The 72089-nt window shown below is 36.7% G+C and overlaps 6 protein-coding genes across 6 annotated transcripts; 2 read left to right on the top strand and 4 right to left on the bottom strand.

The window, feature by feature from the left end:
• Positions 1-22724: 22724 nt before the first annotated feature.
• LOC145035693 (heat shock cognate 70 kDa protein-like) lies at positions 22725-24450 on the top strand. The gene is made up of 4 exons (XM_078984202.1): positions 22725-22959; positions 23062-23363; positions 23907-24327; positions 24446-24450. Exons 1-4 carry the CDS (start codon positions 22725-22727, stop codon positions 24448-24450), a joined length of 963 nt encoding a protein of 320 aa, XP_078840328.1.
• Positions 24451-26272: 1822 nt separating this feature from the next.
• On the bottom strand, positions 26273-28361 carry LOC145035692 (uncharacterized). Its single transcript, XM_078984201.1, has 5 exons — positions 27723-28361; positions 27089-27650; positions 26787-27043; positions 26391-26601; positions 26273-26286 (listed from the first exon to the last, which is right to left on the bottom strand). The coding sequence occupies exons 1-5, from the start codon at positions 28359-28361 to the stop codon at positions 26273-26275; spliced, it is 1683 nt and encodes a 560-aa protein (XP_078840327.1).
• A 13267-nt stretch (positions 28362-41628) lies between these two features.
• FOLT1 (folate transporter 1) lies at positions 41629-43887 on the top strand. The gene is made up of 11 exons (XM_078985398.1): positions 41629-41838; positions 41910-41986; positions 42204-42280; positions 42379-42469; positions 42571-42664; positions 42746-42819; positions 42931-43041; positions 43154-43225; positions 43329-43349; positions 43433-43500; positions 43607-43887. Exons 1-11 carry the CDS (start codon positions 41721-41723, stop codon positions 43734-43736), a joined length of 933 nt encoding a protein of 310 aa, XP_078841524.1. The 5' UTR covers positions 41629-41720; the 3' UTR covers positions 43737-43887.
• A 4300-nt stretch (positions 43888-48187) lies between these two features.
• LOC145036873 (epoxide hydrolase 3-like) lies at positions 48188-49563 on the bottom strand. The gene is made up of 4 exons (XM_078985397.1): positions 49149-49563; positions 48891-49070; positions 48570-48808; positions 48188-48499 (listed from the first exon to the last, which is right to left on the bottom strand). The coding sequence occupies exons 1-4, from the start codon at positions 49455-49457 to the stop codon at positions 48259-48261; spliced, it is 969 nt and encodes a 322-aa protein (XP_078841523.1). The 5' UTR covers positions 49458-49563; the 3' UTR covers positions 48188-48258.
• Positions 49564-59324: 9761 nt separating this feature from the next.
• On the bottom strand, positions 59325-60764 carry LOC145036872 (epoxide hydrolase 1-like). The gene is made up of 4 exons (XM_078985396.1): positions 60368-60764; positions 60110-60289; positions 59786-60027; positions 59325-59710 (listed from the first exon to the last, which is right to left on the bottom strand). The coding sequence occupies exons 1-4, from the start codon at positions 60671-60673 to the stop codon at positions 59470-59472; spliced, it is 969 nt and encodes a 322-aa protein (XP_078841522.1). The 5' UTR covers positions 60674-60764; the 3' UTR covers positions 59325-59469.
• A 5512-nt stretch (positions 60765-66276) lies between these two features.
• On the bottom strand, positions 66277-67702 carry LOC145036871 (epoxide hydrolase 1-like). The gene is made up of 4 exons (XM_078985395.1): positions 67323-67702; positions 67067-67249; positions 66756-66994; positions 66277-66671 (listed from the first exon to the last, which is right to left on the bottom strand). Exons 1-4 carry the CDS (start codon positions 67620-67622, stop codon positions 66431-66433), a joined length of 963 nt encoding a protein of 320 aa, XP_078841521.1. The 5' UTR covers positions 67623-67702; the 3' UTR covers positions 66277-66430.
• Positions 67703-72089: the final 4387 nt, after the last annotated feature.

The following is a 72089-nucleotide window of genomic DNA, read 5'->3' as shown; positions in this document are numbered from 1 at the left end:
AGGAACCAAATCCCTCTGGAGTGAGCAACCTCCACAGGTCACTCTCCTGGCACTGTACATCCTGAACTCCAAGGAAATTTGAATCTCAACTGAACACTTCTCGCAATGTTGTTGCTATTCCAAGCAACGAGATCATATACCTTACCTTTCGACCAAGAATCCTTCTGAACATTAACCAACTACAATTCCTAACTACTAAGATCCCCAAACATACTATGAATCATGCGCAAAAGGAAAACATATTTACAATACCACATAGACAACAAGATAACAAGATATCAAAGTGGAAACATACCCGTAGCTGCATCCGGCTCTACCCTGACCTCCTATGATGTAAGCTGGAAAGCACGCCCATCAGCCCTCGGAGGTTGCGCTCCACCCAGACCTCCACCCATAATCCTCAAAGTGGCCGATGCTAGAGCCTGCACCGGTCTTGCAACAAGCTGTGGACAGTTGGTCGTCAAGTGTCCAACCTGATGACAGTGATACCAGATCCTCCTATCCTAAGTCGGGATCGACTGACGGCAATCCCTCACATAATGCCCCTCTTTCCTACACTTGCGACACGCACCGTCGGACCTACAAACCCCGGCATGACCCTTCCCACACTTCTCATAAGTGCGGTTGCTCTGACCTCCAGCCCTAGAGTCAACAGTCTTGGACCGTTTCGGCGCTGGCTGCGACTACTCCGGGGCCTGCCTCTGCTCTTGCAGCTGCAACTCCATCTCTAACTCTTGCCGCCTGGCGGCCTCCTGCAGCTCTAACAAAGTACCACACCTCTACGTGGACACAAACTGTCTGATGTCCCTGTTGACCATACTCAGATATCAGGACATCTAAGCCTGCTCCAAAGCAAACTCTGGGCAAAACATCACCCTCTCATTGAACATCCTGGTGATCTCCGTCACCAACTCCGAATCCTGCTTCAGCTCCAGGAACTCCTGAGCCAACCTCTCTCTCTCAACTCGTGGAACATAACGAGTCTTGAACATCTCTCAAAACTGATCCCAAGTAACCGCAGCCCACTGCACATCTGAATAAGATCCCCTAGTCAACCTCAACCAATCCTTCGATCCGAGCCTCAAAAGTTTCAGAGCACATCTCACCCTCTGATCCGCAGGGCATGAACACGTGAAGAAATAACCCTCCACATCTGACAACCACCTCATAGCAATGATCGGATCCTAAACTCCATCGAAAGTAGAGGCTTCATATTATCGAATTCCCGATACTGAAAACCTCAACCGGCTCCTCCTCCTGCCGCTGTTACAGCCATTGTAGCTGCCGCGGAAGCTGCCTCTGTAAGAGCTGCATAGCGCTCATCAAGGTACTCAACCATGGCAGTCTTGATTGACCCAAACATCTCCGGTAACTCGGCCCGGAACATAGCAGCAACCTCATCATGCAGGATCTCACGAATCCTGGCATCCAACTCGTCCGTACTCACCTGACCAATGACCCCAAGTTGAACCGATTCACCTTGATCACCCTCTCCTGATCCCGATACCGAACCAGATCCTGCCCCAAAATGTCTCGTAATCTCCATACTGCAAATGCACCACAAGATATTAGGCATTCCTTATAATAACCCCGAGATCCAGCTCCCAAAAATACCCTAGGTGTTGTGACTTCCTTCATACGCGTATGGTTCCTGTGCTTTCAGTAGTACGGGCCAATACTACCTTCCACACCTACCCATATTTGTATCAAATATCACCACAACACCCTTACAATAGCATATATATAATGAACACTCGATCCCCATTCCTAGAGGAGCACCACTATCCCATAAACGACCTACCGGTCTCACGCAACCCTCCCATCCATGAAGCTTCCACCAACCCTGCAGCACTAGTGTATGGTAGTCATACATAAAGCTGGACCCCATAGACTTTCGAATATCCAATTCTACCCTAAGCTCCCAATCAAACATGAACAGAACATAAGGCCAAATCAAACATTCTCAGGCTATAAGATCTTAGTTATGTATAACCATGATTCATACACTAAATAACTACAGTAATGATGTCAATTTCATACGAAGAAAACCCTAGGCTAGCAGGCATTATATAATCAAGCAATTCTATCATGCAATTCCTGAAGATCCCTAGCCTAGTACTAGCATGTTGTTCTAACATATCACATAATCAAACAACTTGTATGGTATTTTGGGGTCTACTTACTTGCTCCGGCTGATCGTACCCTCTGCGTCCTCCTTTACTTATTTTAAAAAAACTTTTTGAAAACCATTTTGAAAATCCCTCCTTGATTTGAGACTGGATTCACACGAATGTTCCTCCAATTCACTCAAACCAAGGCTCTTATACCAACTTGTAACGACCGTAAAATTTAAGCCAAATTAAAACATTTTAATTCATTCAAAAACCATTAAGTTCATACATCTTGCTTTCAAAATAGTTTAAACATCAGAGTATCCCCCAGAACCGTATCACATAAATCATAAAACATGAGGAGCGGTACGATCACACCTTCGCCTTGCCACGATCTGCTGAAGTACCTGAAACAAAACACTGAACTTTAAGCCCAAAATCTTAGTGAGTTACCCCCAAAATACCAACCACACATAAACATACTCATAACATGGCACAAATAGAATAGCCATGCACATCGGGTCTACTGTGGGACTGGTCCGCCGCACTGGGCCTTTAGTCCACCTGGTCCACCCTCCGAGTCTAGCCATGTATATCGAGTCTACAGTGTGATTGGTCTACCCGCACTGTGCCTTCAATCCACCTGGTCTTCTCTCTTAGTCTACAGTATGCCTGGTCCGCCAGCACCAGGCCTTCAGTCGGAATGGTGCACTCTCCGAGCCTCGGCACGTCTGGTCCGCCCTTTTGGGGCCTTCATCCTATTCGGACTGCTCATTCGGCCTTCAGAATATCTGGTCCGCCCTGGGTATGTTGGCCTACAACACAAAGCAGGACCCGCCTCAACCCACACCCCGTTTAAACAACCATGAGCACATAAAACAATTAATCGCATATCAAATCCTTAACCAGACAACAACCTATCATATCTCATAGCATATCAACATCCTAACCAGGATTCCGACCTAACCGGTCACTAGCATAACATTACCCTATATACCGGGTACCGACCTTAACCAAGTCACTAACATAACACCATCCTAAATACCAGGACACAGATCTAACAAAGCAATAACATAACAAACAATACCCGGATTTCCATCTGTTAAAGGGCTGGCCTTGGTGCCATAGACTCTGTCAATATAGTGAGTATAACTCACATGCAATTGTTGACTGAAGAGTTAAGGCCAGCTGCTCCGACCACCAACACGAACTTCACCTCAGAACACTACCAAAAAACCAATTCCATAAATACTAGAATTACCACAATACCCGTAGGAGTCAAACTGGTCAAATCTTGGTTAAAGTCAAAGTCCTCAGTCAAAGTCAACCTTCCTGGTTGACTCTACTCGCCGAGTTACCCCCATCGACTCATCGAGTTCCCATACCCAGAAAACTCTCAATACTCAACTTAACTCGCCGAGCCTCCCCAAGACTCGCCGAGTCCAACGATCTCTGTGTCCCATCTTGTCCGACTCATTGAGTCGCCAACCGACTCGCTTAATCCAAGGCTTTAACCAAAAGAGGTTGGGTTCTGCAACCAGACTCGCCGAGTCCAAGGCAATCTTCAACAGACTCACCGAGTTGTTCTTCCACTCGCCAAGTCCATGCTTATGTTCATACAACTCGTCGAGTACACCCATGTGACTCGTCGAGTCTCTCCAGTTCTCAACCCATTCAGAAGCTATTCGATCCTTGCAGAGGCTCAAATCCATAGATCCAACCTTCTAAAATCTAACCCTCATGTAAAGTTGCAAACTTTACGTGAAACCATGGGGATTTAGGCCCAAAACACACTAGGGATTGGGTTTTGGACAAAGGGGCTTCACCAACGACTCAAAGACTGAAACTTTATGATATTATGGACCATCACATGCCTAGATCTGAAGTGGCAACCTCAGATCTAAGCCTCTAACTTGAAGTAGCTCTTAACCATACCAAAAATGCCCCAAAACTTCAAATGATAATAGATCTTGATGCAAAAGAACCCAAGCAACAAATTAGTACCTCCAATATAAGCTCCAACTGAAGTAGATCCCGGATCTACACCACTCCTTTGTAGCAAGCCTTTAATTCCTTAATCTCTTTCCCACCAATTTCCTTTTCCAAGCTCCAATCTCCTCAATCATGAAGCCTCACATGAATTTAGGGTTTTCTGGAACTCTTTGGAGGAATAAGAGGCTGGGAGGAGGATATAAAGTCCTTTAAATAGGGTGCAAACCCTAAGATTGGGGTTTTTCTCATTCCAGCACCAACTCGTTGAGTCCAACTTCCAACTCGGCGAGTTGGTCACTTAATTCGTGACCCAAACCCCCTCCGACTCGGCGAATAAGCGTACCTACTCATCGAGTCCCTTCCATTATTTACACTTAGCACCCTTCACTTCTTGTTCCGAACTTGGGATGTTACACAACATGTGGTTGTTGATGCATTGAGCCACAAGTCGGTTAGTTCCTTGATTGGGAGCTTATGTATAAGGATTCTGATTAATTTTCCGTTGTTGGAATTGATTGGAGAGGATTGCATTGACGGAGTCAAGAAGGAGAATAGGAAGCAGGAGCGAATCAAGGGCGAGATTGACAAGTTTTCCACCGATAGTCGTGGACTGTTAACCCGGTGTGGTCAGGTTTGGGTACCAGATTTTGGTGGGATTAGGCAGACTATGCTAGAGGAGGCACATAAGTCCAGGTTTTTAATACACCCTAGAGCTACCAAGATGTATTGGCATTTGAGACTTAGTTATTGGTGGCCATGTATGAAGAGAGAGAGATAGAGAGAGAGAGAGAGAGAGAGAGAGAGAGAGAGAGAGATGGTTTAGTATATCAAGAGGTGCACGACATGTCGGATGGTCAAGGACGAGCACCAGAGACCGCATGGTAAATTTTGGCCATTAGAGGTTCCCATGTGGAAATGGGAACATATTACTACGGATTTCATCACAAAGTTACCTCGGACAGCTAAGAGGTTTGATGCGATTTGGGTAATAGTAGACCGTCTGACCAAGAGTGCCCACTTTTTAGCTATTGGAGAGAGTTCCTTGCCTGAGAAATTGGTCGATGTGTATGTGTGCGAGATTGTTGCTCGGTATGGTATTCTAGTCTCCATTGTATCCGATCGATATGTTCAGTTCACATTTCATTTTTTGTAGAAGTTCCACGAGGAACTGAGTATGATGTTGCATCTTAGCATTCTTACCATCTATAGAATGATGGCTAGCACAAGAGGACCATTCAGACACTCGAGGATATGTTGAGAGCTTGTGTCATAGATTTCGGTGGGAGATGGAACTTCTACCTTCCTGTGGCTAAGTTTTCTTATACTAATAGCTATCAGTCTAGTATTGGTGCATTATGGGAGGAAGTGTTGTACCCCAGTTTGTTAAGGAGAGGTTAGTCATAGATTCATAGGAAGGACTGAAGTAGTTCTTCAAATAATGTAGCTTATTCAGCAGATTAGACAGAGACTGCAAACAACTCAGAGTCAGCAGAAAGGTTATGCCGACAAGTGTCGATCTAAGTTGGAGTTCCAGGTCGAGGACATGGTTTTGCTGAAGGTATCACCCTGGAAGGGTGTAATACACTTCAGGAAGAGGGGTAAGTTAGGGTGCCGATACATTGGGCCATTTTGTTTGATTTCTAGGGTTGGCAAGGTAGCTTACAGACTAGATTTGCCTAAGGATCTTGATCAGATTCACAACACCTTCAATGTTTCTCAACTTCGGAATTGTGTGTCTGATGAATCAACGGTTCTTCCTCTGGATGATATTCAGTTTGATTGCCGCCTGAACTATATTGAGAGGCCAATAACGGTTTTTGATAGGAAGATGAAGACCTTGTGAAACAAGGTGGTTCCATTGGTCAAGATTCAGTGGAAGCATCAGAAGGGTTCTGAATGGACTTGGGAAACTAAGGTAGAGATGCGGGAGCACTACCCTGAATTGTTCGAAACAGCGGACTTCAAGGATGAAGTTTGATTCAAGTGGGGTAGAATTGTAACATTCGGCTCAGGTGAACATTTTATCAGGTTTAAAATTTATGAAATTTAACCCAGCTCACGGCGTAAAGGGTTTTTATCACATCGTGAGAAGAATAATGGAAACGCGTATCAGCTCTGGGCTCACGACGTGAGGCCGGTCTAAGAGGAAACCTTAATTTTTGGGGGTTTATTCTATATTTAAAAGAAATAAGAGCTAGGATTAGCCTACCCTTAGCCCCCATCACATACTTTCACTCCCCTTTGAAACCATAACATCCATATTTGATCTTGAGCTTATTTTGTGGTGATTCTAGCCAATAATAAGAATAAGAATGGCATCTAGCTCATCATTTATGCATTCATGCCTCACTAGCAATCATTTTCCCACCTTCTGGACCTTTTATGAGTTTCAAGTTCATTGCTTTATGAGTCATTAAGCTTAGATCAAGATTTTTATGCTTTATCCTTCATATACAAGATAATGTATTGGTTGGAATCCATAAAGTTGCCAACTTTATGGATCTCCAGTGTGCCTTGAGTGGTATAGATGCTAGATCTGGGATATGGTTGGGTTTTATGACTCTTGCATGATATTTTGTATTATTTCCTCCTTTTGTGCCCTAGTTAGTGTTTGGGACATGCATGGCCAAAAAGCCATAATTTTTTTGATGTTCTAGAGTAAATAAGACACTATGGGGGATTCAGTTGCTTGTCCAAAAAGGGATTATGAGTTTTATTAAACACTTCTATCTAAAGTGTCCTCACGAAGTGATAACTTGGGTGTCACAATGTGAGGGTGGTGTTTCTCATCCATTTTAGCTTATAAGGTCACGACCTGACCGCTATAGGGTCACGACGTGACGAGTGGCTGTGGGACTTTCGAGTGTGGATTCAATTTTGACTTTAATAAGATTTTTACCAAGTTTGACTCATGGGGTATTTTGGGTAATTTAAGTATTAAGTTGCAATGAGTCACCGTTTTCGTATAGGTGATCAATAGAGTCAGTATCTAGAGCAGTGATTTGTTCAGCTATCATTTCAGACTGTGACGTGATTTTTTTCCTCACTGTACTTATGGTTCGAAGGCACCAATGCTAGCCCACTAGATTATATGTTCTGGTATATAAGGTGTTGCTATCTTGTAATGATTTGTACATCTGCATGTTTGTCTAATGATTGGTTAAATGATTATATGTTTAATGAGTATCTGTTATTTGTTGTATCTATGTCGATATGGTATGGTGGGGTTGAGACTGTTGCTATACAAGATGTTGCTATCTTCTAATGATATTTATTGTTTTGTGATATCCATCAATAGACTGGGGCATCTCAACCAAAAGGTTGTGGGCCGGGGCATTCCAACCAGAAGGTTGTGGGCCATTGGTAATCCAACCAGGAGGTTGTGGACACAATATGTATTAGGCAATCCAACCGAAAGGTTGTGACCCTAGGCATTCCAAACGGATGGTTGTGGGCTAGGGATAATTCAACCAGTTAGGGATGAGCATTTGGACCTGGGAACCGGTCGGAATCAGTATCGAAATCGGAACCCAATAGAACAGATCGGTATGGAACCGGGATGGTATTCTTGTGGATTTTTGGAACCAAGAACCGGAAAAAACCAGAATTGTATGTTGCTAATTCTCGAGGACCAGTTCCAATATTGAAGACACAGCAAGAACCGACAGTCCGGTTCGGTTCCTATTGTCCACCAAGTTCGGTTCCCGGGCCGGTTCCAGTTCGAGCTGGTTTCGATGCTCATCCCTACAACCAGGAGGTTATAGACCCAATATCTGTTTAGTTATATCTTTTGTGGTGGTACCTTGGGGTAACTTACTAAGCTTTGGCTTATAATTTTTTTTTTATTGTTTCAGGTGCATCTGATGATCGTGGCAAGTGAAGGTGTGCTCATCCACATCCTTCGAATTTTATGTTATTCGATCTTGGGATTTTTCTGATTTATGAATTATACTTTTGAAACAATGTTTTTGTAAATAGTTATTATCTTTGGGTTGTTTTGGGAAAACAAAAAAATTTACTCTCATTTTTGGATGTTACATATCGTTCACAAGTGCACTCAAGAACATTTTATATGTAACAGTATGACAAGAACTTTAGCATAAGTGGTTTTGACATTGATACAATTTAATTTCATACATTTACAATAATTTAAAGGTATTTTTGAGGTACTTAGTTGAGTTTGAAAGTACGTATCCAATGGTGTTTAAGTGATTTGATATATCCCCACTTTTCCCATTTATTCCAATTGAGAGAGTTTAGTCCTTAGAGACATTTTTGGCACTAATTATTTTCCACTTATCTCTTCTTAAGCTTGAAAGTTCTTTTGTTGAAGATCGGTTTCATCTTAGGGGAGTTACTTTAAAGATGTTATGAAACACTTTTCTTTGCATAAGTAATGTGCTCTTGTTAGTGCAACCTTTTTTGGAAGTGTTGTTTTTTACTGTATTAAATTAAGGCAGTACATTCCTTTTATGCACACTTTTTCCCATTGTTGCTTCATATTTATCATATTATGTCGAATCTGAAAATTCCATTATTTTTATGGTTATTAGACAGTTACTCTCTTTGTAATATATCACACCACTAGTACATATAATTCATTCTAATGACCATTCATTACAAGATTTTTTGGTGTTTACCCACACATGTTATGTGTGGGTGTAAAAGCATTATATGTGTTGGTACTCATTGTTAGCTACACATAAATTAAGTGTCATTATGTGTTGGCTCATGCATGTTGAAATACATCATTACCGTTACATAGTTTATGTGTAGTTCAGGATACATCTATACCTACATATAGATGTGTGGCTAAATATAGTAAATACATGTGGGTATAGGCATTGTAATTTGTTTAGGATGTTGATGATGTGGCCTCTTATGTGACCGCTTACATGACTGTTGTTGTGGACACTGACTTGGTTGTTTACATGAATGTTGATGTGGTCATTAACGTGTACTACACGTGTCATAAAAATATATGTAAGTAATAGTGTTTTTATTTGGAGGTAGTATTAGAATCTGTGAAGGTATTTATATGAATATATGTTGGTAAAAATATATTTATATGTGGGTATTAAAAAAGATATATGTAGAGAATAATCTTCAAATATACACAAAATAAATATAAGCATTTGTATAAATAAAAACATATGCCTCAATATATCATTATAAATTGAAAATTGTCTAACATAATAATTTAAACGACAAGAAATTGCAAGTCACAAAACTTCAAACACTTAAACTAAGAAAAGAAAGCTTGAAATATTTATATTGACCAATTAGTCATAAGTAGCTAATTGAAAATACTAGAAATTCTTGAATGTTCATTTGATATCATCAATGCTATCAACATTTTCATTATGAGACTATCCCGACTGAGTGTGGTTAGATGTATCACCATTAGATCGTCAAGGTGATGTGCTTAGAGGAAGAAGCATGATGTTTTTTCTCAATCGATATTTTCTTTATAGTTTCTTGTTATGCTTTCATTGCTTCCAATTGATCCACCAATTCATCATAACTAGGACACTTAGTGTTCCTAGAAGAACCTGTGGTGTTTCCAGCGACAATGAGATCACGTCCCCACAAAAACAAACGAACATACCTTTGTCCAAGTACCTTATCTAGAATCAACCTGTCACTCAATGATTCCGTAGAATGCTCATTTATTATCTTTTTCATTTCTTCCTACTAGCACAAAAAATATAACACAAGTACAATAAATAAATTATTTACCAAATAATGCATGCATGCTCTCTGACTTTTCAAGAGCTTTGTGCATGTGGGGCTCCTATGTTATTCGAGAAAAAGGACCCCATTGTTAGTAGGTGATGGTTAGCAGACATCACGAAGGCATTTAGGACTAGATTCTGCCCCAAGGGGTCGAAGGTCAGATTTTCATCCTATCTTATAAAGGATAGAGCTCGGGATTGGTGGGAGGAGGTAGACCATACCTTAGGAGGCGAGGCCATTAAGACGATGACATGGGAGGGTTTTTTTTGAAGAGGTTTATGGATGAGTTTGCACCGTTGATCAACGTTTAGCAACTGGCAAGGGAATTTCAGGACCTTTGTCAGAGTACTGAGATTATGCCAGAAATCACCGCCATGTTTCAGGAGAGGTATTTATTGGTTCCACATTATGTGGTGGACAAGGATATGAAGAAGGATAGATACCACAATATGTTGAGGGATGACATTTGGGGGTTTATCGGCATGTCCAGCTGCGGGACCTTGGATGACATGATCGCTCGAGCCCGGGAGTGGGAGCGGGAGATTGATTTGGAGCTTCTAAGGAAGTGGAAGTCGGTTCAAGCTCAGACATAGTAGGGGGAAACAAAGAATCCTAAGATGGTTGATTCATGTTCGAGAGGCCAGCAGCACCGAAGCCGATGTGGCATGTGCGGCAAGATGCACGAGGGGGTTTGCAGGGTTGGTTGTTTTCGCCACTTCAAGTGCGACAATATTGGTCATTACAACACGGATTGCACCGCCATCACCACCACCCAAGGATCTAGTATGATTTTCTTCCATTTTAATTAGAGGGGCCGCAAGAAGGCCAATTTTCTGAGTTTGAAAGTGGGAGCGATAGTAGCACCCGCTCCAACGACATTAAGGATCACTGACAGCCACTAGGGCAAGGAGAAGGCTTCACTTGTGAGGATTAGAGCTTTCCAATTGATATTCAATGAGGCTCGTGCAGCACATGATGTGGTTACTAGTATTTATATTCTCCATATCTTATTTATTGTTTTCTTTGTTATGCTTATTATGTGTGCTGCTACTTAGGGACGTTCCTAGTGAACGGTGTTACAACATTGGTTATTTATGATTTTTGGCGCCACCCGATCATTTGTATCTCTTGCTCTCAGTAAGAGATTTTGTGATGCTCCTAGGGAGCTTGGTTATCCACTAGAGGTGGAGATCACCGATGATTATCCAATACATGTATCGAGGGTTCATCGGGGTTGCGTGCTAGAGTTATTTCATGAGCGGTACCCGATTGTTTTAGTTCCTATACCTTTGCGTGAGAGCAAAGCTATTGTGGGTGTGGATTGGTTAATCCCCAATGGAGAGATGATTGAATGTGGGCCCCAGTTAGTTCAAGTTTAAACCCCAAGTGGGGAAGAACTAGTGATTCATGGTAAAGGTGCTTAGAATGGATCAGTTCTTTGTTCAACTGCAAGAGCTAGGAGGTATCTTCAGCAGGGTTGTTATAGTGTCTTGTCTTACATATTGGATACCCGTGAGGAACAATAGAAGACGTTTGATGAGGTGTCGGTCGTTCAGTATTATCCCGATGTGTTTCCATAGGATTTTCCTAGAGTACCTCCGGAGAGGAAGCTTGACTTCTATATAGAGTTGGTTCTAGGTGCAGCTTTCAGGTGCGTCTCTGATAGCCAAAGCATCATATCAGTTAGCGCCTCTAGATATGCAAGAGCTGTCTATATAGCTACAGGAGCTGTTATAGAAGGGATTCATCAGACCGAGTAGTTCACCCTTGGGAGCACCAATTATGTTCGTGAAGAAGAAGGATGGTTATTACAGGATGTGTATCGATTATCGGGAGTTGAACAGACTAACGGTGAAGAACCGTTACCCACTTCCGAAGATCGATAATTTGTTTGATCAGCTACGTGGCCCATCTTAGTTCTCCAAGATTGATTTGCGGCTGAGTTGTCACTAGATGAGATTCAGGGAGGAAGACATGCAGAAAAATGTTTCTAAGACTTGTTATGGTCATTACAAGTTCGTGGTGATGCCTTTTGGGCTCACCAATTCTCCAAAAGTGTACATGGATATCATGAATAAGGTTTGTAGACCGATGTTGGGTAGGATGTTGATAGTACTCAGTTAGGATATCTTGGTTTATTCTAACATAAAAGAGAAACATAAGGGATACTTGAGAGAGGTTTTGGAGACACGAAGTAGGGAGATGCTATATGCCAAGTTCTCCAAATGCGAGCTCTAGTTGCACGAGGTGAAATTTCTTGGGCACCTTGTCAACTAGAGAGGTATATTAGTCAATTCATCCAAGATCGAGGCAGTGGTGAGGTGGGAGATTATGAGGTATCCATCTAAGATTCAGTTTTTTTCTAGGGTTCGTTGGGCATCATCGGAGATTCATTCAGGACTACTCCAAGACTGCTATTCTGTTGACGAGACTAACGAAGAAGTCAGTTACTTTCCATTGGGGGCCTGAGCAGTAGGAAAATTTTGAGACTTTGAGATAGAAGTTATGTAAGGCTCCAATATTGACTTTACTAGAGTTTATGGACATCTTCATGGTCTATTGTGATGCTTCGATCATGGAATTGGGAGCGGTGCTTATGCAATGGGGTCATGTGATTACGTACGCTTTGAGGTAGTTGAAGCCTCATGAAGTGAACTAGTCTATGCACAATTTTGAATTGGAGGCTATGGTTTTCGCCCTTAGGATTTGGCGACATTACTTCTATGGGGTCCTTTGTACTATTTACATGAATCACAAGAGTAGGAGGTATTCAATGGATCAGCCAAACCTAGATATGAGACAACACAAATCCTCTATCACCTTAGGAAGGATAATACGATGGAAGACGCCTTAAGACAGAAGGAGAATTTTTCTCCTATTTGGAATTTGTGTTTGAGGATGACGGTGATTACTCCATTGTTGGAGAAAATTTGTGAAGCTCAGGTTGAGGCCTTGAAGGAGGAGCACCGAAATAGTGAGTGCATAGTAGGTTGGGTATCCTCTTTTGATTATGATAGTCAAGGATTGGTGACTTTGCATCAGAGGGTTTGGGTTCCATATTTGGGCGATACATGGCAGATTCTGATGGGGGAGGCATATAAGTCAAGGTTTTCTATTCATTCGGGAGCAACAAAGATGTTTAGAGACCTCCGGCTTGATTTTTGGTGTCACTGCATGAAGCGGGACAAGGCCTGGTATGTGGAGAAGTGCTTGAGGGGTGGATTCGATATGGGTGATTGTGGATTAGTTTAACAAGAGTGCACATTTTATCCCTATTCAGAAGCGTATCTCGGCAGAGAAGTTTGAAGACATTTATATCCTAGAGGTAGTCGCTTGTCTCGAGGTTCTGATATCAATGGTTTCAAATCGAGATGTATGGTTCATTTCCAGATTCTGGAAGAGGTTTCATGATGATTTGGGTACTCGAATGCACTTTAGCATGCCTTTCCACCCATAGATGGATGGTCAAAGTAAGCGAACTATTTAAACTATAGAGGATATGGTGTGGGCTTCTGTATTGGACTTTGGCGGTAGTTGGGATTCGTATCTTCCTCTAGCTGAATTCTCTTACACCAACATCTACCATACCAATATCGATCGACCTCCTTTCAATATGCTCTATGGGAGAAAGTGCCAGACCCCGATTTGTTGGGGCGAGGTGGGTCAGCGAGTCATAAGTAGCACGAAGGTGGTGCTCTGGACAACCGAGTTGATTCCCTATGCAGGGCATAAGTGTGTATTGTCTAACCCAAAATTTTAGGGTTTTGAACCTATTTAAAAGCCATAACTCCCTTAAGGCCTCTCCATATTCAACCTCCACTCTCTCCAAGCAAACAACTCGAAACCCTAATCCCTTGTGAGCTTGTTTGGGCCTTTTTTTTGTGTTTTGGTGCATTTTGAAGAAGACGAAGTCTATCATAGTGGTTTGGTGTGGCTCAAGCTTGAAGATCCAAAACATTCATCTCACTTGCCAACTTCAGGAGGTATAAAGTTCTCATCGTTATGGTTCTATAGTTTACTTCTAGGTTAGTTTCTTGGTTTTTATGATTATGGTCTCATGGTTTCAGCTCTTGTGAGTAAGACCTACTCCAGCGTTTAGGATTAGCATTTCCTGTTGTTTTTGAGGTTCTTATGTCATAAAAATGGGATCTTGATGGTTATATTTCACCCATGAATGAGTTGTTGGCCATTAAATGATGTTATGTAACTAGAATTTGGATTTGGGATCTTTTTAGCCATGCAAAGGCATAAAGTTAGAGACTTTATGATTTAGAATGCTCGCTAGGGTTAGATATGAGTATTGAGTGTAAAATCTTAATGAAATAAGTGCTTAATTTGAATTTTGGTACGTGAGGCAGTACGCAATGCGTAATCAAGGCTTCGCCTCACATAGCCTGTTGGAGTCTCGTTTTCTGGTTGAGGGCTCTATGCTTCGCATAGAGCCATGAGTACACCATACATTGGCCGATGAAAGGTTGAGTGTTGACTTTTTGACCAGTTTGACTTTTGGTCAATCGTAAGGGTTTTAGGATTTGGAAGGGCAAAATGGTATTTTTCCCAAATAAGGAATTGTCTTGGTGGTTGGACTTGTTGAGTTGGGTATTTACCTTAATTACTAATCAGGGTTTGGTTTGATATGTATATTATGAGGAGATTATCATACCAATAGCTCGGGTGTGAGATTTATATGTTATCGATTGAGGTGAGTCTTCTTACTGTGTTGTAGGACACTAGGTGTCGTTAGGTGCATGTTGTTGATGTGACTCTTGCTTGTATGCATGCATGTTATGTATGTTGGGCGGCGCCCATTATGTATTTCAGGCGGGGCTCGATGAATTTCGGGTGGGGCCCGATGAACACCGGTGGGGGCCGATTGTTGGATTAATGTCTAAGTCCATAACTATAATTGGTAAGACTTGATCCGACCCGACATGGTCCATTTGGGTTGCATGGCATCATGCACTTTGATAGACTATAATGAGAGAAATAAGACACTTACGGTTATTAATATATTATAAGTTCTAGTATATTAATAATAAGAATAATAAGATTATTTAATTAGTATTGATCAAGAATTAATCTACGATTAATTAAGTGATCAAAAGAAGAATAATTAAATATATGGGTTGATTGTGTAAATCATCCATACTTGTATAGTGGGCTAATGCTCCATGGATTATCTAGTTGGGCCAAAACCCAGATGATGCTCCATGGATGCTCCATGGTGTATTTGAACCCATGGATCCAAGGAAATGGAAAGTCATGACAATTAGGGTTTGCCCTAATTGTAACACTATATAAACATATTATTCTTGACAAAATCGGCCACTAGTATTATTCAAGAAAGGGCTAGCCGATTTTCATGAAGTGTAGATTTCTCTCAAGTTAATCCAAGTGTATTTGGTGTTGTGTGAACCATTTGAGGTGTCACACTTGGGGCACTAGGCACTCAAGCTTCATGAAGACATTCTACATCAAAGAGGTATGTATTCTATCTTGTTATATTGATAGTTTTGTATGCTAGATTAGGATAATACCTTGGATGTTCATATTTGCATGTATAATAGAGAAAACATAGATCCAAGGTATATAAGGTTGCATGTACACTTAGGAGTGTTAGAATGCTCATAACCCAACACCGATGTATGTATGATATGTGGTATTTTTAGGAACTCACTAAGCTTCGTGCTTACAGTTTATGTTTAAAATGTTTTTTAGGTACTTCTAGTTCTAAGGGGAAGAGATCGACGTGATTTTATCATATCCACAAGTATTCTGCATTTATGATATGGTTTGTACTCTAATAATTATTTTATACATTATTATACTTTGATGGGTTTTTTAATGAATGATTGGTGTTTTGATTGACTTTAAAACAAAAAAAATTACTTAGTATCTGTGGGACATTGCAAAATGAAAAACTAGATGATTAATTATATCAAAAATGTTGGAAGATATATCAACTCAGTATTACATAATATCTTCACCAATTCTGATTGGGCATTTCTTATGTCGCTTAAAATCTAATGTGCATACATAAAGTTTTTAAAAGAATGTACAGAAGTCAATGATTATTGTTGAAACATTTTGTTTGGATACCTGCTTGAAGCCCTATATGTAGCAATCATTACATGAGGATGTGATGATTGTGAGACTTTTGCCCACCCAAATTTGATTCGGTATCAGAAACCTTCTTCAAAAAGTTTGATGCAAAACCATCAGTTACTCTCTCTCTTTTAATGAATTAACATAAACATTGTCGATCAATTGGTTTGAAAGAGTAATAAACATGTGGTAGTATTACTTTCTTCATCTTATTGTGATCTTTATTTTTGTTGTCTTTATTATTCTTTTTTTACTGTATTAATTAGCTATTCATTTGGTCGAATACCCATTTTTTAAAGTCATTTCTTGCTCCTTTTGTGTTTTCATTCATCAGTCCATTATTCAACACACTCCCGTTCACATTTTTGTTAATGTGTATAACAACTATATTGTGTTTTATGTTGAAGGAAGAACAATACTCAAGCACAAATAATATATTTCATTTCATCCAATTCAACATTCTTTTTTTTGTTTGTTTCATCACCACACCTTTTTTTTGCACCCCCGTGCTCAGGATGTTTCCCCATAATACAATTAGGGAGATGAGTTAGGCGCTTTAATATAGTTGCATTACTTAATCGTATTAGATGCGATGTTCTCTCAGGTTGATCATTAACCAATAAACTCTGCCTCAAGTTATGAAGCATACACATGAATCATTTGTGACCAGCATAAGACATCTTGTTGGTAACTTGAATGGAAGACGTGTCTTTGTTACAAGTAGGGAATGATAAATAAGCTTGACCACTACATCCAAAAAAATTGTCATGTGCTAGGAAATCATTGATAATCCATAACAACATCGCACACATATTGAATACAATGTTGTTTGATGCATCTATCATTTAGACTCCTTCGACCCCCAACATTTTCAACTCATCCACCAAAGACCTCAAGAAAACATCAATGTCCTATGAGAGTGATCTAGGGTACGGAATCAAAAAAATTAGCATGAAAGAAGACTCTAAAACACATATTAATGGTGGCGTATTTTAGATAGTCAAAATAATTGGCCTAGTACTATAAGTACTATTAAAGTTTGTGAATAGAATAAAACCACCAGCAATGAAACCTAAACGAACACTTCTAGGTTCTTTGGCAAACTCTAGATATCTTTGATCAAAATCTTGCCATGACTTCCCATTAACCGGATGACACATAATACCATCCACTGAGCATCTAATAGTATGCCAACTCCTATCTTTAGCTATGAATCTGGAGCTATATAGTTATCGAAGCCTTGGAGTCAAATAAAAGTACCACAACACTTCTTGTGGTACTCTCTTCCCCTTTGTAGTTAGATCCACCCATCTACTCTCCTTACAAATTGGGCAATTATGCATAGAATCATTCTCTTTCCAAAAAAAGCACAGTGATTTTTGCAAACATGGATGGATTGAAATCCTCACCCTATCTTTCTCAACTTCTTCTTAGCTTTATAGTGTGAGGGTGGAATCTTGCTCTTTGGGAAAGAAACTCTTAGTAACTCTACAAGTTGGTCAAACAAACTATCAATCCATCTATTGATCACTTTAATATGCAACAAATTTTTCTAAAAAGTTTAAGGAAGACATCTCGCTACAATCAGGGTGTAACTCGGTATTGAGCTCCTCAAACAAAGCATCAAATTTTGGGTCTATATCTTGTCTATATTTTCTTCATTTGTATTTTGTTCAGCCAAGACATCATCAAATACATCAGACATCTCATTAGTTGATAGAGTGTTAACTAGAGGTTTTATTCTTGGAGTCGAGTTGTAGCCTAAATCCAAAGCTACATGTTTCTTATCATGATAAATCCACATAGTATACTATTACAGAAACCTATGTGGGCATACACTGTATGCAACAATCGTTGATACATATTTACACACCTTTTGCACGGGCAATAGACTTTGCCTTCAGAGTTGACATGTTTCTCATTAATCTTCTTAAAGTTATTAAGACCTTCCGAGAATTTTGAAAACATTTGGTTCTCTCTAATCCAACTCTTATCGACCGTCATTACTGTTTTATTATTAAAAATTACATTGCATACATAGTTATTGAAAGTGAGATTGTATTCGACTATATAAAGAAATATATACATGATAATGGATAGAGTATTCACAAGTATATAAGGAAATATATACCCAAGAAGTAAAAATTGGAAGGAATGGATACAGTATTTAAAAGGGTTAGGCTTTTAAACCCACTTTTTGAATACCTTATCTCATATAAGAATGTGTATTGCGTGATTGTTTGTTTAAGAAAATTTCGACAACATTTCCCCTTAGCTCCCAAGTATATAAAGAAATATGTACTCCAGGAGCAAAGAGAAAACGATAACCAAATTTTTATTAAGAAAACAATCTTGAAATACATATTCGAACCTTAAATGAGATGAAGTATTCAAAAAGAATCCCAAAATGGGGGCAAGCCGATATTAATTTCTAATTACAGACGGATATTTCTAGGCTCTTATTGATTATAAAGAAGAAACTTAAACTAAAAATGAATTATTCAACATTTGCTAATACTTTTGTTTGTTGTCTATTATAACATCGTACTTTTAATAGCAACATACTTTTGCTAGTTTGTAGTCTGTTATAAATATAAAAAATAATATAATATAAAATGTTTTAGTAAATAAAGTAATAAAAGTATGTTGCTATTAATAACCTTTACAGTTAGGTTATATTTAATATCAATGTAGTTTTATTAGTTTTATCATTAGATCATTTTATTTTCATTTTTTTTTGTTATTGGTTTTTTATAATAAAATTACTTTAAATAATTTAGTTATTAGATTATAGGGTAAATGGTACAAAAAACACTTTTTTACACAAAAATTAGATTTTGACACCGTGTTTTTTTTTTTTTTGTCAATTTTGACACTGTGTTTTCCAATTTGTTACAATTCTGACCACTTGACCGGTTAAGCAGGTTACATGCTGACGTGACATGATGACGTGTTAATTTTGATGACGTGACATGTTGACATGATAAGCTGACGTGTTAAAATTGATTTTATTTCCACAAAAAACACTAAGTTTTCACTTTTTTTCGATTTTGACACTAAGTTTAATTTTTTATTTCAATTTTGACACTATGTTTTTTTTTGTTCCAATCGAACATCATTTATCAAATTTTGTTCAATTTTGTCTATTTTCCCTTTAATCCGTATAGATATATTTTTTTCTATTACATTTTAAACCATATAAACATATTTTTTTCTTTTAAAAACCACATTTTTATTTAGATACAAGGTGTTTTTTTTCTTACATTCAAAGCATTAGTTATATCATGAGAATCAAACTAACCATAAACTTCTAATAAGATGTAAAAATTTGATGGGTTGCAAACTTGATATCCGAGTTTTGATCAACTACACGCCTCCAAACCTCCAAACACATTTTAAAGTTGCATATTTAATATAAAATACAATTTTTATATAACTAATACATATTTATACAAAAAAAATGGTTTGAGTGTAAAAAAAATGTGTTTATACAAAACTATGATTTTTAAATGAAAAAAAAAAAAAACATATTTATACGGTTTAAATATATTAAAAGAATATTTATACGGTTTCAAATAGAAAATTGTCAATATTGAACAAAATTGGAAAAAATGATTGATTTGGAACAAAAAAAAACATAGTGGCAAAGTTGAACGAAAAAAATTAAACTTAGTATCAAAATCGAAAAAAAAAATGAAAACTTAGTGTTTTTTGTGAGAAAAAAAATTTAATTTTGACACGTCGGCATATCATGTCAGCATGCCACATCATTAAAACTGACATGTCATCATGCCACATCAGTGCAACCTGGTTAACCGGTCAAATGGTCAGAATTGTAACAAATTGGAAAACACAGTATCAAAATTGACAAAAAAAAAAAAAACACGGTGTCAAAATCAAATTTCTGTGTAAAAAGAGTATTTTTTGTGCCATTTACCCTAGATTATACATAATAACATTAAACTTTAAATATTTTTTTGTTTTCTATTATAAATATAAAAGAGAAATAAAAATAAAATGCCTTAATAAACAAAATAATGAAAGTACGTTGCTATTAATAACCCTTCTAGTTAGGTTTTCTTTAATAGCAACATACTTTTATTATTTGTTTAATAAAACATTCTATTTGCACTTTTTTTTCATATTTATAGTATTTATAGCATCTTATATTTGTGTTTTAACTATAGCATTGTACTTTAAATATATTTTTTTTCTATTATAACAAATTACTTTTGTTGTTTTTCAACTATAACATTGTACTTTAAACAATCATATTACCTAATTAAGCTAAATTCATAATGATTACAATTAAGTCATTAACAATATTAAGCATATTAAGCAATTTACAATACAACCCATTAGCAACTATTCATTAAGCATTTACTTATAGAACAAATTAAGCACTTATCATGAAAATAGAAACATATTAATCACTTGTCAATTAATCACTAAGAACTTATTATGAAATTAAATACAAACCCTTTAAACACTTATCAATTAAGCAATTTATCACTTCATCTTATATGAACTCAAACTACTAAACCTAAAAAACTAACACAATCATATAACATATTATACATTTTATCACTGAAGTCATAATGATTATAATTAAGTCATTAACAATATTAAACAATTTACAATACAACTCATTAGCAACTATTTATTAAGAATCCACTTATAGAACAAATTAAGCACTTATAAAAATAGAAACACATTAATCACTTGTCAGTTAATCACTAAGAACTTATCATGGAATTAAATACAAAACCTTTAAACACATATCAATTAAGCAATTTATCACTTCATCTTATATGTACTTGAACTAGCAAACCTAAACAAATAACACAATCATATAACATATTATACATTTTATACATCCAAAATAACCACTCAACATCAATAATTACCTAATAAAATATTCTAAATACATACAAGCATCAATATCAACAATCACCTAGTCAAAGATTCTAAATAGATACCACAATAACCTAATCAAAGATAAAACTAAAGAAAAAACTAGAAACTTTATATGTTTTCCTACTGTGGTGGATGTAGATGGTGGTCCTGTGGTAGTGGCTGGTGGTCACCAAAAAACACCCTAAATCAGGAAAAAAAAAAAAAAAAAAAAACCGAGAAATCAAAAAACCTTACATGCAACTCCTATTGTGGTGGCTGGAAATAGGTGGTTGTTGGAACTCAGTGTCGTCGTCGGTGGTCCTCTGGCGACTACCTTAACGGGAAACCAAGCAAAACCAGAAAAAACCCAAACATCTCAAAATCCAACCAGAAAAAGAGGGAAGCCGGAGATGAAAGAGTGACCTAGAAGTTACATAAGGGTCGACGTTGCCACTGGAGAAGAACGAGAATCGTCGATGATCAAGAGAGATTTTTTTTTTGGTGCGACACTACAAATGAGGGTTGACTGACCCAATACCATACCATAAAACCCTATGTTGACGACAATTCGTCGATATAAGGTTAAGATATACGACATCATTTTGTTGTTTATGTAAATCGGAAAGAAAAAAAAAAGAACAAAAGGATAAAATTTTGTACCGACGACTTATCGTACGGATAGATTTCACACGGATTGTCAGCATGTTTTACTGACGATTTGTCGTCGACATAACAATTAAGATATACAACGTCGTTTTATTGTTTCTGTAAATTACTACATATATATATATATATATATATATATATATATATATATATATATATATATATATACACACACATACCAACAACCTTTCGTCGAGGTAGCTTTCACACGGATCGTCAGCATGGTTTACCGACGACTTGTCGTCGACATAACTTTCTAGAAACACCGTCACTTTTTATTGCAACATGAAATATAAATACATAGAAATTATATTTCTTGTAACCTATACCGACAGCATGTCATAAGAATATCGTAAGAATAGGTTTTAAGAAAACTGTGTAACTTATTTCATTTCCTGCCTAAGCTATTGCCACGACATGTCCTCGACATAGACGTCAAGGTCAAAGAAAATTAGTCAATGTCTGACAACTTGTCGTCAGGATAGGTTAAGTTGTTGAGACGACTTATAGAGGGTGCATTTCTTGTAGTAAAATGTCAACTAAACATGTAACTTATTAATCTACATGCTTATAGAAATAAGTCTAACCGTGTAATTTCAACTGCATGTCTTTTTTTTGTCAAAATTTATTATTTTTATTATTTTTTCAAAATTAAAATATAAGAATTTAAATAAAATTACCCGCTTACACTTATTTTTATTAACAATACGAGTCCGGGTGGATATGTTACAAAGCGGTAGATTGACTTTGTTAAATTTTTAGCTCTTAAATTTCTGGTTGTGTTAAATTTATGGTTCAAGAAAAGCTGGTTTTGGTCGTGGTCGTCTAAAATTTCATTAAGCTGGTTTTGCATCATAATATCATTAAATTTTGAAAGGTTAAAATAATGAAGAAGAAAAATATATATATACCATTATTGATTATTGATATACATGTATAAACCACCCAAAAGACACGACTCATGGAAAAAGCAACCGACTACACTTTATCCAGACGAACGTTAGTGAAGTTCTTGGGGAATGTACACGACTCTTGGAGATCATCCTATTATCTGGATATGACAGTTGGTCTGTTCGATACCTGTGTCATGAACTTCAATTGCAAATTAAGACTCGTTCGAATATAAATGCATGGTTTTTCAAACGTATTCAAGATTAAGATACCATCATCTTATTATCTGCTCTAGTGATTTATTTCGATTCCTACCCTTGTCTTTCCATGTCTGCTTCAAATATGCCTAAAAGAGTAAAAGGAGCAGCAATTGGCATTGATCTTGGAACGACGTATTCATGTGCTGGTGTCTGGCTTTCCAACAAAAATCGAGTGGAGATAACACCTAACGAACAAGGAAACAAGATCACTCCATCTGTCGTAGCATTCAACGACACAGAAGTCTTGGTAGGCGAGGGTGCAAAAAACCAAATCGCGAGGAACCCTACGAACACCGTATATGGCAAGTTTTATATTCAAAACAGCTTTGTTTCTTCCTCAATTTGAATTCACTTATAAATATAACTTCATTCATCACGCTAATTGGAATCCTCTAAATTTTCAGATGTTAAGCGTTTGATTGGGAGCAGGTTTAGTGACCCTCAAGTGCAGAAGGATATACAGTCGTGGCCTTTCAAGGTCATTGAAGGACCTTCGGAGAAGCCAGCTATTGTAGTCGAATTCAGGGGTGAAGAAAAGAAATATGCACCTGAAGAATTATCGGCCATGGTTCTCAAGAAGATGAAAGATGCTTGTGAAGAATTTCTTGGGACGAAAGTCACTGATGCTGTGATCACTGTTCCTGCTTATTTTAACAGCATGCAACGAGAGGCAACAAAGGAAGCAGCAGTTATAGCCGGACTAAATGTAATGCTTTTGATAAATGAGGTGTTGACAATTTGTTAAAAAACTACAAACACATTTTTCCCAACATCTTCATTTCTTATATCATTTGAGGACAAAGAAACAAAAGGTTTTCAAGAACATACATCAAAAACCTCACTACAAAAACCCTATTCTACTCTCATAACAAAACACTCAAGCCCTAATCTATAATGATTATCAGAGATAAATGAACAAGATGTAACACAACAGAATATAAAGAACGATCAGGAAAAATACAACAGATCTACTACTCAATCGTTTTGATCTTTAAGAAAACCCTAACTGAAAGAGCTTGTATCATAAGAGAGAAGAACGAGATGAAAAATATCTTGCTTATCTGATCTCTTCCCACTCTCTCTCTTCTTTTATACCTCCTATCATTGAAACGGATCTAACCCGACCCTATTTAGGTCCGCGCTTCACACCTGCATTTACTTATACATATACACTATATACATATACGTATAAAAATAAATATAAGATTGTATATTAATTCATAATATTTTCAACACAATTATATGACAGAAGGATAGGAACATACTGGTATTTGATTTGGGTGGTGGAACCTTTGATATATCTCTTTTGACAGTTGGTAACACAGGTGTTATTGATGTCAAAGCTGTTGGGGGCGACACTCATTTAGGTGGTGAGGATTTTGATATTATGCTTGTTAATCACTGCACTAAGGAATTCAAGAAAAAACACAACGAGGACATTAGCGGAAATCCTAGAGCATTAGCTAGGTTGAAAGTTGCTTGTGAGAAAGCAAAGAGAGACTTATCATCAACCACACTAAATTCAATCGAAATTGATTGCTTGTATAAGCGCATTGATTTTTCCACTAAAATCCTGACTTTAGGACCAGATGGGAGATCAGAATTAGAGGTTTGCTTTAGTATAGATGCCAATGGGATCCTTCAAGTCTCTGCAGAGGAAATATTTACAGGTAAGCGAGGAAACATTACAATCTCTAAGATCTGAAAGTCGTACAGCTCACTGCATACACCCATATAAGCTTTCTACAATATTTTACTTTTTAAGTAAAGCTACAATTTATGTCGCAGACTAACTATGAAGTTACTAAAAATTTGTCTTTCTAGAATTTCTTACGTCTCTTTGCTGAAAACTAACTTTTTATGTCGGGATAATGTCACTGTAGCATATGAAACTTTTTATATTTGGCTAATTTGGTCCTTAAAGTTTTTTTTGGTACATTAGACCAGTAAACTCGTAAATGACCTTTTAATTACACCATTTTAGAAGGTTTCTTGGTTACAATGCTTATGTGGCCGTTGATGTGTCCAATAAGCTTACGTGGGAAGCTTATGTGTCGAAGTAGTCCAGTTGTCGATATAGGCTTATTAATTCAAACCTTCATTCAGACCTCCTTTAAATCTTTACTTACCCTTCTCTGAAAAGTCAAAGACTTCTCCCTCCCCGACTATTTCCATCCTAAAGAAGAATGTCTTCGAGCTCTTCGACGTCAAGGAATCAGCTACATGTCACTCATGTTCAGTCGCAAGAAGGGGTAAAGGTTTGTGATTGTGGCGTTCCAGCTAAAGAACGAATCTGTTGGAAGATAACAAACCCTAGGAGGCGATTCTAGAATTGTCAAAACAGTATGGTAGGTCCCGATTCTCTTGATTTTGATAAGTTAGTAGTATTTTATGGTTTGATGTGTTGTTTCTTTCTGTAAAGACGATAATGGTGTATTTGTATTTTGTTTCATCTGTTAAAAACCTTAATTTTATTTGCTTCTTGACGATCACTGTGAATAAAACCCATTTCGCTGGTATATTAAAGGTAGTTGATTTGTGATTGTCAGTCAAACCCTAATTTTATTGGCTTTTTTCATACTAGGTTGAGGAAATGTAACTTCTTTGAATGGAAAGATGAAGAACAAGTAGACGGGTACTACAAAAACCTGTTATACTCTCTGAAGTAGAAACTGGATGCCAAAGATGAACTGTTTGAGATGAACAAATTGAGGAGAATGATTGCTGAAGTGGAGTTTCTGCTGTCACAGGAGTAGTATAAGGTGGCAAAGAGTGAAAAAGAAGTTCATGATGCAAGGAAGGCAATAGGCAGGTACAGGATGATAGTTGCCCTATTGTTTGCTTGCTTGGCCCTATGTGTTTTGAAGTGAGGGGGGGGGGGGGGGTCAATGTAGTTAGTTTGGTTAGTTAGTGTAAGCTTTTGTTTTTTGGGGATCCCTTGTATTTTTTGTAAAGGCAGACTAGAAAGTCAATAATTATGGGCATTTTGTATGTATTGAAGCTGGTTTTAGTTATAAGTTGGGGTTATCAACCTTAATGTGTTGATGTTGTAAGGTGGTAGGTCCATAATGAAAGAGCATATGATAAGTAATGTAAAAAAATATTCAAAGTCCCAATTGTAGGGCATTTTGTATAATCAGATGATGTTTATCAAACATATGCATGGTCTATATTCCCAACAAATATATTTAATTAGATTGGTTGTTGTGAATGTTTTAAATTTGGGAACAAATTAGGGAGTGGTCCATGTGGAAGTACACTATGTGTATGGGGACCATTTGAATTGTTCTAATAATGAAAAAATGGGACTTGTAAAGCCATTAAAAAACTATATCCGGGACCATATAAAAATCCCCATGCATGCACATTATTCCAATTTTTTCCATGCATAAATATTCAAAGCCAAATGTAATGATTTTACTTAAAATAGTAACATACTTTCATACTACATGTTATACATAAATAAATGACCAACATACCCTTTTCGGTCATACATAAATAAATGACCAGCATACCCTTTTCTGTCATACATACTTAAATGACCAAAATACCATTTTCTGTCATACATACTTAAATGACCAAATTACCCTTTTCTTGCATACATAAATGAATGACCTACATACCCTTATCTGTCATAAATAAATAAATGACCAACATAACCTTTTTCTTTCATAAATACTTAAATGACCAAAATGCCCTTTTTCTTTCATACGTTCTTAAATGACCAACATACCCTTTTCCTCAACCACATCAGCTTCCTCACACATAACACCCTCATCACCTTCATAACATCTAGGTGGAGTAAACTGCATATAATGACTAAAATCCCCTGCACTACTAGATTCAACATCAGTAGGAGCAACTTGCATATCATTTTGAGTAGTATCCATCTCAATTGGAGTCATTTCAACCTCTTCATGTTGTTGTGGTTCACTTGTACTACCCTACATGGCATGATATAATTATGTTAGTAACAAATTATATGTAATTAATCTTATATTTTAAATTGTTTTACCTGTCCTGCATTTTGCTTCACACATACTTTGTTTCTTCTGTTTCTTCACATTTAACTTTTGGGGCCTTTTATGTAGACAAGTGGCCTTGTTGTGACCTATCTCCTTGCAAATACTACATCTGATTTTCTTTCCAGCATTAGAAACCCTGTGTGTTCCTGTTTCTCTGTAGTGAATTTCTTCCTCTTAGTAGTTGGCCTACCAGGCATCCTTCTATTAATAGGAGGTAATGGTGGAGTATAGTTTGTCTCTGGCCACATGTCACTGCTATTCATGTGAGAAATTCTGTAATTGTATGCATTCCTAAATGTGGTTGTGCTAAATATGTTGTCTACATAGGCTTCTACATCCCTATTAAGAAAGGATATGCTAGCTACAAAATGAGCACATCCATATCCATTCAATTGTCACAACCTACATGAGCATGTTTTCCTTTCTAAGTCCACCTCATATGCATCTATTGCTCCCCTTACCTCAAACTGGTTTAATCCACTTGGTAGTACTTGATAATGCCTTTGAGCTTTTTTAAGCAAATTCACCTTATCCGTTATCTCTGGACAAATATGATTTCCCCATTGTTGTCCCTTTAATTTCATGTTGTAGATTCTATCCATCATGTATAATCTTATCTCCTCTAACATGGTTATTATGGGCTTCTTCCTGGCATCTACTATTATAGCATTAAAACTTTCTGAGAACCCATTTTCAACTGCATCACAACACCTTCCAGTTTGAAAGAAAGCTCTTGACCATGTTTTAGGATCCTTCTCCATGAGATATTGATGGGAATCTGAGTTCAATGTCTCAATTTCTTTCATCACAACTTTAAAAGCATGCTCAGTTGTGGCTTTAGATGCTCTCCAAAACAAGGTATGATATATGGCACCAGTAAATATCTTCGGCAAATTCTGGAAAATATGTCTAGCACACTGCCTGTGCTCTACATATGGCAACAACTCTTTAATAGCCTCTATCAAACCCTATAGTAGTAAAAAGGTTTAATTTAGATAGTGTAAAATTAACATAAATGCATTACTATGTAAAATACTAACCTTATGTTGGTATGACATTAAACTAAAACCATTTCCTAAATTCAAGTGTAGATCATCAATGAGAAGCTCTAGAAACCACTTCCAATTCTGCTTGTTCTCCACATTAACCACTACCCAAGCAATAGGGTATATCTTGTCATTTGCATCCCTCCCAATAGCACAAAGCAATTCTCCCTTAAAAAAACCTTTAAGAAAACATCCATCAAGACCAATTACCCTTCTACACCCTTCAATCCAACCTTGTTTAACTCCTTGAAAACAACAATAGAGCTTGCTAAAATATTTCTTTCCATATGGACCATCCTTCATATCTAGTTTCATAGTTGACCTAGGATTTGTCCTTAAAATCTCATGACCATATGGCCATAGCTTACCATAATGTTCAACAAGGTTACCTTCAACAAGTTTCAATGCATACTTCTTTGCTCTTCTACATTGCCCCATACTAACTTGGATACCAAACTTGTCCAGTGCCTTTAACCTAAGCTTCCTTCCACTTATTTTCTGACTTTCTACAATCTCTTTGGTATAGTGACTTCCAATCCATGCATATGTCACCAATGATCCAAACTTGAAGTTCCTAGCACAATTATGATCAGCTTTTAGTGACTTGATTTGGAAACTCTCTTCATCACTCATCCAGGAAGCCCATAATCTAAATGTTCAAGCACCCTTGCTACACCTCACCAAAAATCTTGTCCTATCATTTTTTCAAAACACAATTGATATCGATTAGCTATAGCATAGTTACACAACATTGATTTTACTTGCCCTGGACCCTTAAATCACATCCCTAGAATTGGTTTTTGTTTTTTCCAGTGTAATAGCTCATTAAATATGGAATGAGTTTGTATGTTAACTTCAACTTCTCTCCCATTGTCATCATCTACAATGTTGTTTGCATCCTCATCATCAACACATAACTTACTCAAGAAAGGATCATTTGATGTCCTATTCATATGCACTACATCCTCATTAAATTCAAAGGCAACATTTCTAAGTTCATCTATGTTGTCTTCATTTTCATCATCAATACAAGACTCATGTTCATCATCATCATTATCTTCATCATCATGCCACCCATCAACACCAACCCCAATATGATCCACATAAACCGAAATTACAGCATCTGTTCCATAAGAATCAAAAATAAAAGCAGAATATTCCACATCATCTGAAATGGGATTAAGCCCTTCCATCAGGGACATGTCTGGTTCACAGTAGTAAAACTTTTTACACTCTTCATGCATGAAACGTTCGCAGAAGGTCACAAACTCAGAATAAGTCATAAAAGAAAAGTCAACATCATTGAAGATGGTTTTAACACCACCAATGTAAGAGAAAGGATTTCAATTAAATACCCCTTGGTAGTTGAGTTCCACCATCGCAAACAGTCCATTAGGTACCGATTGTGCCATTGCTATGACTTCTTTGTTTCTTTCAGCTCGATCACAGGAATGCTTCACAAACCCTAAATCAGTTTCTTTTACAGCTGTATAATGAAGACGAAGACGAGTGAAGTTTGATAGCTGAAAATGAAAGGCTTTAAGCTTTGTATATCATTAATTTATGTGGCATATCTCACGTGGCATCGGATTAGACAAAAGATATATATTAATTGACAAAATGGCATCGTATAACCGGGAAACCTTCTAAAAGTTGATAAAATGGTGTAATTAAAAGGTCAATTACGATTTTACTGGTCTAATGTACCAAAAAAAAAACTTTAAGGACCAAATTAGCCAAATGTAAAAAGTTCCATGTGCTACAGTGACATTATCCCTTTTATGTCTCCATATGTAGTCTAATCTAATCACAGTATGACTGATTCTGGAAGTTTTATTTGCAAAAACTTATAGGAAATAGATTTTCTTAGTTGTTACCACTTACCAACTTAATCAATAGTTAATAAAATTGTTGGATGTCTAATTTTTTTTATTTAATGTTGCATTGAGATTGGAGCAGGCATAACTATCAATTTGCTTCCTCGGATGATATGTGTTGTGCCAACTAGAACTAGTAGACTTGAATCACAAAGTTAACCCTACAAACAAAATGACATTTAGTGAAATACATTTTTTTAATGGCATATGTTTTTGTGCCATTATATCATGCTTTTAGTGACATTTTATATGCCACTATAAAATTATTGTTTTTAATGGCACTTTAACATTTTATGCCACTAATATTTATTATTATTAGTGGTATATTGATATAAATGTCACTAAATATTATGTGTTGTATAAAGTATTGCTGATTTTTTTCAATTCCCTTATATGACACAGTATGGATTTTAACTCATTTTACTATAAAATTTCTATTTCACATCATATTCTATTGCTTTACGTCCAAAAATTCAAGGGGGGGGGGGGGGGGGTAAATACCCTAACTGATGAAATCGTTGATTCATTCAATCATTCTCTGACAAGAATCCTCTCTTTTTAAGTTCTAACGCCCAACAAATATAGGCATACCCCACTACTAGAAAAAAAGTTTTTCTTGACAGACGAATTACGAAATACAACACTTTTATGATAGACATAAAAGTCTATCATAAAATTTATGTAATATATCGTAAAATATCAATGATTTACGACAGACAAATGTATGTCGTATTTTAAAGAGTAAATTAAAATGATTTTTATGTGTTAATACTATCATGGATGTGCACTCCTCAGAAGAGGATACTTCCTTTTCATAGACCTGAGATCTTACTTACAGAGGTACCATTTCAGGGCCCGAAACCTCGATGGGTGGAGGACTTGCAGAGGAAGCAAAGGAGATGCGGGCATTCATGGCTACACTCCGGGGACCGCAGGATACCACTCGCCATGAGTAGTTCTTATGCTACTTGACCTTTGTTATAGACTAGGATTTATGAGTAAGCATTGGTGATTACACTATTCTAAGGGTTGTTATGCTGTCAAATTTTATTTTGAGTATCAGGTGTTGTAGAACTCTATGGAGGTCCAATTTTCCAAAACTATGTATTACTATAAATCATTATCAATGAAATGGTTTGCATCTTATTTCATTAGGTATCACTATTAAATTCATAAATTGTTATGCAATCGTTTACTTATTTTAGTAGTTGTATTTATTTTATTGTGATGTTTATAAGTTGCAATAAAGGTGAGACATAACTAAACATGTAGTTGAGACGTTCTATTTCGATAATACCCGATTCATAACGATTATCAAGGACTTACCATCATTCTATCTTTAATCTTTATGGCAAAAGAAGGCCACTATGCAGAACTAACAAACATGTCTACGAGACACCAGCAGCCACACCAACAGCAACTCCACCAATGGGCCTCACTATGTTCCAAGCCGTTGTGACAGTCGTAGTGGCAGCCGCCATGGCACAAACTAGCGGCAATGGCACAAATAGGAACGGGAATGGAAACGGAAATGGAAACGGAAATGGAAACAGGAGCGGGAATGGTGCCAACAACTCCAATCTTAGTGAAAGTCAAGGGCACCAACGAGTGTGCTCCTACAAAAAATTTATGAACTGCAAGCCCAGAACGTTTCATGGTGACGGGGTGTCATCACATTGACGTGATGATTTGAGAAAACCGAATCCATATTTGAAATTTGTTCATGCCCGAACGAATATAAATTCAAGCACACGACTTGTACCTTCTCTGACTCGGCCTTATCCTGGTGGAATAGCCATGTTAAGACTCTGACACTCGTTGTGGCCAACTCTATGAGTTTGGAGGACTTGAAAGTCATGATGCTGGGAGAGTACTGCCCAAGAAGCGAACTTCAAAAACCGGAGCAAGAGCTTTGGAACCATACCATGATGGGCTCTTATGTGACTACTTACACCGCCAGGTTAACGACTTGGCAGTTCTGTGCCCCAGGATGGTCACCCCAGAAGCCAGGAAAGTGGAACGATACATCTGGGGGCTATCCCCCCATATTCAAGGAATGGTCATATCTGCCAACCCAACCACCTACGACAGTACCAAACGTTTGGCACAAACTCTTGTCGACCAGGGAGTCCGAAAAGGAATTATGGCCCCCACACCCGAGCAACCAAAAAGGGGAGATAACAAGCAAAAGTTTGGGAATAAGAAGAAGGGACATCCAACTCAGGAGTCTATCAAAAGACAACAAAATGTGGCCGTCCATGCCATCACCGTCCCTGCTGCCCCAGCACCAGCCAAACAATATGTTGGGAATCTGCCAAAATGCAACAAGTGCAACTTCCATCACAATGGAGCTTTCCGGGAGATGCACTGCAACAATTGCAACCAGAAGGGTCATACCGCCCATTTCTGTAGGGCGCCAAGCACAACAGACCACCCAAGCCACTAATGCTAGGGTGATTCAGGCGTGTTACGGATGTGATGAGACAAAGCATTTCAAAAGGGAGTGCCCAAAGGCAAAGCACAAAAATGTCGGAGGCGTCGAAAGGGTTTTGGAAATAGTGCATGAGGAAGAAATAAAGGACCCCACTGTGGTTACCGATATGTTTCTCCTCAATAACTCATATTCATGCATACTTTTCGATAGTGGTGCGAAGAGGAGTTTTACGAGCCACAAGTTTAAACACATATTGAAACAAAAACCTCAATCACTCAACAAAATATCACAATAGAAATGGAAAATGGAAAAACTGAAAGCACTAAAGATATTTACATATGATGCACCCTAACCCTAAATAATCACTCCTTCCAAATCGACCTACTTTCTGTTACAATAAGAAGTTTTGATGTGATTGATGACATAGATTGGTTAAGCTCTCACCATGCCGATATCATGTGTTATGAAAAATCCATCTGACTTAACTTACCGAATAATGAAACCCTTGTCATCTATGGTGAAAAACCCGACATAAACCTCCGAATCATCTCTTGCATCAAGGCTCAAAAGTACCTACGCAAGAAGTACCATGTATTCCTAGATCACGTTCTTGATGAGAAGCAAGAGGCGAAGGACATCAAGGACATTCCGGAGGTCTATAATTTTCTTGATGTATTCCCACAAGACCTTTCGGGAGTACCACCCGTGCAATAAGTCGAGTTCAGAATCGCCTTGATTCCTAAAGACAACCCTATAGTCGAATCACCATATCGATTAGCCCCCGCATAGATGTGGGAATTGTCTAGTTAACTGAACAAACTGTTGGGCAAAGGGTTCATCAGACCAAGCTTCTTACCTTGGGGAGCACCAGTTTTGTTCATAAAGAAGAAAGACGGACCATTTCGTATGCGCATTGATTATTGGGATTTAAACAAACTCACTATCAAGAACCGGTATCCCCTACCCCGAATTGACAACCTGTTCGACCTACTTCAGGGATCGGGTTACTTCTCAAAAACCGATCTAAGGTAGGGGTACCATCAACTCAGAATCCAAGAGGAAGATATTCCTAAGACGACGTTTAGGACTCGTTATGGCCATTACGAATTCGTTGTGATGCCCTTCGTATTGGCTAATCCACCCATAGTATTCACGGATCTAATGAATCACATATGCCGACCTTACTTAGATAAATTCATGATATTGTTCATCCATGACATCTTAATCTATTCGCAAAGTAAGGAAGAGCATAGTCAACATCTGAGACAGGTCTTGGAGATGCTAAGGGAGGAGAAGCTATATGCAAAAGTTTCAAAGTATGAATTTTGGATTCGAAAGGTAGACTTCTTGGAACACGTGGTTAGCGAAGAAGGGATACATGTGGATCCCTCCAGAATCAAGGCAATTGAAAACTGGGAAGCGCCGAGGACACCGACAAAAATCTGCTAGTTTTTTAGGCCTTTTTGGCTACTACTGAAGGTTCATACAAAACTTTTCCAAAATAGCAAAGCGACTTACTACCCTAACCCAGAAGGGAGAGATCTACAACTGGGGGGATAAACAAGAAACTGCCTTCTAAACACTAAAACAAGATTTATGTAGTGCTCCAATCTTGTCACTTCCAGAAGGAACAGAAGACTTTGTAGTCTATTGCAACGCATCCAAAAAGGGTCTAGGTTGTGTACTCATGCAATGGGGAAAGGTCATTTCCTATGCCTCAAGACAACTCAAGACTCACAAGATCAACTACACCACACACGACCTAGAATTAGGAGCAGTAGTATTTGTCCTAAAGATTTATAGATACTACCTTTATGGTACAAAGTATACAATCTTCACTGACCATAAGAGTCTCCAACACATTCTCAATCAAAAAGAACTCAATATGAGACAACGACGATGGGTAGAACAACTAAATGATTACGAATGCAAAATTTGCTATCATCCGGGCATGGCCAACGTAGTAGCAGATGCTTTAAGTCGAAAGGAGTACTCGGGCCGCCGAATAAAATTGTTAACAATAACTATACATTCACATCTATCCACCCAGATCAAGGAGGTGCAACTTGAAGCCTTGAAACCTGATAACGTCACAAGTGAAGCCTTTCGGGGAATAGATAAAAACCTTGAGTACAAAGGTGACAAATCTTATTACCTCATGAACCGGATTTGGACATCGAGATTCGGCGGTTACAGAGACATTATCAAAGACAAGGTTCACGAGACCAAGTACTCCATTCATCCTGGGTCTAATAAGATGTATCTAGAACTCAAGAAACTCTATTGGTGGCCAAACATGAAGGCAAAAATCGCTACATATGTAGGTAAGTGCTTGACCTGCGCCAATATCAAAGTAGAATATCAAAAGCCCTCGGGTTTGCTACAAAAACCACATATACCTGAGTGGAAGTGGGAGCGGATAACCATAGACTTCATAACTAAACTCCCCAAGACAACTGGTGGGCATGACACCATATGGGTAGTCGTCGATAGGTTAACCAAATCCGTGCACTTCCTACCAATAAAAGAGATAGACAAAATGGAGAAACTAACAAGGACGTACATCAAGGATATTGTAGGATTACATGGGGTGCCAATTGTTGGATTAGGTATCTAAGCCCATAACTATAATTGGTATATACTTGACCCGATGGTAGCATGGTCCATTTTAGGTTGCATTCTCCAAAGTAATTTGATAGGAATGATATTTGAGAACGATGTTATTTGTGATTTATTAATATATTATAAGTATAATATATTAATTAAGAAATCATATTATTTAATTAGTATTGATCAAGAATTAATTTGGAATTAATTTAGTGATCAAAAGAGACTAATTAAATTAACAGGGTACTGATAAGTATGTCAGTGACACTTATAGTTTGGGCTAATGATCCATGTTGATTATGTGGACTAAATCTTTGTGGAGTCCATGAAGATTTAGTCCAAAGGGATTATCATATGGATTATTGGATTAAAGGCTCAAGGAAGTGGATTAGGGTTTACAAGTTGAAACTCAAGGATTTCAACACTATAAATGTAACCCTTAGCTCCAAAATTGGCACCCAAGAGTTCCACGTAGAACCCTAGCCAATTTTTTGTGCTCCTAGCCTCTCTCTATCATTATCCTCCATTTGCTTATGGTATTTTGTGAATCATTTGAGGCATCACACTTGAGGTGCTAAGCTCTTAAAAGGCCAAATTCTTCAAGCTACAATAAGAGGTAATTATCTAACTAGTTTTTATGTTTCATATATCTATGTTGTATGCTAGTTATAGGTTTCATGCTTTGGATAATTTTGTTGCATGTATAACTAGAGAAAACTTAGCTCCAAAGCATTAGGGTCACATGTGCACCATAGGGATGTTGTAGTACATAAAACCCAACAGTAGTATAAGATCCATGGGTGTTTTCTATTATATAGATGCATTGGTTGTTTGTTCAAAGCAAAAGAAAATCGTTTTTGGAATCTGGCAAATGACCACGACATAGTCAAAGTTACCACGATGTGGTGGATCATCTGTGTGCATATTTTCAAGTTTTTGGCTATTTTTGGATTAGGATCATTACCACAAACTGTTTTGGACTGTTAAAATTCATTTTTCTTATAAGGTAATGATTATCCTCATGCAATTAAAAGATAACTTGTCAAATTATAAAACAATTACTAGATTATATAATAAACTAATTATTTGTATTATTTGATTTATCTTGCTACATGAGTTGTAATTATGTCAAATTGGTAAAAGATAATATGATTAATTTATTGGTTAAAATTTTATCTAAATGGTTTTGAGAGGTTACAAAATCTGCCATCAAGTTTTGGAACTTAAAAGCTTTTTCTAAGGAGTTACACAACTTGTGATCAAGTTTGGAATCCAAACGTTTTTCAAGAGTTACAAAACATGCACTCAAGTTTTGGAACTTAAAATGTATGTTTTAAGAAACAGTAACTCTAATAATTGAAAGGTTTCAAAATGTGTAACTCTTAGGTTCATAACATAAAAATTAATTAAATAGTTTTTAGTTATGAGTTTTTATAACCTTGATGTTCTTTGAATAGTTCAATTAGATTTTATTAAGTTAATTAAATGTTTAATTAAGAGATTATGATTAAATCCATAATGATATGGTTTAATTTTAATTATATTAAGAGTATAATTTATTAATAGTTTAAACCATCAAATATTTTAAATGTGAATATACACCCTTATAATATATAAAATTAAAAAGTTTAATATATTATATATGTATAAATAAAAAGTCAATCTTACCGTTAGTAGACCTCATTCATGAAGTTGGTCTATAAGTGGTGTTTAAGGAAGCGGCCTGTACCGCCATTGGGTATTCATTCTTACCCACCGCACCCTTGACTAGTGGAGGGTCGTTATCCGAACGGGTAGGATAGGACACTAAACCGTCATTAAAAGTATAATGAATTATAAAATAACCAAACCCTTATAAATTCTCAATCTTAGTTACTTAGGAAAAATGTGAATTTGATACTAATCCATGAAATTGCACATTGCACCTTATTGGTCAGTTAGTGGAGCGTGGGTGGTTAATCGGCACACTAATGTGAACTAATAAAGGATGGCAATGGGTAGCTCATAGTTGGTCATAGATCAATGGAGCGTGTATGGTTAACCAGCACATTGATTAGGTGATAAATGACTTCGAGAGTACCAAGCTAATTTGTATGGTTATTCACACCTTGTTTGTGATCCTCGATATCCTAGTCACAAACTTGAAGGGCATAATCGAGATTAAACATGTCATTGAAAAGTTCAATTAATCTCAAAAGATCTAGGAGTTTCATTTAAAACTTAATTCGTTTAAAAATTTTCAAGGTGGGATTGATAAATCGTCATTTACCTATCAACAGATAGTTTACAATTGGATTACGACATCCCTCTTCTGATTTGTAAATTATTGTGTTGGGCCCTAGCCTTAATTTTTCATTTGGGTGTTATATTAAGGACTTAAATCAACTTAACTTGAATTTCTCTCTTGTAGATGTCTAGCTCTGAAAACTATGGTCTTCCCAAATCTTTTGGAAAAAGCTTTCCTCATGAAGATGATGTTCCCAGAAATCATACTTCACTTCCTCCACCTCCTCCAATAATTCTCCCCGACCCACATGTTCGTCGACTTGAAAAGTTCATGGCCACTCAAACCCTATTGACAAGCAAACACGGAGATGGAAAGTGTGTATGTGCTCACGTCTTGGAGATGAGGTTGCATATTGACAGCCTGGGAATGTTGGGTGTTGTTTTCCCGAGAAAGTTGGTTGTTGACTTGGTTTTTCAGTCACTTCCCAAGTCGTATGGTTAGTTTTATTAAAGACTAATATGTGACATATCACGATGTGACCCTTATTGATCTTACATATTTTCTAATTGTTGTTGAATCAGCAATGGTTTGGCGCACTGGTAAAGCAAATTTTATTAGAAGATCTGTTTCCCAAATTTCCATGGACATTGACAATGGAAACATTGGAAGTCCAGAAAAGTCTTCCTAATGGAAAGGGAAAGACTAAGTCTGAGATTGTCACGTGTGCTATTCCAAAAGAATCTGTTTGCTTCTATTGACAAGAGAAAGGGTATTGGATGCGAAGCTTCTGTATTTACCTGAAAGACCACAAGGATGGTAATGTCAAAGTGTTTGACTTTGCTTCATGTAGGTCCACTATCTAACTCTATTAAGTTCCTATTTCTAGATTCTTAATATATGATGTGATAAGATTACATTTTGATGTTTTGAAGGATCAAAGAAGAGAAAGGAAGTTTAAAGAAAGAGCAGGCTGAGTCTGATCTCGAAGAGATGGATTTCGATCGCATGATTCGATGATCATAACTGTGAGCTGCTACTTAAGAGTTATAATATATTGCTTAGAAATATGTAGCAACATAGTTTTCATATGTATTTGCATTGTAGGGACAAGTTTTCCGCGTTTTATAAATAAATAAATTTTTTGATTTTATCTTATTTTATATTTCCTTGCAATGACATTTATGATTCGTTAAATCACTATCCTGGTAGATAGGATGTCAATGTTGTTATGATCTGTTAATTCACTATCCTGGTAGATAGGATGTTATATAATGTTATGATCTGTGAGATTAGTATCCTGGTAGATAGGATGTTATATGTTGTCGTGATCTATTAGATCCGTATCCTGGTAGATCGGATGCGGTTATGCTTAGTGACCTATAGTTTGGTCTAACTATTTGTATGCTAGTAGGAGATTACATGTTATGTGTGCACATGATTGATTGGTAGTTGAGGGTATTCCATCCTGAAGATGATAGGACCCTAGTATGTTGTCTTTATAGATTGTTATATGATTATCTGATATAGGTGCACATGTTTGATTGGTTATGGGGGGGAGGGGGGGGGGGATTCCAACCCGATGGTTGTGGGCTGAGAGTATTCCATCCCGATGATGATTAGACTCATAGTATGTTGCCATTCCAACCCGATGGTTGAGGGCCTGGGGTATTCCAACCCGATGGTTAATTGAACCCATAGTATGTTGGCATTCTAACCCGATGGTTGAGGGCCTGGCGTATTCCAACTCGATGGTTGATTGGACCCATAGTATGTTAGCATTCCAACATGATGATTGAGGTCCTGGGGTATTCCATCCTAATAGATGATTGGACCCATATTATTTGTTATATATGTGTTGTGTGTGGGCATTCCAACCCGATGGTTGAGGGCCTGGGGTATCCCATCCCGATAGATGATTGGACCCATAGTATGTTGTTTGTTATTGTATGTGTATGGTTGTGTATATGGGTATTTTGGAGGTAACTCACTAAGCCTTCGAGCTTACGTTTATCAATTATTGTTTCAGGTACAACGGATGACCACGGGAAGACGAAGGCGTAACCGTACACTTCCTCGATTTATGATTTCGATTTTTGGAAACTTTGATGTTTAAACTATTTTGAAAACACTTTGTAATAATTAATGGTATTTTTGGATATTTAAAAAGTTTTAAATTGGCTTGATTTTATGGATGTTACGGAATGAGTGTTCGATGAATTTTCTTGTGTTGAAACTATTTGTTAGGTCTTTTTGCTTTTGTTGGAACTATTTGATTTTATTTTGCTACTTGGAATATGGTTAATGTAATTTTTTTTTGCTACTTGAAATATGATTAATGTAGTGTTATTTTGCTACTTGAAATATGGTTAATGTAATATTTTTTTTTTTTTGCTACTTGAAATATAATTAATGTAATGTTTTTTTGCTACTTGAAATATGATTAATGTAGTGTTATTTTGCTACTTAAAATATGATTAATGTAGTGTTATTTTGCTACTTGAAATATGGTTAATGTAATGTTTTTTTTTGTACTTGAAATATGATTAATATAATGTTTTTTTAAAGTTCTACTTTGTTGATTTTAGGTTCATAATGGATCACGATTAAAAGAGCTTCTTGTAATTCTTATGTACTTTTACATCCGTTATTTTTGAAAGAGGAGTGTGAAACGATTGCGGGACAATGATTCAGAAATGACGGGACATGAATACACATTAGAGTTATTATATCGTAATTGTTTATGATATGTTAAAGTGTTACGCATGTCCCGTGACTTTTTTGTACGACTATGTGCTCATTTTAGAGCAAATTACTCACTAAAGGACAACAAACATGTATTGGATGAGGAAAAGATGGCTATGTTTTTTATGATGATCGTCCATAATCAACATTATATGATTATCAAGTGGAGATTTCAACAGTGGAAGCAAACAATTCATAAATTTTTTATGAAGTGTTGGAAAAAATGATGCTTTTTGCACAAAACGTTATATTATCAACTTATTTTAATCTAAATCCAAACATTCCATGACATAATAGGAGGCTACGACGGGTTTTCAAAGAGGCGGTTGGCGCACTTGATGACACTTTGATACATGTTGTTATCCCTGCTAAGAAACAAGACTTATATAGAAGTAGAGAAAGTGAGATTGTTACCAAATGTATTGGTAATTTGTGACTTCGATATGATTTTTACATTTGTTATAGTCGGGTGGGAAGGGGTAACGCGTGAGTATAAAATGTTATTAGAAGCATCAGAAGCAGTAGTCGATTCGCAAGCATCATTCTCGTTTCAACTACCAGGAAAGTTTTTGGTTTTTTAAATATTTTTATCTTAGTTTGAAAATTGATTAGTGTTTTGATTTTTTTTACAGATAAATATTATCTTTGTGATGCCGCATATGCACACATTCAAGGATTTATGGCGCCTTATCGTAATGCGAGGTATTGGCTTGGAGATTTTCGTTAAAGGCGTGCATTGACCAATAAAGAAAAATTTAACCATGGACATGCAAAACTTCGGGATGTCATTGAGCGTGCTTTTGGTGTTTTGAAAGCATGATTCCCTATATTGAAGAGGATGACACCATTCCTATTTGTTACACAAAGAAACATTGTCATGGCATGTTTCGCACTTCATAATTCTATAAGGAAAGAAGGACCGAGTGATGAGCATTTCGCACGATACTATGAACTCAATGTCTCATTTCGAAATAACAATGTGGTCGTTGATGAGGCTGAAGATAAGATTGTTGAGCAGTGGATGCACAATATAGATTGAATTGTTGAGCAGTTGATGCACAATATAGATTGAATTGTTTTAAATAAAATTGTTATTGTAAAACCAATTTGTATATATTGTATGACTAATTTATTTACATGAATTTTATTTTCAGTGTTGTATGACTATTATTATTAAAACTTTGGTATTGAAAAATCATTTTAATTTTGTAAAATTATTTTATTTAAAATTCAGTTTATTTCAGCAGTCTGCAGACATTAAAAATTAAATAATCATCTTATTGCAGACTACAGACGTTTGGTCTACCTCTTCTGTTGCAGATGCTTGTAGATGTGATCCGTAGACTACATACATTTTGGCTTCAGAAAAACAAACAAACAACACCTATGACACCAACATTATTTGATTGATTCATGAATTACGTAGGTTACTGATGAGGGATGAGCACATATGAGAACACTTCATTAATGATTGTCTCACGTAGGATGTCATATTAGCAAAATCTAAAGAAAATAGATCATAATGACTAAATGTGCACACAAATAATAATGATTTATTTTGCAACAAAAGAAAAACATTAAAAACTAAATGTGTACAAATTGGAACCTTAACCCGGAGTGTATAAAATGAGAACTATTACCTATCTAGACCTTCTTCTATTTTTTTTATTAATCATGCCCGACGCAAGTGTATAAACCTAGTTTAAATCAATGATTTAAAAACCAATCGGACCGGGGACTAAAACGGCTCAACAATAACCACTTTATGCTAAGTTCTTGATAGGATTAAATCGAACGGTTTTTTCAAAAATCGGATTGAATCAATATGCTAAAAATGGTATAAAAAAATTAAAAATTTGAAAAAAATTATAAAAAAATAAAAACAGCCGTTTGAACTAATTATTAAATAGAAAATAATTATTATAAAGGATCAACTAAAAAACCAAATTTTAAAACGTTGGTTTAAAACTTTAAATATCTTCGGTAATTGCAACTTGCAACTTACAAGTACATGTTTCTGGAGACCGACATTGCCAACCAAACTGCCTTTTCTTTTCTTCTCACAAGGAACGCTACTGAAGCAACCGCTATCGGAAAAGCTAAAGATGGCCGCCGCTCAGGCGGCACACTGGCAGTGGGAGAACGCCGCCGCTGGATCCGTAGCCGGATTTACTACCGTCACGTTTTCGCATCCCCTGGACGTCGTTCGTACCAGATTCCAAGGTGCGTTAGTACCAATCTACTGAATTTGTCACAAATAAGAAAACCTAATACTTGTACTCGATTTTTAACAGTTAATGATGGTCAAAACCCTCATCTCCCGAGCTACAAGAACACTCGTCAGGCTCTCTTCACCATAGCTCGATCAGAGGTTACTTTCCTAAACTTCATTGATTCTTAATTGCAATTTCTCTGTATTCTCTCCAAGAGTGACACTTTTATAGCTCAAGTAAACCAAATGTATGTGCCTAAAGCTACTGAATCCAATTGAAATCGCGATGTTCGTATTCTAGGATTGAATAGAGAAGTTTAATTACCTTTTAAAACCTAAAATTTTGGATTGAATCACTTGATATGATCCTTTTCAGGGTCTCAGAGGACTCTATGGTGGCTTTTATCCTGCTGTTCTTGGCTCCACTATCTCTTGGGGTTTATACTTCTTCTTGTAAGTGATTTAGACTCTAGATTTCACATCAATGATAGAATTAAACTTTAATGGAGTTGCTTATAGGAAATCGAAACAATCTTCTCCTTTTCTTATAGCTATAGCAAAGCTAAACAAAGGTATCTAAAGAATAGAGATGAGCTAACCCCAGGTCTTCATCTTGCTTCAGCTGCAGAAGCCGGAGGTTTGGTGAGTATGTTTCTTCTTCTAATGTTTTAATCTCATTTTTTATATATAATATATATTACCTTAATTATGATAAAAAAAAAAAAATTGTCATATTTTTTCAGGTATGTTTTTTAACCAATCCCATTTGGCTTGTGAAAACAAGATTACAACTTCAAACTCCTCAGCATCTTACTCAGCCATATTCTGGTTTCCATGGTGTGTTCAGTGTTCTGAATCTTAAATTAAAAACATAAATTTTACATTTATTTGATTATCGAATCTGCTGAATGGTTTCAGACGCTTTAAAAACCGTTGTGAAAGACGAAGGGTGGAAGGCGTTATACAAAGGGCTTGCGCCTGGTCTTATTCTGGTTAGATTTGGTATTAATTTCAATTTATTATTTATATTTGAATTTCCATTTAAAAACATCGTCACATTTCATGAATGTTTAAATACAATTTGCGTGTAAATATATATGCAGCAAGTGAGTCATGGAGCTATTCAATTTACTGCATATGAGGAGCTGCGTAAATTTCTTGTCAATTCTAGATTTAAACAAAGCGTGTTGATTTCCAATAGTGCTGATTTATTGGTAACTTTGGTTATTCATATAAATAAACGATTATATATATATACAACATCGAAGATTTAAAATGAAAATTTGTTTTTATAAAAAATATAATTTAGTTTGATTTTTCTTGTAGACGACAATTGATTATGCAACGTTAGGAGCTTCTTCTAAACTGGCTGCTATCCTTGTCACGTATCCATTTCAGGTTTTTAAATATCCAATTACACAAACTAATTAAAACTTGTAACTTTTTTTTTTTTTTTTAATTAATTAATTCTCATCATTTTAAATGGTGTAACGTTTTTCAGGTTATTCGTTCTCGCTTGCAGGTAAACGAGCTTTTGACTACACCGTTTCTCGAGTTTTATATATATCTGAACTTTTTTTTTTTTGAAATCGTTTAAAATTTTAGCAAAGGCCAGGTATAGATGGGATTCCAAGATATGTGGACAGCTGGCATGTGGTGAAGAAGACTGCTAAGTGAGTGCAATATGAATACACGTGTTATGTTATGTTATAGTATATAGTAAATAGTGATAGTGTGTCTATAATTCGGTTTGATAGTATAGTGAATGTTGGGTTGTAGGTTGGAGGGTGTACGTGGTTTCTACAAAGGCATCACAGCAAATCTTCTCAAAAATCTTCCTTCTGCTTCACTCACGTTTGTTGTATACGAAAATATTCTCAATATGCTTACATTACCAAGAGCTAATTAAGACCTAACCGTTTTTACATGTATAATAACATCACAAAATGGTATATGTAGTATTTATTATTAAGTAGGAATATGTACTTAAAAAGAACATCAGACAAAAGGCTTTTGGCCTAGTGGTAAAGAGTAGGTTTAGATAAGGAAACTTAAACCAACTTGCTTAAGCCTCAAGTTTACTTGGTTTTCAAGTCCTACTCGACTTAGGATTCCAACAATCCCCCCAAATCTCTACATCCTTCTAGAGACTTCTTCGATCCCAATTAAGCTACGCATTGCCTTAAATTTGGTTCGAGCTAGCGGTTTTGTAAGAATGTCGGAAATGAACTCAATATCTACTTGTTTGTTTTCAACACAATGACGAATAAAATGAAACTCCATATGAATGTGTTTGCTCTTTCCATGAAAACTGGCATTTTTCGTTAGTTCAATAGCCGATTTGTTATCAACTCTAAGAACCACTTTCTCTTGTGCTTTGTTCATGATTTCTCCGAGCAAATCTTGAAGCCATGTTGCTTGACATGGGGTCGTCGTGGCTGCCACGAACTCCGTCTTGCAAGATGATAAAGCAATGATATTATCTTGCTTTTGCGAACACCATGTAATTGGAGATGACTCGTAGTAGAAAATGTGATCGGTTATGCTTTTTCTGTCATCCTGGTTAACAGTGTGACTACTATCACCATAACCAATAAGTCACATTTGTCCTATCCTCTCGTACTTGATTTTGTATCCCGTTGTTCCCCGTAAGTACCTTAGGATATGTTTGATTGCACCGTTATATGATTCTCTTGGACTTTGCATGTATCGGCTAATAACTCCAACCGCATATACCATATCATGTCTTGTTTACAAGAGACATCTAAGGCATCCTACCACCTTTCGATATTGTGTTAGGTTGATTTCGGGTTCATTTTCGACATTTGACAATTTATTTCCCGGATCCATTGGAATGTGGGCTGGATTGCAATCATGTAAACCGATTTCTTTACAGAATGCGTTGAGCATATGTTTCTTGGTTTACAATAATCTCTGATTCCTCTTGCTTAACTTCAATGTCAAGGTAATAAGTTAATCTTCCAAGATTCGACATCTCAAAATTCTTGGAGATCTCTAATTTGAACCTCTTGATCATTCTCAAATTTGTACCTGTGACATAAATCATCTAACATATATTGCCAAAATAAACAAGTTAGATCCTTCATTTTTCCGGTACACCAATGGTTCTTTCATGCAATTTTGAAATTTCATACTCTTCAAAATCCCATCAAGCTTCGTGTTCCATGCTCGAGGTACTTGTCTTGGACCATACAGTGCTTTTGTAAGGCGATTTACTTTATGTTTGTTGCCTTTCTTTATATAGCCTTCCAGTTGCAATACTTAAATGGTTTCCTTAATTCTTCATGTAAGAATGTTGTTTTGACATCTAAGTGGTGAAGTTCCAACCCATGAGTAGCAGCCAAGGCTATAAGAAATCGGATGGTTTCGATTCGAGCTACCAGGGCAATTACTTCTTGAAAATCAATCCCGAGTTGTTGCACATAACCTTTAGCAACCAACCTCTCATTGTATTTATTAATGGTGCCGTCTGCATTTTTCTTCAATTTGAACACCCACTTGAGTCCAATTGGCTTCACCCCCATAGGCTTGTTCACGAGAGTCCAAGTATTATTCTTGTTTATCGAATTAATTTATGCATCCATGGCTTTGACCCGGTTCTTTCTTTGCTTCTTCAACCGATACCGACTCGTTATTGGTTGTTAGAAGGAGTTCTTCGAGATTATCAATATCAAGCTCATAATCTTGAAATCGTCTTGGGTGTATTCTTGTTCTCGATGACCTTTGGTTTAAAGCTCCTTGTTGAACATTATTATTAACCGAATTTAGTTGTTCATTATCTTGTACTTCTGCTCCGTCTCCAATCTCATGATCCAATTCAGTCGGTTCCATTGGATCATTGTTTACATCGAATCATTGTTTACATCATTTCCTTGATTGTTGTTTGCCTCGTCTTCTGGGTAATCCAATGGTATTATGAATAAGCCCGGTTATTCATTGTTGGTTCCTGCTTCTTTAATCTAATATCACCATTTGGTTTCATCAAAAATAACATCTCGACTTACATGCACTAGTGGTCTTGATCTTGCATTAAACTTTTTTAGATTAACTGGTTCAACTTTTGCATGTGCTAGACACCCAAATATACGAACATTTTCTAAATTTGGTTTTCTTTTATACAACTTTCGTAAGGAATTATATCACCAAGGACTCTTGTGTAAACACGATTGATTAGATTTGTAGAGTGGTTTACCGCTTCTCCCTATAAGTAGTTTGGAACATGCATTGCCTTCATTATACTTCGTGTCATCTCTATAAGTGTTCGGTTTCTTTGTTCCACAATTCTGTTTTGTCGTGGAAAGTTTGGGGCGGTAAGGTAGCGTTTGACTTTGTTTTGATCAAAAAAATAATTAAACTCGAGAGAAATAAACTCACCCCCTCGATCACTTTTAAACACTTTCAAAGGCTTTCCAAATTTCATTCTCCACCAAAACTTTGAATTAAGTGTGTAAACGCCTCACTCTTTCTTTCATGAGATAAATCCACATAAATCGTGAAAAATCATCAATTAGTGTAAAAATATACCGATTTTGACCATTGGTGTCGGCATGATCGGACCGCATAAATCACCGTGAACTAGTTCCATTTGTCATTTTGCTTTGTATGTTGTCATAGTCAGGAATGACTTTCTTGTTTGCTTGCCCACCGAGAAAGACTCAAACAATTGATTCTCATGATCAAATTGGGTTAACCTTATGACTAAACCCTTCTTGGACATCTTTATCATTGTCTCGAAATTGATGTGTCCGAGTCCCGCATGCCATCGCCATGTATCTTCACTTGGTCTCAAATGAAGACAAATAGGTGCTCCAATTTGTAACTTTATTTGATAAAGGCAGTTTGGAGTTCTTTGTATTTTCATTAATAAGCAATTATCGGTGTCGTGCATGGTCAAATAGTTGTCTTTCATTTGAATATCATACCCGACTTTGGTTGCTTGTCCGAGACTAATAATATTGTTTTTGAGATCCGGTATGTAATAAATCTCTGTCACCAGCCTTTGTTGACCCCTCTTGCCTTGGAAAAGTATAGCACATTTTCCCTTGATTTTTACACAAAATTATCTCTAAATTTAGCCCTCCCGGTTATACCTTCATCAAGTTCAGAGAAAAATGACTGGTTTCCCGTCATGTGATTGTTTGCCCTGTTATCCAAATACCACACATCGTTATCTTGTGAGTCGTATCGAGACGTTATCATCTTTTCTTTGTTTAAAAATACGGTCTCGTGTAAAAATACGATCCTGTCAGTGTCGTCATATTCGGCAAAATTACTTTCTTTTAATTTTTTTAATTCGGTCCGAGCATTAAGATGCGAAGTGGCTTGGTTTATCGCACCAGTAACAAATAATTTTTGACCGGTCTTTTTTATTCTTATTTTTCTGATTAGGATCATAATGGAATTGGGCCTGCTGTTGGACCGGTGATTATTAGACCGAGTGATGGTGTTAGGCCTTCCTCCTTAGGCCTGTTTTGTTTTAGACCCACTTGAGCTTGACCCATTCGACCCATAGGATCCGGATCCACTTGAGCCATTAAACCCGTGTGCTTTGTTCCCAACCACACCAGACCCGCAAGCCTCCATTGCCTTCCCCTTTCTTCTCCAATTTCGATTCGAAGCTCCACCATGCTCGACGAACAGAGCTTGATCTTTCTCACCACTATAAGATTCTTCTTCTCTGTCTCTTCGTATGCCTTCATCCTGCCGACTACATCATCGAAATTGGTCTTATTTAGGTCTAGTATTTGTTCAAGTGATGCTACTATATGAAAGAACTTTCGTGGCAACGACTTAAGGAACTTCTTTACTAGTTTGGATTTGTCGATCACACATCGTAATGCCGTTGATTTTGAAGAAATTTCGGACAACTTTCTGGAGAAACTATGGATTGTCTCTGATTCGTTCATACTGAGTCGATCGAATTCGACGCTTAGGGTTTGAAGACAGGCCTCATTCACACGATCAATCCCAATGTGTCGAACCTTGATTGTGTCCCAGAGTGCTTTTGCAGAATCCACATCACTGATCTGCATAATCAGGGATTCGGGGATTGCCTGATACAAAAGCCCCGTCGTCACCTAGTTTTTCTCTTCATTATCTTCTGTTCCAACTTGTAGAATAACATTAAAAAACTTAAACCAACTTGCCTAAGCTTCAAGTTTACTTGGTCTCCAAGTCCTACTCGACTTACGATTTCAACAATTTTTCTTTAATCCAACTATTTGTTTCTTTTAGATTGACAATTTTGAAAAAAGTTTTTTTCTTTAATCCAACTATTTGTTTCTTTTAGATTGACAATTTTGAAAAAAGTTAATTGGTTTCTTTATTATGAATCAGACATTTTATGGTAGATAGTAATAAATAACGAAAATTTGTGTTTCTTAACAAATCATATAAAGTCTTTTAACTCTTTATGCAAGTTTGTGAAGAAAAGATAAGATGTGATCAGAAACTTCTTGAGGTTTCTCTTGATGAATAAAATGGTGGCCTTTGATCATCACAACTTCAATATCTGGAATCAATTCTTTCATAACATCACTCTCCACAAATTCCTTCGTCCAGCTTTCAAATCCAATATCTTCGTCTCCAATAATCAGCTTCGATGGAACTTTTATCTTTGCCCCTTGCCATGGCGCTTCAAGCTCCCACGTCCTTCAAAATTACAAAAATAAGTATAAACAAAATTACAAATTAGATCCAATATCTGTGTTTTGAAACTTACAGATCCATAGCACGATAGTAATTTAAGCCTCCAGTAAATCCAGTCTCCTGAAACTTATCCGCATACGCATGAAGCTCATCTTCAGTAATCCATGGAGGCAATGAAGGAGTTTCCATGTGATCGATAATCTCAATTCCAGGAGGTGCTACCGGTACATCGCCATGGTTGATCAGCAAAAACTTCTTGATTACAGTCAAGCAATCGTATTTCGCAAAAGCCCTCTCTGCTCTTCCCAATTCCTATATTAATTTCCTAAACTTTATGAAACTCATCTCCATGTAAACACAGTGAGAGAAAGAAGAAAAGAAGAAGAAGAAGAACCTGGAATTGAGTGATGTATAAATTATCTCCAAACGATTTGGTGAATAACTGAGTTGGACTGATTGGGGATCTAGGAAACAACGGAATACCGAGAGCAACGATTCCTTTGACTCGATCTGGCCGGAAAAGACTCAGATGCCAGGCGGCGTGTGCGCCCCAATCGTGTCCCACCACAAACACCTGATATTCATGCGTACACAAAATCAGCCCTAATGCTAATTAAAGCTTCATCGCCATTAAAGCACACAAATGACATACCTGTTGTTGATTGAAGTGATCTAGAACGCCGATGAGATCACCGACTATATGGAAGAAGGTGTAGGAAGAGGGAGAGGGTGGAGAGTCGGAATCGCCATAGCCGCGGAGGTCAGGTGCGAGGACACGGTAACCATGGTCACTTAAGTGAGTGATCTGATGACGCCATGAAAACCAGAGCTCCGGGAAGCCGTGGAGGAGGAGCACTACTACAGGTCCGTCGCCTTTTTCTGCAACATGCATCGATATTCCGTTGGTTTTGATTGTATGGTGAGTTACTTCACCCATCTTCTTCATCCATTCCATTTCCATGTCTGTAACTAGGGAGACGTTTGTTTCCTGTTAGGAACACTGGATCATGAAAGTCAAAATTAAAACTTGCTGCATTCAAACTTATTGTGATTCTGGTCAACGGCCCCATTTTCAAACACGTATGTGATTATACTTCTTTTATATTAGAGAAGATTGTAAATTTGGTCCATGTAGTTTGCTAATATGCTTGGTACAGTCCAATCGGTTTTAAAAATTATCCATATGGTCCTTTTGGTTTACTTTTATTAGACTTGGATGACGGTTTTACTCATTTCTTTTTTTCCATTTATTATTATTAATTTTCTTTTGGTTATTTTAGAAAATAAGAAACAGTCAAACACACGGTTTTTCATGTAATTTCTACTCAAGAACTCACATGCAGTTGAAAAAAAGCATACCACCAATGTTGTGATTCTTTTACTTTTATCAGCATATTTTCAATCGAAACCAAATGACACAGTTTCTTATAAAGTTTCATCGTCGACCCTCTAGCAGCACCATGACCACACCCATGATCATTGACACGAACAACCATCCAAGAATGCTTGTGGTCATGTTTCCTTTTACGATAATGAGATCACCTTCAAGTCAATCCCTTTATATAGGCATAGTCCTATAAATTATTTCTATTTGACTCAATTAACTCCACTTGGTAGAAACGATTATGAGTTTAAAAGTCAATATTAATAAAGATCTTTGTATTAAGTACTTGGCATAAGAAGGGACCACAGTGTTTCGATATACAACAAGGGGCTAAGATAGTGATAGCTAGGGATGAGTGTGGATGTGGGTATATGCGTGATCATTTTTTTATATACATTTGACCATTGAAATTATTTCACATGTTTAAGAAAATATAATATTACCTATAACAATAGATAGTATTATCTTTTTAGGTACATTTGAAACAACTTCAATGGTAAAATGTATACAAAAATCATTGTTGGCTAAATATGAACATTAAAACAAAGTATTTTACTCATTTAAATCATTATCCATAGAAAAAACTAAGTTATTTATGGTTGTAGATGAAACTAAATTATTTGTCAATTGATGTGATTTATGAAAATTATTATTTTGATTTGATATGTTACTTAATATATATATATATATATATATATATATATATATATATATATATATAAAATAAAATATTTTAGTAATGATTATATATATGCTTAAAATAAAAAATATAAGGTTAATTGTCATGATACATAATATTTCAGATAAATTGTTTTGTCCCTCCTACACTATGTCATACTGACCTTTATTCCAAATTTCTTTTTCACCTCTTCCATATGTTGCCTAATACTCATTTTCAGTTTGTGTAGGAATTCAAGTGTGTAATAGCTACAAATCCAATCATAGTTAACAATTAATTCTAACTTAAAATTTATAGCATAATTATGATCATTAATAAGGGATTTGATTTGGAATGAATGTTATTCACTCATCCATGAACCCCAAAGCATAAAAGTGCACTTTCCAAAACAACATCTGACCAGTAATCTTCTACTATTATTTTTTTATAATATAATCGACACCCATTAGCAACTGCATAATTGAAAACATGAAGCTTGTTTGCATATCAATTTATGGATCATTGGTAGCGGTCATCCTTAGGTACTTTTTTGGGGTTGGATTCTCTTTACTAGGGTCGGCCTTATTGTTATAGGGCCCCTAATTCTAAAGGCCCCCCTTAACGGAAAATTAAATTAGTTGATTGTTTTTTCGGATTCTTCATTCACGCACATCAGCAGAAACTGCGACTCGACAACTGTTCTTCACTTCTTCTTTCTCTGTCCTCTGAATCTAACTAACGATTAGTGATTTCATTCTTGATTCTACTCAGAACCGTAGAAACCATTACATCTCTGATTCTCTATTCTTCTTCTAATCTTCTTCCTAGCGATTTTTAATAAGTTGATTGATTCTTCTTTTTGAAAAGGACGTTAAGTGTCAAGATTAACTCAACTGATTTGGTGATTCATGTCCTAAAACTTGAAAGGTTGAATTCTGAAAAGATATGTTCTATTGTTCTTCTTCAGTTCTTCCTCTGATTCTCTATTCACCATAACCGATAACTCCATCAGTCCATTATACATTGCTAATTATCTATGATTGTGAATTTGTGATAATCTGATAATCTAGTATCTATGATAATCGATAAATTTTGTTATTTTGATAAAATTTTGTTTGATGTAGAAAATAGAAATTTGTTTGATGTAGTATTTTATGCACAAAAGAAGGAAGAAATCTATTTTTTTATACTTTGATGTAAATTGTAGAATAGTAGTGACTGGTTCTTTTTTCTTGATTAGACTATCTATTAGGGTTAATATGACTTAATTTTTTTTTAATATTCATTGTGTCAAGTTGGATTTTGGAAAGGAGGAGGATTTATTTATAACATTAATTATAGTAATGACATTGGGCCCCAAATTTTTTATTCGCTTAGAGCCCTCAAACTAGTTAAGCCGTCCATGCTCCTTACTATAAAGTTTACTGAGGAAAGGATCATTCATAGTCTTGTTCATAGGAGTCACATCATTATGGCCAACCTCACAATCCAGATCTTTAACATCATCTTCTGGAAAATCTGAATTTTGACAAGGATCTTCTTTCACATCTATAACATTTAAGTGATGGTCCTTGCGAAGATCTTCATGTAGCCACTCCTTCATATTATCCCCAAGATGATCTATCTACATTTCCAGTATACACCCACAATTGTAACCAACATCAATTAACTCATCGTAGTCAAAATATGTTCCTTTAAAGTTCTAACCTTTTGAAAAATTATCTTTGGGTGAACAAATAATACACCTTCAGACATCTCCTAGCAGTATATCTTTACAAAAAAGCATAAAATTATTTCTTGTCCATCCTCGTTAAATCGATATATTCAAACAAATGATGTATGTCATCAGTGTACATTAAAGATGGATATCTTGAAAAAAATACCTTGAAAGTTACCATCAGCCATCATATACACAACCATTATAGACAAAACTAGACGAATTTGGGTTGTGAGTTGTTATACCCACGCATTAGAAAATGACTAGTTTATAACTACAGTTTTCGAACGATCCTTAAAGGCGTCGCCCGTTACTACTCACTTAATCCACGACCATGGTTACTCTTGATTTACGTCCTGAATCTGTTTACATTGATTACTCGTAAGCCTACCGAACGAGGAAAAGGGGAGTACAAAGTTCCATTATTTCTGTGAGTTATTTTAGGTTGTCAGGAATGCGAAAGGCACGTTGGCCCAACTCACATTTGATTTCTTGACCTCACTAGCAATACTAATGGGCCACTAGGGCCCAATAGTACATCATAGCCATTGAAAGTCCTTTTACATGAAATCGAGTCATAGGAGGCCCAATAGCACAAAAGCATATTCCCTTTGGGCCCAAAGATCATGTTAATGGGCTAGCAAGGCCCAACAAGCATGATTTGAAACTTCCAAGCCCAAAGTTTGTAAGTTTGCTCATTGTAGTTATCGCGAATTTATTTAGATGGTTTGGTTTAACGCTTGCTGTTTTGTATTGATTCGAGACGGAATCACTTCGTTTGTAATGATATTTGTTGTTGAAAGTGTATTTGTTTTTCGTTTCGTCAGTAGTTGTGGGTTTTGTAATTTGTATTAATGAATTAATTTGTTTAAAAGTGGGATTTGACCTTTTCACTACCCTTCTTTTATAAAAAATAACACTTTTGGTCCTTTTATATAAAAGAATTTCATTTTTAGTCCTTAAACATTTTCTTGACACTTTTGTATCATTTATTTGATGAAAACACAGTTTTAACCCAAAATTTATTTTGTGGACAGCTTCAGCCCTCCCAGAATGGTGATTCTCGGTTAGAAACCCATTTTTTTCACAACTTTTACAGTTTTGGCCCAAAATCTAAAAACTTTACATTTTTGGTCCTTTTGATAGTGAAAGCATTTTTTATTCTTAAAATGACTTTGTTATGCTATTTACCCCCTATTTTATCGAAATATTCATTTCAACCCCTAAAGTTTATCATTTTTCGCCCATTAAGCTAAAAATTTACATTTTAAGTCCCTTGAAAACTTTATTATTCAGAAAAATGATTATAGAAACTGTTTTGACACTTTTGACCCTCAAGAAACCGTGACTTGTTGATTTGTAACCCAAGTTTTCTATTTTTGACAATTTAAAACCCTAAAATGGGTTTTATGTTAGAATATGTTCATCACAACCTTATAAGCTATCATTCTTAACTTGTTTGGTGTAAAATAGCTTAGATATGTTTGTTTCCTTTCTCATGCCATAGATCTCGGGTTTACACCCCTTTTATTAACATGTTCATCACAAAAACATATGAAATCACACACATACATGCATAAAATCACACATAGCATACACATACACATAGATCTACACATTTTCTTGTATTCTCCCCCATAAAACTCATGAAAACCGAAAAGAAAGGGGTATGAAACTCACCTTGAGTAGTAGTAAGGAGAGAGACGAGAAATTATACTTATTCATCAGAAGCTTTTTAAATAAGTTTTAATTATATAAATTGTCACACCCCCGAACCAGACCGCAGAAACGTCCGAGGGCTCTTGTGACTTAAATTGAATACCATCACAATGAATATACATGAATCATAACATAAATCATCACCATGCATTAAAATAGTACAACTGATATTGTTTACATCCAGTACTTTGTTTTAAACATTACAAAATTCATAACATAATTGTCTGATAGATATCATAAGCAAAACACCCTGACATTACTTGGTACTTATTCTTCGGTTTACCTGTTACCTGAGAATACAAGTTAATTTTGAAAAACGTCAACATATGAAATGTTGCTGAGTTCATAAGCAATGTTGTGATAAAATGATTTTATGTAGTTTGTAAAACCCAGAAAATCCGATATTTTCTGAAAAGATCATTGTTTATAAAAAGTGTGAAGATCTGTAAATATATGCTTGTTGTTTTTTAAAACATGTATAAATGTTGAACTTTAGTATTAATCACACAACTGAAAATGTTGAACTTTCCAGGAAAACCCGATGTTTTTCCAATACATAAAATACAGTGATCTCTCAATTGTTCTACCGTCACGACGAATGATTTTGATTTCTCGGGTGGCATTGGATTAATTTGGGTTGTGAGTTGTTATACCCACGCATTAGAAAATGACTAGTTTATAACTACAGTTTTCGAACGATCCTTAAAGGCGTCGCCCGTTACTACTCACTTAATCCACGACCATGGTTACTCTTGATTTACGTCCTGAATCTGTTTACATTGATTACTCGTAAGCCTACCGAACGAGGAAAAGGGGAGTACAAAGTCCCGTTATTTCCGTGAGTTATTTTAGGCTGTCAGGAATGCGAAAGGCACGTTGGCCCAACTCGCATTTGATTTCTTGACCTCACTAGCAATACTAATGGGCCACTAGGGCCCAATAGTACATCATAGCCATTGAAAGTCCTTTTACATGAAATCGGGTCATAGGAGGCCCAATAGCACAAAAGCATATTCCCTTTGGGCCCAAAGATCATGTTAATGGGCTAGCAAGGCCCAACAAGCATGATTTGAAACTTCCAAGCCCAAAGTTTGTAAGTTTGCTCATTGTAGTTATCGCGAATTTATTTAGATGGTTTGGTTTAACGCTTGCTGTTTTGTATTGATTCGAGACGGAATCACTTCGTTTGTAATGATATTTGTTGTTGAAAGTGTATTTGTTTTTCGTTTCGTCAGTAGTTGTGGGTTTTGTAATTTGTATTAATGAATTAATTTGTTTAAAAGTGGGATTTGACCTTTTCACTACCCTTCTTTTATAAAAAATAACACTTTTGGTCCTTTTATATAAAAGAATTTCATTTTTAGTCCTTAAACATTTTCTTGACACTTTTGTATCATTTATTTGATGAAAACACAGTTTTAACCCAAAATTTATTTTGTGGACAGCTTCAGCCCTCCCAGAATGGTGATTCTCGGTTAGAAACCCATTTTTTTCACAACTTTTACAGTTTTGCCCCAAAATCTAAAAACTTTACATTTTTGGTCCTTTTGATAGTGAAAGCATTTTTTATTCTTAAAATGACTTTGTTATGCTATTTACCCCCTGTTTTATCGAAATATTCATTTCAACCCCTAAAGTTTATCATTTTTCGCCCATTAAGCTAAAAATTTACATTTTAAGTCCCTTGAAAACTTTATTATTCAGAAAAATGATTATAGAAACTGTTTTGACACTTTTGACCCTCAAGAAACCGTGACTTGTTGATTTGTAACCCAAGTTTTCTATTTTTGACAATTTAAAACCCTAAAATGGGTTTTATGTTAGAATATGTTCATCACAACCTTATAAGCTATCATTCTTAACTTGTTTGGTGTAAAATAGCTTAGATATGTTTGTTTCCTTTCTCATGCCATAGATCTCGGGTTTACACCCCTTTTGTTAACATGTTCATCACAAAAACATATGAAATCACACACATACATGCATAAAATCACACATAGCATACACATACACATAGATCTACACATTTTCTTGTATTTTCCCCCATAAAACTCATGAAAACCGAAAAGAAAGGGGTATTAAACTCACCTTGAGTTGTAGTTTCGGTTTGTGAAGAAGATTGGGAGAAGTTTGGTGCTATTTTCGGCCCTAGCAAGTTTCTTGGATGGATCTCGAACTTAGGGTGTTCTAAGATGCAAGATCATGAACTTGAATAGATTAAGAGATGATTTTTGATGAACAGAAGTGAGTTAAAGCATGGATCATACATCAACTTTCCTTGGATAATGATTTTTGTGGAAGAATCTCTTTGAAAGCCTCTTAGATCTCGAAAATTGGAGAGAAATGGAGAGAGCTTCTTGAGAGAATTTCTGAGTGAAGTGTGGGTGTGTTGTTTGGGTTCGGCCGAGAGGAAGAAAGGGAGATGAAGAGAGAGGGTGATGGGATTGTTGCATGGAAGTATGAGAGCTTGCATGGAAGTCCATTAGGTAAAAAATGAGTTGGCACCATAAAGCCAACTCTTCCTTTCTTTGTGGGCTTGGGCTGAAAATGGAGAGGGAAAGAGAAAATTTTTGGGCTTTGAATGATTAAGCCCATTTTATGGTTAAGTTAGGTGATTTTGGGCGAAAATAAATAAAAATATGATTTTTATGACCTATTAGGGCTAAATTAAATTGATTGTGACCCATTAAGGCCCATTTAATTTAACCTAGTGTATTTTGGGATCCTAAGGCCCAAAAGTATTATGGTTCATGTATATGAGTCCAATTAGGGCCCATTTGAGAGCTTTAGGTCCAAGATAGTCAAATTGGAAGCTTATTCGCCCATTGGGTCCAATAAGGAAATCCTAGTCCAAAATGGACTTAAACCGGGATTTCTAGGGTTTCCAATTCTTTGTTGACTATTTGCAGTACTTGTATGAAGTTTTTTATTGAAGTTTGTTGTTATTGGAAATAAGAATCTTACATGCTTTCACATTGTTGGTTCATATTTGTTATCATTGTTCCATGTTTACAAGGCATCAGATTTCCTAGTTGTGACATAAATCCTTAGTGCATCTCCAACCCACCCCCAAACTCCATTTCTTCCCTCATTTCTTCTCCAACCCTACCCCGTTTTAACCTCCATTTTTGAAGATATGAATAGTATTCCCCCATATATGGGGGAATACTATTCATATCTCCAAAAATGGAGGTGAAGTTTGGTTGCCAATTTTGGTCTCTCTTATTTTTATTTTATACATTTCTAGTTTATTTTATCTACTAATTATAACTTAAATGTAATACATAATATTTATAATATCATGTTATATATACTAATTTATATTAATTAATCATAAATATAGTGCTTAATTAGTAGATGGATGTATTTGACAATATATATAAGTTATAAAAATGGAATATTCTAGGAATATATTTTTGGGGGTAAAAAATGAGGTAGAAAATGGAGTAGGGTTGGAAATAAAATACTATTTACTCCATTTTTTACTCCATTTATGGGGGGAAATGAAGATGGGTTGGAGATAGTCTTAGTGGCACATGGAGGTATGACATAGCAAACTCCATTAAATGAGGTGGCATATATCGAGTTTCATCTAATGAAACCTTGAATTTTACCAAAATGACTTTTTAAAACATAAAACCGGACTTCATTCCCTTAGAATGCAAATAAAACAAGGTTCCAAATAAACATAAGGCGTGACTTGTCGGCAATGTCAAGCCTCAAACTTTTTCAAACCTTGTCGAGCCAAGTCGTTTGTATGGCATGACTTAAGGCGACAATTTTTGTATATAAGTAATATTTTTATATGTATTTTCAACTATTATTCATTTTTATACACATATATGAGTTAAGGCGGCATTTTAGTAAAGTTTGGCAGCAGGCACAAGCTTTGGAGCCATGACAAGCTTTTTAGAACCTTGAAATAAAATGACCATAACAAGAAAATTTTAAGAACGCTTTAAAAAATAAGGTAAATTACACGGATGGTCCCTGTGGTTTAGGGTAATCTGCTAGCTTGGTCCCTAACAACTTTTTTTAACTCAGACCGTCCCTAATTTATATTTTTGTTGCATGCTTGGTCCCTGTCCGTTATAAAAAGACTATTTTACCCTTAATAATTTAATATTCATTATTTTACATTTTCATATTAATAATATATTAATAAAATTAACAAAATACAGTAAATAAAGCCCTAAGCAGCGTCTCCAACCCCTCCTTGGCTCCTTCACCCCTCGTCTTCCATCATCACCATTCACCAGTTGCCTGATCAGCTACATCTCTGGCGACTCCAACAACATCACACATGGTTGGTGAGAAAACCCTTCATCTCCTTCCCATCTTCACTCACGAGACTAACCTGCCTCTTTACTCTGCCACACTTTATTAGTTTATTCCATTTGAAAGCAAACGACGGTTGAAACTCCAATTGCCTTACTCACGTTTTCCTCACCAACATCTATTTCAAGCACCAACAGAGAAGGCGGAGATGATGCAGGCACTCGAATCTGACGAGACAATACAAACTTGAGCGTTGACCTCTTTCTTTGTCTCGCACTTGAAAGAATGTTATCGAATCAGAAGTGACAAATACAATAGATTTCATGTTTGATTTCAATTTTGGTGCCCAAATCGACCATACAACACCGGTTAGGTTTGATTTTAGTTTTAATTTCCAGTTTAAGGTTTGATTGAGTTCTAGGTTTAGGTTAATTTTCGCATTCAATTTTCAGTTTGATTTCATGCTTGATTTCAGTTTCAGGTTTGAATTCAGATTTGATTTTGAGTTTTGTGTTTGATTTCAGTTTCAGATTTAGTTTCATAATAGGTTTGCATCTTGGATCAATTTAAGGTTCAGGTTCCATTCGATCTTGTGTTTGATTTCAGTATCAGATTCGACTATAACCAGAGAAGACAGTTGTGTGTGTGTGTGTGGGGGGGGGGGGGGGGGGGAAGTGAAGCTGGAGAAGACAATATATGAAATTTTCCGACGAGAGGAGTGATTTTTCCGGGAACTGAAATCAAGGAGGGAAGGGAGGGGAGGAGGCTTCAGTTGTGTAGTTTCTTGAATCAGACCAACATATTTTTTAATTAATACTTTTTCCACATTTAATTAATTGATAATTTAAAATAGGTAAAAGAAATAAGTAAGGGTAAATAAGACATTTTATAATGGTTAGGGACCAAGCGTGTAACGAAAAAATAAATTAGAAATGGTGCGAGTTAAAAAAAAAAAAATTTGTTAGGAACCAATCTAACAGATTACCCTAAACCACATGGACCATCTGTGTAATTTACCCTAAAAAAAATAAACCAATAGTTAGTTGCGCGATATGACCTTAGGCCCCGATAATAATAAAAATTAACGAAAATTTCAATTTCATAATTAATACATAAATAATAACAAGTGGTGTCCATGAGCTTATTTATTACTATTTATTATGCTTTGATATTCTTTTTTAGTGGTAGAGAGAGTATACAGATCGTAGAACCCAAACTCATGCAAGTTTGTGTAGGAACGATAAGATGTGATCAGAAACCTCTTGATGTTTCTCTTGTTGAATAAAATGGTGGCCTTCGATCATCACAACTTCAATATCAGGAATCAGTTCTTTCATAACATCTCCCTCAACATATTCCTTCGTCCAGCTTTCAAATCCAATATCTTCGTCTCCAATAATCAGCTTCGATGGAACTTTGATCTTTGCCGCTTGCCATGGCGCTTCCAGTTCCCACGTCCTTCAAATCAATTCATACGATTACTGTTACAAAAAAACTAGAAATCAAATCCAATATCTACGTTTTCGGTCTTACAGATCCATGGCACGATAGTAATTTAAAGCTCCAGTGAATCCAGTCTCCTGAAACTTATCTGCGTACACTTGAAGCTCATCTTCAGTAATCCATGGAGGTAATGAAGAAGGAATTTGCAGGTGATCGATAATCTCCACTCCAGGAGGTGCTACCAGTACATCGCCAACGTTGATAAGCAAAAACTTTTTGATTACAGTCAAGCAATCGTATTTCGCAAAAGCCCTCTCTGCTCTTCCCAATTCCTGTATCAATTTCCTAAACTTTATGAAACTCATCTCCATGTAAACACAGTGAGAGAAAGAAGAAGAAGAGAAGAAGAAGAACCTGGAATTGAGAGATGTATAAATTATCTCCAAACGATTTGGTGAATAACTGAGTTGGACTGATTGGGGATCTAGGAAACAACGGAATAGCGAGAGCAACGATTCCTCTGACTCTATCTGGCCGGAAAAGACTCAGATGCCAGGCGGCGGTTGCCCCCCAATCGTGTCCCACCACAAACACCTGATATTCATACGTACACAAAATCAACCCTAATGCTGATTAAAGCTTCATCGCCATTAAAGCACACAAATGACGTACCTGTTGTTGATTGAAGTGATCTAGAACGCCGATGAGATCACCGACTATATGGAAGAAGGTGTAGGAAGAGGGAGAGGGTGGAGAGTCGGAATCCCCATAGCCGCGGAGGTCAGGTGCGAGGACACGGTAACCATGGTTACTTAAGTGAGTGATCTGATGACGCCATGAAAACCAGAACTCCGGGAAGCCATGGAGGAGGAGCACTACAGGTCCGTCGCCTTTTTCTGCAACATGCATCGATATTCCGTTGGTTTTGATTGTATGGTGAGTTATTTCACCCATCTTCTTCATCCATTCCATTTCCATGTCTGTAATTGGAGAGACGTTTGTTTCCTGTTAGAACACTGGATCATGTGGTCAAACGTAAAACTTGCTGCATTTAAACTTATTGTGATTATGGTCAACGATCCCATTTTCAAACACGTATGTGATTTTACTTCTTTTATATTAGAGAAGTTTGTAAATTTGGTCCATGTAGTTTGCTAAGATATTTGTACAGTCCAATTGGTTTTATAAATTATCGATATGATCCTTTTGGTTTCCTTTATTATAGATTTGGTCTATTTTAGAAGACGGTTTTACTCATTTTTTTTTTTTTGCATTTATTTTTTTGGGTTATTTTAGAAATAAGAAATAGTCAAACACACGATTTTTTCATGTAATTTCTACTCAAGAACTCGCATGTAGCTCGAGAAAGCCCACCACCATTGCTGCAAATCTTTCACTTCTATCAATATACTTTCAATCGAAACCAAATGACACAGGTTCTTATAAAGCTTCATTGTCAACCCTCCAGCAGCACCATGACCACACTCATGATCATTAGAACGAACCATCATCCAAGAATGCTTGTCGTTATGTTTCCTTTTACGATAATGAGATCACCTTCAAGTCAATCCCTTTAGAGCATCTCAAAAGGAGATCGATCAATGCTAGCGTGATAACTATTGTTATACGAAAATTCCGCTAACGGAAGATATATATTCCAACTCCCACCAAAATTCAATACACATGCACGCAGCATATCCTCAAAAGTCTGAATCGGCCGCTCACTTTGCCCATATGTCTGTGGATGAAATGTTGTATGAAATGGGGACGAGTGCTCATCTCTTCATCAAACCGCTTCCAAAATCTGGAAATAAAACGAATATCCCGGTTTAAAACCACCGATACTGGCACCCCATGACGTGTCACCACCTCCCAGACATAAATCTCGACCAATTTCTCTGCAGAAAAACTCTCCTGGATCGGAATGAAATGCGCACTCTTGGTCAATTGATCCACGATGACCCAGATAGAATGCACTCTGCGCGCGGTCCTGGGAAGCTTCGTGATAAAATCCATCGTTATGTCTTCCCATTTTCAAACGGGAATCTCCAATGGTTGCATCTTGTCGTGAGGTCACTGATGCTCAACCTTGACTTTCCTGCAAGTCAAGCACCGCTCCATAAACCATGTCACATCTCACTTCATGCAAGGCCACCAATAATCAGGACGAAGATCCCTATACATCTTCGTCGCCCCGGGATGAATGAAGAATCTCGACTTGTGAGCATCCTCCATCAGAATTTGGCACGCACCGCCCCAATAAGGAACCCAGACCCTCCGATGCAGGGTCCACAATCCTTGGCTATCATAATCGAAGGAAGCCACTTGAACCACAATCCGCTTGCTCTTCCGATGCTCTTCTTTCATCGCTTTAATCTGTGCCTCACGAGTCTGTTCCAACAAAGGAGTAACCAGGGTCATCCTCAAGCACAGATCTTTGATCGGAGCCACGACCGCTTTGCGGTTGAGAGCATCGGCCACTACATTGGCCTTCCCCAGGTGATAAGGTATATCGCAGTCATAATCTTTCACCACATCCAACCAACAACGCTGCCTTATATTCAGGTTTGGCTGATCCATCAAATACCTCAGGCTCTTGTGGTTCATGTAAATAATACAACGAACCCCATAGAGGTAATGTCGCCAAATTTTGAGGGCGAAAACCACAGCCCCCAACTCCAAATTTGCCTCATGAGGTTTCAGCCACCTCGAAGCGTAAGCAATCACGCGACCCCGTTGCATCAATACTACACCCAAAACCGTGATCGAGGCATCACAATAAACTACAAAATCATGGACACCCTCAAGCAAGGTCAGAATTGGCCTTTTGTTGCACATATCCCTTCATGATGAACCATGCTTTGTGTTTTGTTACCTTACCGTCTACATCCCTTTTCAATTTAAATACTCATTTCAACCTAGTGGGTCAATGTATGTACTTTATTTTATTTCGATTGAATCCAATTCAGTTTTTATCACTTCTAGCCACTGTCGATCCCTGTTGCCTTTAGATAAGTCGAAGACTCTTCACCAACAAACATCAAGTCTACTTGTTTATCTTTTATAGGGTGAGTTTCAACGTATATATCATGTACGGATCAAAACCCACACACAAGGGTATGATCGAACATCGATAGGCTTACTCCTTGACTTGACTGTTTTCAAAAGATTCAATAGACGAATCAATCATAACGGGTGTCGAGTTCAATTGGTTGCTTGTACTCGTGGCACTTCTGTTAGTGTCACCATGTCATTTTATGTAACTAGAACTAACATGTGAGCTAAGGGGCTTCATAATTTGTACTCTAATATATATATATATATATATATATATATATATATATATATATATATACACGAGGTTTGTGTGGTGCATGTATGTATAAGATCGAATTAGAAGCCGGTTCGATGACATGTTGGGGTCCGGGGGCAGTGCCCCTAACGTGGTCCAAGGAGCAGAGCCCCTGGCTGGGGCACTGCCTCTTCGAAAAATACATATGGGAACATAGTGGGAAAATCGAATTCTTGAGGGTGATTATGGTAAAACTAACGAAATATGTCAGTTTTAGAAACCCTAAATCCTCATTAAAATCCGGATTACCCTGACTTGCTTGCAAAGCAACTGATGACGATCCAACCCTAATGAAACCCTAATTTCGTTTATTATATATAAACGACTCTTCCTTTAGAAGTGACACACAAAATTTAGCTCTCGTTTTTCTTCAAACACTCACATAATCATTCTAGCAATTTTGCTTACGATTTTTGTGCCTAGAATCGTAAGTGTCCTCTTGGATCATCCTAAGCTAAATTTCTTGTAACCCAGGTAGATGGTATAAATATCAATTCGGAAAGTGTTCACACGATCCAAGTTTGTATCCAGATCTCCACTATAAACCCTATACTTTTTAACAACTTCTAATGGAGTAAACACCGGTGACTGATTTTGATTTGTGTCCAATTGGAAAAATAGACTATACTCTCTTGTTTCTTAAATAATAAATCCCTTAAACCACTATGATTTTTAATTTAACTCTCCACTTTGAGCATCAACCCAATTCCACTTAACTTTCTTCATATCGGCCCACCATCACCTTATTCTCTTGACAAAATTGCAAGAATGATCCCTTTGGTATGTCAAAACTAGCATGTTTGGGGCAAAACGGTTTGGGCTAGCATCAATGGTCCAAAAGTTTCATTTACTTGCAAGTTGGTCCAATTTGGTTGAATTTTTTTGTAAAAACGATTATGCCCTTGTAATTTAATTTTCCATTTTTGTTTTATTACCAGTAATTAAAAAACAATTAAAACAAAAACAAAAATAAAATTCTCTCTCTCACTTTCTCTCTCTTTCTCTCTCTCTCTCTCTCTCTCTCTCTTTCTCTTTCTTTCTCTCTCTCTCTCTCTCTCTCTCTCTCTCTCTCTCTCTCTCTCTCTCTCTCTCTCTCTCTCTCCAAACAAAATTAATACAAATCTGGAAGTGGATTTGTAAAAAGAACCCTCACTTTTATCAATGTTGTTCAAATCATTATGTGAAATCTAATAGAACTAAACACATACACACAAATATGAATATGAATCTAAAGAACACTCATTTTTTTTTGAGTTCAAGAACAAGAACATCATATTCACGAACCCATAAATCGATTTCTGAAGAACTGCCATCACCACCACCTGAATCGATTTCTTCTATGAACTGCCCAACTCAAACCCACAAGCACACAAACAACTCAATAAACATGGAGATGAGGGAAAACTAGACCCGTTTTATCCCTCTCCCTGAATCGCAGACACTGTATACCCTAAATCAGTACAAGGAAAAACTAACACTAGCCAGCCCTATAAAACCCAAATCGAAAATAAAAAATTTAGGAGGTGAATCGAGGGGTTGGGAGATAGATGCATGATTTTTTCTTTGACATACCATAACCCTAAAATACTTGCTTGATGATGCTAGGATTGGGATACAATTTCCCGCTTTCTCTTAAACTTTACTCCTCCGATATGCAATCTGGTGAAATACTTGATTGACTGACAGAGAATGCCAGAGTTAAGTAGCAAATCGAGGTCATAAATCTGCTTGGGATTACGATTTACAGGTGAAAGGGATTATGATTACAGATGAAAGTGATTACGATTTACAACCTATAAATTTTTACAACCTTTCCAATGATTGAATCAAATGCCAATCATGTCCTTCTCTCTTCTTCTTCTCTGAATTGGTCTGTGTGTATCGATTTTAGGTGTGTAGAAGATGACTCTTGTAGAAGAACGACGATAACAGTGGCATTGTAGTTCTAAACGACGGTGGCTAAAAACCCAAGTACGATGGTCTGACCTAGGAGGTCAGGCTCGGACAACTGAAGTGGATATATGGTGGTTGAGTAGTCACGAAGAAGCGAAGCCCGTTTTTCAGGTGAGTCAAGGAAGAATTTGTGAAATCGCCAATCCCTCCTTCCCTTCCTTCATCGGAGGTTAAAACGAGAGAGAGAGAGAGAGAGAGAGAGAGAGAGATGAGTATTTTCTTTTTTTTTTTTTTTCTTTTTTAGATTTTTATAATAAAAAACTGAAAAAAGAAAATAGCAAGGGCAAAATCATCACTTTATAAAAAATCAAAACAAAATGGACCAAACTCGCAACAAAATGAAAGAGTAAATTACACGAATGGTCCCTATGGTTTGGGTAATTTGCATGTTTGGTCCCTAATTTATTTTTTTAACTCGGAAGTTCTTACTGTTTGTTTTTGTTGCAAGCTTGGTCTCTGTCTTACCTAAAAAGACTATTTGGCATTTATTTTTTAATTTATTTAAATAAACATACCCTTAACCCCACTTTCACCTCACCTTACTTTACCTTACATACCCTACTTTATTCAAATAAATTAAAAAATCAAGGGCAAAATAATCTTTTTAGGTAAGATAGGGACCAAGCGTGCAACAAAAACAAGCTGTAGGGACCTTCCGAATTAAAAATATAAGTTAAGGACCAAACGTGCAAATTACCCCAAACCATAAGGACCATTTGTGTAATTTACTCAAAATGAAACTTTTAGACCATTGCAAGTCCAAACTTATTTGGCCCAAACATAATAGTTTTGACATGCATGCACCATTCTTGCAATTTTGTGCATTTTCTTTAGGGTTGCAAACATTGAAAGTTTTTTCTTCACAAAATGAATCAAAATATTGTTTCATTCTTGACTTGGCTCAAAGGCATCCAAACTCCTTGAACCCGAAACCAGAAAACTAAACCGGGAACCGAAAAACCGAACCCATTGGTTTTGGTTTGGGTTGGGTTCTAGTTTTTTGAAAAACAACATTTCGGTTTTGGGTTATTTTTTACCGCAAAACTGACCCAACCCGGTTCATGCTCACCCCTAAATTATTACCCAGTTTTGACATTTTTATTTATAAAAAACTCGAATAAATAAATTTATCAATCAATTTATTAAAATTTATTTTGGTAATCATGAAACATGTGTATCTTCAAGCTTATCTATTGCAGTTTCTAAAAAACTGAAATCGAATATAAGGTGTGGTTTTGTGGTTTTAACTGTAAACCACCGGATGATGAACAACATATGCAGTCCAAATGTGTGAGTTCCTACTTCACGTCTGTTGAGCCTTTTTGATTACTTCAAAATTTACAATGTGTTCGTGAAATAAAAACAAAAAACTGGAGAAAGAAAAGTCCAACAATATTTGCATTGGGTTTATGAGACACTAAAACCCTAACTTATGCAAGTTTGTTAAGGAAAGATAAGATGTGATCAGAAACCTCTTGATGTTTCTCAAGTTGAATAAAATGGTGGCCTTCCATAATCACAACTTCAACACCAGGAATCAATCCTTTCATAACATCTCCATGAACGTATGCTTTTTTCCAACTTTCATATCCAATATCTTTGTCCCCAACAATCAGCTTCGATGGAACTCTTATCTTAGCCCCTTGCCATGGCGCTTGCAGCTCCCAATTCCTGCAAATCAATTCATACCATTACAAAGAACAAAAAAAAGGAAGGGAATTTAATCAAATCAAATATCTGTGTTTTGAGTCTTACAGATCTATAGCACGATAGTAATTTAAACCTCCTGTGAATCCAGTCTCCTGAAACTTATCTGCATACACTTGAAGCTCATCTTCTGTAATCCATGGAGGCAATGAAGGAGTTTCCATGTGATCGATAATCTCCATTCCAGGAGGTGATACCAGTACATCGCCATGGTTGATCAGCAAAAACTTCTTCATTAGAGTCAAGCAATCGTATTTCGCAAAAGCCCTCTCTGCTCTTCCTGATTCCTGTATTAATTTCTCAAACTTTATAAAATTCATCTCCATATGTTTAACACAGAGTGAGGGGAAGAAGCTAACCTGGAATTGGGTCATATAGAAACTATCTCCGAATGATTTGGTTAACGATTGAATCGGACTGATGTCTGGAGATCTAGCAGAGAACACAACACTGAGAGCAACGATTCCTTTCACCCGATCTGGCCGGAAAAGGCCAAGATGCCAGGCGGCGTGTGCTCCCCAATCGTGTCCCACCACAAACACCTGATATTCATACTTACACTAAATCAACCCTAAAACGCTAATTAAAGCTTCATAGCCATTAAAGCACACATACCTGTTGTTGATTGAAGTGGTCTAGTACGCCGATGAGGTCAGCGACGATGTGGAAGACGGTGTAGGAAGAGGGAGAGGGCGGAGCGTCGGAATCGCCATAGCCGCGGAGGTCAGGTACGAGCACGCGGTAACCGTGGTTAGTTAAGTAAGTGATCTGATGGCGCCATGAAAACCAGAACTCCGGGAAGCCATGGAGGAGGAGGACTACCGGTCCTTCGCCTTTTTCTGCAACGTGCATCCAGATTCCATTGGTCTTGATTCTATGGTGAGTTATGTCACCCATCTTCTTAATACATTCCATGTCTGTAAGTGGAGAGACGTTTGTTTCCTGTTAGAACACTGGAAAATGGAGTCAAACGTAAAATTGCTGCATTCAAACTTATCGTCATTCTGGTCAACGGCCCCATTTTCAACAAATGTTGACCATACTTTTTCCTTTTTATATTAAATTTGGTCTCATGCTAATTTTCAGTCGGTATTGAACAGGTAACCGGTCTGAGGAATCAAATACATCAAAACAAACCCTGGATAAGCCAAAAAAATTAAAAAAAAAAAAATAGACCGTTATTGTTATTATGAGTTTTTATTTTTAAATAAAAATATATAATAATAAAAAACGGGTCCTATACGATTGTCTATTTTACCTTCCCTCAACGCCCCCTATAGGTAACCGATTTAAGACTACATATCGAGTGTTAAAATGGGTTAAAAATGATACTGTGTAGTACGCAAACTGAACTAATATTCATTATGGTATGAATACCAAGTATGACATCGATTTTCAGTACCGATTCGAATCTTGAATGTCGTGATTTTAGATAACCAGATATCGTCTCATATTAACATAAACAATGTCGGTTCGGATCAAAAATTCAATAGTCTTGTTCACCCCTAGTATAGTCCGTCCATACTTGTAAAATTATCGATGTGGATTTGATCCGTTCGAATTTGAAAATACTATTTTATCATTTACTTTTTTCCTTTATTTATTTGTTTTGGTTATCTAAATTTACGAAATAAACTCTCTCTCTCTCTCTCTCTCTCTCTCATGAATGTCGTGATTTTAGAGTACTGAGCACTGTCACATATTAACATAAACGATGACGATTTGGTAACGATACATTCCGATAGCGGTTTGGACCAGATTAGGAATTTATGTTGTCTTGTTCACTCCTAATATAGTTTAGAATTTTCAAGAATTAAAGGCTACTAAAATGACGATTCATATGACTAATCGTTCAGTGACTCATCTTCGAGTCATAGTTGAGGACATTTTGGTAAAAATTAGAAAATTTATTTTTCCAATTGATTTTGTAATGTTAGATATGAAGGAGGATAAAAATGTCTCAATTATCATTGGACGCCCTTTACTCAATACCGCACGAGCTTTGGTGGATATTCGCGAGTCAAAGCTTACCTTACGAGTGGGAAATGATGAAATGACTTTTGGAGGGAACAAGAAAATGTGGAGGGAACAAAAGGTCCAAGTGGAGATCCCGATCTCAACCGATACAACGTAGGGTGGCATGGAGTCCTGCTCATGACTCCAACATAAAGAAACGCTTCTAGGGTGGCAACCCGAGCTCAGTTTGCGGTTTTTTTTTTTTTTTTTTTTTGTATTTTCGTTTTTTGTTTTTGCATTTCTATTAAGTTTTAGGATAAATCACCATCAAAGTCATCTTAATTTTTGGAAATGGGACAAAAAATCAAGTGTGGGGTTAAGATTATAGAGTGGTTATTTTTTTAGAAAAAATAGTGTTTTTGGTAAAAATCTCGAAACCACGACGTGAGAAATAATTTTTTTCCATTAATATTTACACGGTTTAAAGCTCACAACGTGAGGATTAACCTCACGACGTGAGCCATAAAAAACACCCGGTGGGGGGGGGGGGGTATTTTGACTTCAAACATTCGACCGTTACTTTAAATTATTACCACTCACACATGAATGCACAACAAGGTTTCGGTCCCCACACTCGATTTTGGCTAAGATTTCCCGCAATTTTTCGTCAAACTTATCTCGATTTCGTGTTTTCTCTTCGGTTTCGATAAGATCACACTCTCTAATCTTCTTAATATTGCTAATTTTATGCATTTTAGGCTAGGGTTTGTCAATAATGAAATATACCGAAATTGAAGTCGGTTTTTAGTGAAATAGCTACTATATGTGTGATTTTTCGAACATTAGAATGTTATTATACAAAACCTGTGGAAAAATTTTGGCTTTGTGATGCTTGATTATGGTCCGATGGCAAACTTCATTCATGGTCCATGATGTAGCTTTCGAGATCACGATGTGAGCTCGGTTCAAACAGGATTCTGTGATTTTTTTGCTAAGTCTTTGATCTTTGTTGCTTCCTTTGGGTTTGTTTCTTGTCTATTTTGCACAAAATGGCCTCAAGGAGAACCAATGAACAATTCCACGGAAACGTCTTTGACCTTCACCCATTATACCAACTTCTGGTCAACATGCCTCAAAGTGTGGTGACAAACTTCAAAAACAAGATGGGTTGGCTATATAACAGAGAATTCGCTATTTCTCCTCGAATTGATTGGGTCAAATTAGGGGAACTCGGACTCATGGAAAGGATGGCACCATATTAATGAATACATTTACGGGGGACGAGTTTTCTTTCACTTGTAATGGGTGGAAGAATGTATTTGCTATTAACAAGACTGTTTTTAAAGAATTATGTGTTGAGTCTTTCGCGACGGTATCATTTGACGACGCCACGGTGGATCCATAATATCGGGAATGCAGTTTAGTAGAATTTTCTTGGAGGATGGGTATTTATGACAATAATGAAACAAGGTCTCCAATTTTGGATATCTTTTTTAGGACGACTACTCGAGAATATATATATTGGGGGTGAGTGGTTATGATTTTTGGACTACCATTGCGAACGGGGCATTCCATTCGGGTGTCTCGCATGAGAGCCATATCCGGTCACTAATTCATCGACTCCTTCATCGATTGGTTACCTTTTCCATCAACCATAAGAAGCACGGAGACAAAGTTACAAGTTTAAACTTGTTCTTTTTGTGGTCTATTATTGCACTGACAATTTTCTATAATATTCCAAACCATCTTGCTAGTTACGTGGGTAGCAAGGCAGTAATATCACGAGCCAAGAGCCTTGTTGTAGGAGGACATTTTGTTACTCGCTTGGCGAGGTCTTATGGTATCGTGAGGCCTCATTTGACCCGTACATTGACATGCAAGGCAGGAGACTATCTTTCTTTGGGATATTTGGACTCAATGTATGTCATTGTTAATATGGACTCGCATTCGAGTATTCCTGCCGATAATGATGGGGAGCAATTTGGACAACCCGAGCAGCAGTCGCGTCCAAGAGGACGGAGGGATGTGAGGGGACGAGGAGAGAGAGAGAGAGAGAGAGAGAGAGAGATCAACCGGTGCCACAAAATGTACCCATGGGAGGAGAACCTTCTCGCGATGAGATGATTGTGCGTTATTTTGATCGGATGAGCATGAGTATGAACTGGATAAGTGGTACCATGGAAAACATGATCTAACATTTTCAATTGCGCAACCACCTAAATTGGGAAATCAATAATTGGAGCAAGTATTGATCGTGACAAGGAGACAGAGCAAGGACTAACAGAGCAAGAGAAGATGAAGATGAAGAATGATGTCACCCCAGGCCTACCGGCCTAGCTGTTGCAAGCAGCTCAGGTGCGGGATTGTCAGCCCCGTATAGATCTATACACAAATTTCACGCTCTCCCTCCAGGAGATTCTGGTTATAATTTATAGGACTTGAACATGTGCCATGAAGGGTACAATGAAGTAGTGTCTCACAACCATGTATTAACTAGTTTACGTGTAGCGTTATAGTGTTCTCTTGTACTTGAATATGTATGTATTACCTTGTAGTAGTGTACTCTGTAATGTCAAATAATTATACTTAAATAATTATTTAGTAGTATATCCTTGAAATAGTGCAATAGAGTAGTGTTCCATAAACTATACCTATTATAGTTTATATACTTGTTTTTGTATAGAGTTTTTGAACTTGTAAAATAGTGTAGTGTTTCCCAAATTATACATATTATAGTTTAAATGTATTTTTTGTTTCGTTTATTGACTTAGCAAAATAGTGTAGTGGTTCACAAATTATACCTATTATAGTTTATATGTATACTTTATAATGAACGGAAACCTTTGCAATTTAACAGTGTGTATAAGGTGGTAATAAAAGATCGGTGAAAAATACCCTTTTGCTCAACATGTTACAAAAGGGGTTACCAATATAATGAAATATTTTTATACTAATATATATTCCCATCATATATAATTAAGAGTGAAAAGACAGTCGAATAAGTAATTCTATCCTAAACCCACAACCAGACAAGGAATAGGAATTAAGACGTAATTGCCAATTCTAAGTCTATTGAACCTTATATATATATATATATATATTGATAAAAAGCAGCGATAAATCGATTTAAAACAGTTGCAAATGGTTTGAAATCGTTTGAATAATAATACAAGAGCCCTTGTGTTTTACTTGTATTCCCCTCCCCCCCCCCCCCCCCCCCCCCCCCGCCCTATATACATTGAAAAATAATGAAAACGTAGTGGTATGAACTCACCTCTAGTGCGTGTTTGTGTCTGGATAGCGGAACTGTGAGACGATACTCGGCTAGCGTATGTACGAATAGCGTTATCCTAAAAATAATTATATTCGACGTCGTATTTAAATTAATAAGATATTATTTTAAATAATATATTAAATAATAATTAA

The sequence above is a fragment of the Lactuca saligna genome, chromosome 3 (genome assembly GCF_052625555.1).
Source record: "Lactuca saligna cultivar CGN05327 chromosome 3, ASM5262555v1, whole genome shotgun sequence".
NCBI classification, from domain to species: Eukaryota; Viridiplantae; Streptophyta; class Magnoliopsida; order Asterales; family Asteraceae; genus Lactuca; species Lactuca saligna.
Note: the sequence above shows the minus strand (reverse complement) of the source record. Positions and strands in the feature narration are given on the sequence as shown.

Bases quoted from the DNA above. Each gene is read 5' to 3' on its own strand.
- LOC145035693 (XM_078984202.1), top strand. From the start codon at position 22,725: ATGTCTGCTTCAAATATGCCTAAAAGAGTAAAAGGAGCAGCAATTGGC. The intron at 22,960-23,061 runs GCAAGTTTTATA...CTAAATTTTCAG, and splicing joins CCCTACGAACACCGTATATG to ATGTTAAGCGTTTGATTGGG. The intron at 23,364-23,906 runs GTAATGCTTTTG...ATTATATGACAG, and splicing joins CAGTTATAGCCGGACTAAAT to AAGGATAGGAACATACTGGT.
- LOC145035692 (XM_078984201.1), bottom strand. From the start codon at position 28,361: ATGAGTGATGAAGAGAGTTTCCAAATCAAGTCACTAAAAGCTGATCAT. The intron at 27,651-27,722 runs GTTAGTATTTTA...TTACTACTATAG, and splicing joins TAATGTCATACCAACATAAG to GGTTTGATAGAGGCTATTAA. The intron at 27,044-27,088 runs GTAGGTTGTGAC...CTCATTTTGTAG, and splicing joins AGAAAGGAAAACATGCTCAT to CTAGCATATCCTTTCTTAAT.
- FOLT1 (XM_078985398.1), top strand. From the start codon at position 41,721: ATGGCCGCCGCTCAGGCGGCACACTGGCAGTGGGAGAACGCCGCCGCT. The intron at 42,281-42,378 runs GTAAGTGATTTA...CTTTTCTTATAG, and splicing joins TGGGGTTTATACTTCTTCTT to CTATAGCAAAGCTAAACAAA. The intron at 43,226-43,328 runs GTTTTTAAATAT...AACGTTTTTCAG, and splicing joins TTGTCACGTATCCATTTCAG to GTTATTCGTTCTCGCTTGCA.
- LOC145036873 (XM_078985397.1), bottom strand. From the start codon at position 49,457: ATGGAAATGGAATGGATGAAGAAGATGGGTGAAGTAACTCACCATACA. The intron at 49,071-49,148 runs GTATGTCATTTG...CATGAATATCAG, and splicing joins ATCACTTCAATCAACAACAG to GTGTTTGTGGTGGGACACGA. The intron at 48,500-48,569 runs GTAAGTTTCAAA...GTAATTTTGAAG, and splicing joins TACTATCGTGCTATGGATCT to GACGTGGGAGCTTGAAGCGC.
- LOC145036872 (XM_078985396.1), bottom strand. From the start codon at position 60,673: ATGGAAATGGAATGGATGAAGAAGATGGGTGAAATAACTCACCATACA. The intron at 60,290-60,367 runs GTACGTCATTTG...TATGAATATCAG, and splicing joins ATCACTTCAATCAACAACAG to GTGTTTGTGGTGGGACACGA. The intron at 60,028-60,109 runs GTTCTTCTTCTT...AAATTGATACAG, and splicing joins TATACATCTCTCAATTCCAG to GAATTGGGAAGAGCAGAGAG.
- LOC145036871 (XM_078985395.1), bottom strand. From the start codon at position 67,622: ATGGAATGTATTAAGAAGATGGGTGACATAACTCACCATAGAATCAAG. The intron at 67,250-67,322 runs GTATGTGTGCTT...TATGAATATCAG, and splicing joins ACCACTTCAATCAACAACAG to GTGTTTGTGGTGGGACACGA. The intron at 66,672-66,755 runs GTAAGACTCAAA...ATTGATTTGCAG, and splicing joins TACTATCGTGCTATAGATCT to GAATTGGGAGCTGCAAGCGC.